This window comes from Diadema setosum, chromosome 4 (genome assembly GCF_964275005.1).
Source record: "Diadema setosum chromosome 4, eeDiaSeto1, whole genome shotgun sequence".
NCBI lineage: Eukaryota > Metazoa > Echinodermata > Echinoidea > Diadematoida > Diadematidae > Diadema > Diadema setosum.
This window is the reverse complement of record NC_092688.1, coordinates 48442685-48503041: the sequence shown is the minus strand read 5'-3', so window position 1 is coordinate 48503041 and position 60357 is coordinate 48442685. Positions and strand designations below refer to the sequence as shown.

Here is a 60357-nt window from a genome sequence, read left to right as displayed (position 1 = left end):
TGCATTATTAGCGCAAAAAAAAAAAATAAATAAATGGTTTAAATAAATTTTGAGAGAAAAAAAAAGAGAGGAAAGGAAAATGCAAAACGACGACGTTTTGACATGGACGGGGCGGAATTCCACCACTCAAAAGTACTCAGTACAAAAGCCCCAGCCATTCGACAGAGCCCAAACTTTTAGTTTATTCTTGTGTATCCGATCTAAACCTCAAACCCTTTTGACCGGCTTTGAGCCACCGCTTTGAGCCCTTTGAGCGGTCGGTCACGTGAAACAACCCCGATATAGCATTTGACCCGGATACAAAACCGAGCGCTTGTAGGAACAGTGATAAAGAAACCGAAGACGATGACCGAGACATGATCGATAAAACTTGAAATTGATTGTCAAGAGGTATATTTTCTCATATTTTTGTTAATTATGTATAAAGTATGTTATTGCACTGTGTGATTATGTTTGTTTGTGGATTATTCGTCATGATCTAGTGCATTATGCATAGTGTTGGATGTGAAAGGTTTTACTTTTTATGTGGTGTTCTTCGAGGGATTCTGTACTGAAAGGGAGCGCGCGCGCGGGGCGGGGATCGGGGAGGAGCTCGGAGTGGATGAATCGGGTTCGCTCCCGTCCCGGCTCCCCTGCCTGTCGGGATGACTGTCAACAAAATGTGTTTGCGGAGAATTTGGGCTCCTTTGGAGCGGAGGGTTTATAAGTTTCACCTTATAAGAGAAGAGCCATGAAACGCCAATGGTTTCTGGTGTGTTCAGTCGGGCATTCCTTAAATTGTCTGTCACTGCACAATCCCATGCTGCACTGTGAAACTAAACTTGCACCCTACAGTACAAATAACGTATGCCTATAAACGGTTAGGGCCTAGGCCCTAAATTTATTAAATTTACTAAAATAGGTAAATCTAAAAAGTGAAATAAACGTTGCAACAGCAATCGGTTCTAACCGGGGTTAGAGTCTAGATTAGTGAGAGAGTGTCTATGATGGCCACACAACAAGATATGGCTTTTAATTTCTCACAATCGGGTCTTTGTTTCAGTTTCAGTGTACCACAGGGCTGCCAACCTTGAGTGAGAGTTTGGCGTGAGACACTGCAAGGGAGCGGAGCGCGCGACCTCCTGGCTAGCGCCTGGCAGCATATCGGCCTGCTGTGCAGCCGTATGTACGTACTACGTACACAGTCAGTGTATGTAAAGCGATGTAAAGCACACGTCAGAGCCATATGTACTGTAATTTGCCAAAAGTACAAGCTACGCTCACGTGGTAAACCAATCGTAATCCAATAGCTCGTCTTTGTACGCGAACCGAAAACGATTATTATTGGTTAAGCTTTACACCTGCGTGGGAAAATCTCAAAATTTTGGGCTTGGGCATATCGATATTCGGAATATCAGAGAATTTAGAGATACCTATATTTATTTTTGTAGTCATGTACATTCCATTTTGGGGGTTTAGCGTGAGATTTCGTTCATCAGAGTGAGACAGTCAAAATTGGTTGAATTGCGTGAGTCTCACGCTCAATGGGTGAGAGTTGGCAGCCCTGGTGTACCAGTGGGTGAAGTCGGCCTAATTAATGTGTAAACTCTGCCCCTCGCAATGGGGTCATGACGGGCCAAGTTTACCCGCTAGTAGGCCAAGGTTACCCACATAGAAACAGTACAGTATATAATAACACTGTATATTGTACTGCTTGCATGCATGCTGGACGAAATGGGCCCCACCGCAGGGCGCATGCATTTTGAATAGCAAGAAAGTTAGGGTAGTGTACTGTAGGGTTGTATCTATGGTAAAATTTGTCAGACATTGAAGTCTTTCTGAGGATAAAAGGAAGAAAGAAAAGAAAGATCATATAAAGGAAAGGAAAGAAGGAAGGACGAAAGATGCTATCAGAGATGCCAAGTTCCAAAAATTTTTATGCGTGCAATTTTTATGACTCGGTGTCCTTGGCGCGGGCACATGTGCACGAGCGAGGGAGCGAAGCGACAGAGTGGGGGATCAGGAGCACGATACGGAGCTTTTTCAATATTTAGCTCTTAATGGTGCGCTTTGGTGCATACTTAAGTGACTATTTTTTACTTATTTTGAAAGACAAAAGGGATATATACCTCCAATTGCAACTATCATGTTAATCCTTTGACCTATTATGCTCCGGATGCATGAGAAAAATGAGTGCCATTCGTGAGACGGACCCTAAATGCGTGGGTCTCGCGCAGAATGCGTGAGACTTGGTAGCTCTGTGCTATGCTGAGGTAATTGGCCCCACCGCTGCATCATTCACGCATTAAAGCAAAAGACTCAACCTCTCATGCCCAAGGTTCAACCATATATGCGCAAAAGCACATGTTTCTACATGCAGCAGGTGGTCGAATTTTGGACGGCATTATGGTCGATCTAATCATGGGCAGCTTGCTTTATAACCAATTGGTCACTGTGTAACTAAATTAACTTGTTGAAGACTAGTCCCGAGTACGTGCACTCGCGCAGGTGTCTATGGGAAGTACGTGTTATAGCAAAATGCTGTGCACACTATTTTAACACTTTTTTAGAAAGATTTCTGGATGTCCCCCATTGATGTTTAACATACCTCTTTACCCTACCTGTGTTAATGTTGGCTTTTATAAATGCAGGGATGCATGGATGTGGATACACACACACACATACATGGCAAGCTGTGGAGTATGAGGGGTGGAGACAAAATTCTTGCCACCTCTTTAACATACTTGTTATGTGCATATGTAGTAGCCTACGTACCAGGTGCATGATACAAATTGTATTAGTTTTAGATTTTATTTGCCTGAAGTTCAACAAAAAAGAAAAAAAGTGCAAATCCCTTAGAATTATCCATAGTCCCTGGCTTACAGCACATTTACACTTGCAGTAAATTGGGATCAAGCACAGTTTTACCATGCAAGCTGTGAATGAACAAGTGGCATCAGCCCAGAGGAGGAATTTGAGATGACATGTTTCTGTATAAACTATTTCACCGGACTTTACTTGGGGCCTGTGGCTTGCACACAATTTCAGTCACTCAGTGTAGATCAGATGTGTTTCATGAATTGAGAGTGTTGATTCTCTATTATCCAATCAAACTCCACAGCAAGCAGCCAGTCACTATGGCGACCAAGAGGACTATTGGTGAAACCAATTCCCCTTCAGATGGCGCCTCCACCAGTAAGGAGGAACCTGCTGCGAAAAAGATCCATGTAGAGCCATACAGCATCGGAGCCATCTACTCACAGGTAAGACTGTCTTCATTTCACCTAGTCTTCTAAGGTACATTACAGGCCACCAGTGAGGTGTACCGACGTACTGCATGTGCAGAGTGCATCGTGGTGTGCCAGTATTCCATAACATCTGTTCAAATAGAACATCCACAAATGTCCATTGTGCCGTGCTGCTTATTGGACTAATCCTTTGTGTATGTTTGTGTGCCATATATTGCTGAGTTCTCAAATCCACTGATGTAGATATCTTTCCTACACGTGTAAATGTACTTGAAATATGCTGGCGTAGAGTGTATAAAGTGACAGAAATGATGCAAGTCCTGGCAGTTACCTCGGTGTCAAGACAACATCAGATGCGGAAAATATATCAGATGTGTTTTTATTTTACTCAGAGCCTGCATCTCATGTTCAAAGAAGAGTGCTGAATAATGACACAGCTCCCTAAACTTCCTCTTACCTATCACAATTCTGTGATGAGCAGATTCTAGGAAAAGAAATAATGACAAAAATCAGCTATGTATGTATGTGTATCTGTATAATGACAGAAAGATGTCTCTTAGCAATGTTAGAAACTTTGTCTCTCTATGCTCTACCATCAGAGGTTGCTGATACATTCACCTTGTATTTTCTTTCTACTTTATACAACCTTTCCTTCCACAGGAGGAGATGGACATCAAAGTGTTGAGATTCCAGAACAAAAAATTAGTTGAACGCTTGGAGTCACGGAATGGAGTAGAAAATGACCTTAGAGGGCGTATAGAGCGGCTCCAGCAAAGGCAGAACACAGATGAATACGTCCTTGGATTGATGAATCAATATTGGACACAGGTATGATTGTTCTTATGCAAACTATGGTCCTTTATATTTTATAGTCCTAATAGAAATTGTGAATAATGTGCTACAAATTTGCTGATGTGACTAAGTGTAAGGCATCTATTGATTAATACTCAGTACACTGTGACTGCCTAACTGAGAAAAAGAAAAAGACCAAAAAAAAAAGAAACATGTGGTAGCTATTAGACAACTCCTGCCTCTTGTCAACTTCCTTTTTTATGTTTTTGTCCAAGGACACAGTTTGCAGTCAGGCATGTGTTGTGTCATATTGTTTGCCATCATGTTTTTTTTTGTGTGTTTTTTTTTTTTTGCATGGAAATCTGTACACTCAAAGATGTTGGGCAAAGATGATTATTCCTTATACAGACTTTTGGCTTCTGCAATTTCTAAATGTACCATATTAGATATGCAGTCTCATTAGCATGACCAGAGTCACTATATCTGCATGTGTGGAAAAAGTCTTTAACATTCCCTCATTTTATGTCCTGAATACAGCTGGAAGAAGACTTGAAGATTCTCCTGACACGCTTTGTTGTTCCTGAGCCAGAGGTGAAACCAGCTATAGTGAGCTTTCCTCCCATAGTTAGCTTTCCTCCAATCAAACCTGACCCAGAACCCTCACCAGAGATCAAGACAGAACCATCCATCAAACAGGAACCTGATGTGAAAAGTGAAGGGACAGAGGTCAAAGTTGAAGCACCAGAGGTCAAGACTGAGAGTCAGACCGATGCTCGGATTGAAGGTTCCGATGACTCACAGGAGAAGATGGATGTTGATTCAGACAGCAAGGATGGAATAAAGGAAGAAAAGAAAGGTAATCCTGGAGATTTTAACTTTCTTGCTCAAATTTTATGGTTACCCAGCAGCATTTCCTTCCAATATGGCATTTAAACAAGGTCATCACTTACATTCTCAAATTTGAAGAGTGTTAATTGTTACTGTTTTTATCAATTTTTCATGGAGCAGTTTGTGAGAGAAATGCTTAAAAGGTGTCAGCATGGTTCAAAGTTCTACAGTTGCAGCTTTGCAAACCTATTCAAGCACTTCCGCCTTTTCTCTTTCTGTTGTGATCAAGAATTGAGGCTAGTCATTTTGTAAGAAAGCAAAAAGTGTCAAGTATACTCATTAAGGAGTAAATATGGCATGAGAACTCATTACATAGAAAACAATCTTTGAATAAAGCAGTGTATAAAAATGAAAAATAAAGCAATATTTGGTATCAAAATTTATGAGAACATTTCAGTAGTTTTATGCTTTGTGCACAAAAGAAAGTATACATGTATTCCTGAATCTTACCATTTTAAGTAACTGTCTATTCTTGTATGATGTCATTGACTACAGTGAGTAGAATCATGAGGAAAGTAGCTCTGTAAAAGGTTTTAGAAATATTTTAAAGCTTTCAGACGCTGGGAACATTATATCTTACAATGTAATGTCACATCAGATGACAAAGCTATATTTCACTTGACATAAAGGTACATTAAGGCAAGCAACAAGCATTCTAGTGGCAGGAACACTGGTTCCATTTTTGTCAAATATTTGTTGATAAGTGCTACATTGTATATAAAGTATGATTTCATTATTCATGTTTAGAATGATTTCCTTCAAGTACACTGTAGTACAGCTCTCAGTAGTATGCGGTTGTCAGGCTAGATTTCGATTTTTGTTTTTGTGTGGTTGTTCAAGTCCTACTTTACAGTCAACAGCTGTTACTTGATATTTCTGTACATGACACCAGCCAGTCTATTGTTCTTGTCATAGCTGATGAAGTAGCTGCTTGGGAGAAAGTGTCATCATTGAAATATTCAGTTTGTTAACTCATGACTTCTAATCAATGCTGTGTTTACATGTATTTGTCCTGACATTTTAAATCTTGGTCTAACGTATGATTTTTTTATCTGTGAATTCCTATGTAGTGTAGCATCTGTAAATCAGTATGAATTAGAAGGATGATATTCAGAATTTTTATGCCTCCGCCAGGAAGTGGTGCCAGAGGCATTATGTTTTTGGGTTGTCCGTCCTTCCGTCCGTCCTTCTGTCCGTCCGCAATGAATTTTGTGGACTGCGTAACTAAAAAACCTTTTGAGGTATCCTCATGAAACTTGGCATGTATGTGTATTAGGGGGTGAAGTTGTGCCTATCAACTTTCGGGTTACATGCTCACGGTCAAAGGTCAAAAAGGCCAAGGTCAAATGCTCAAAATTTCACTATTTCCCCCATATCTATGCAATGTCTGAAGATATATTTTCTTGATACTTAGTGTATACATATATATTACCCAATTAAGATTCTCTGGTGAAAGTTTAGGGTCAAAGGTCAAAAGGTCAAGTAAAAATGTTAAAATTTCACTTTTATCTCCATATCTTGGAAATGGTTCAAGGTATCTTCATGGAACATATGCATGTACTGACTGGCAGTGGTTATCTAGGGAATTTTGGGTTCATGGGGTCAAAGGTCAGGGTTAAAGGTCATGGGTAACACTTCAAAATTTTACTATATCCCTCATTAAAATGCAATGCCTGCAGGATTTTTTTCTTTTTAAACTTGGTGTATGCATGTTTAACCCAATAGAGATTCTCTGGGAAGTGTTTTGTTTTGTTTTGTTTTTTGTTGTTGTTTTGTTTTTTGCCAAAAATGTCAAAGGTCAAAGATCAAGTGAAAGTGCTGATCTTTACTTCTTCCTCCATATCTCAGAAATGGCTCAAGTTATCTTGAAACTTAGTACATATTTATGCATGTTCTGCCTGACAATGATTCTCTCATGAAGTTTAGGGTCAAAGGTCAAGGGTCAAAGGGCAGGTGAAAATGGTAACAATTTACTATTCAATACAGAAATTGCACTTTTTCTTCATACCTTGAAAATTACTCAATGTATAAACTTAAGAAGGGGTCAAAGTCAAGTAAACGTCCTAAAATCCCCAACATGCTTTCTCATTCATCCAATTAAACCTCCAGCGGTCAAGGAAGGTGAAGATTTAATACATTTGTGACAAACGTGTCATTTTCATATTTTGCCAATTTTGTGAAAATCTAATCACACATTGTCCACATGTACTACAGACCTATTAGGAGAATCATGCATTATGGCGGAGGCATGCCAGTCGCCATAGCGACATTTCTAGTGTCTAATGACTTCTTGTGATACACCTTTGATGACATATGAAGTCATTGTGCACAGCATTTAGTGACTAAAGAATTGTGTATGCCTTTTCTTTGTGTTTCTCAGCCAATGAAGAAATCACATCATTCCTGGCCATGATGTCAAGTTGTGATCAGAATGAGATTGACATCCGACTGGAGGAGAGATGCAAGTTTTCCAAGGAGGCTGTCTCCAGGCTCCTTAAGTCATTTGAAGATCTCAAGAGCAAACAGGAAACATTTGTTAAAAACATGGAAAACACAGGTCAGTCTTGTTCTATAATTTGTTGGAGATGACAGAATGTGTAGTTTTGATGATTTGAATGACAGCTGAAGTTGAATAATGTTATGAATAGCATATATGTGAAATGAAGCGCTGTCATAAAAATTGTACATTGGAGATATAACCAAAGAATGGCAAATAAGAAAAGTGGAATTTGCTCGGAAAAGAGAGAGTACAGTAAATGAGATCACATAACATCTTTGTGAATTTGGCCTTGTTCAGCAAAGACCACGATAGTATCTTTGGCCTTATTATCAGATCTTCTCAAAATGACTGAAAAAGGTAAAAGTGAAGAATGGTGTGAGGAGAGCTACATTGTAGCAAACACATTTTTCCTGGGCATAATTTACTTCCCCCAAGAGTGATATTTTAGTAGTTTTATTGAGAGTTTGTTTGTTTTTATGCCTCCGCCAACGAAGTGGCCGGAGGCATTATGTTTTCGGGTCGTCCGTCCGTCCGTACGTACGTACGTCCGTCCGTCCCGTTTTGTTTTTGGTGATATCTCAAGAACAGTGAGGTGGTTTTGCATCAAACTTGGTATGAGGGTATATCCTGGGGGGATGATACTTTGTTTGGATTTTAGGGTCACGGGGTCAAAGGTCAAAGGTCACAGGTTATTTTGTGAAAAAAAGGTTGAAATTTCATGTTTTTCTCCATATCTCGCAAATGGTTCAAGGTATCTTCATGGAACTTAGTATATATGCATGTACCGATGGGCAGTGATTATCTAGGGAAGTTGGGGGTCATGGGTCAAAGGTCAGGGGGGTCAAAGGTCAAGGTCAACTCCTCAAAATATCACTACTTTCCTTATATTTATGCAATGCCTGAAGGATTTTTTAACTTGATGTATCCACATGCATGTATAACCCAATATATATTCTGTGGGAAGTTTCTTGCCAAAAGGTCAAAGGTCAAAAGGTCAAAGGTCAAGTGAAAGTGCTAAATTGCACTTCTTCCTCCATATCTCAAAAGTAACTCATGGTATTATCATGAAACTTACATATTTATGCATGTTCTACCTGACAGTGATTATCTTTGGAACTGTAAGGTCAAAGGTCAAAGGCCAGGTTTAGATAATACTATTTTACCATTTGATACTGAAATTATACTTTTCTCAATACCTTGAAAATTACTCAATGCATAAACTTATAAAAGGGTCAAAAGTCAAGTAAAAATCATCAGTTCCCCCGAATACCTGCACTCTCATGTTTTAATCATTCATCCAATTGAACCTAGTTCTAGGAAAGTGAACATTCAGCACATTTGTGGCAAACCTGTCATTTTAATATTTTGCCAATTGTGTGAAACTGTCATCACACATTGTCAACACATTGTACTATAGACCTATTAGGAGAACCATGCATTATGGCGGAGGCATACACCAGTCGCCATAGCGACATTTCTAGTTTCTTAGTAAAACTTCATGCTAGTGGAATGTGGTTCATGATTATTAATTTAAAACCTGTTTTGCTGGTAATATCTTGATTTCCCTTGATGTTCAAAATAGGTCTGTTGTGACAGTCAAATTGTCTAACCTGGTTATTGAAAAGTAGACATGTAAAAGTGACACATTCATTTGATGAGCTCACAAAATCCTGTTTTATAGGAACAATCAGTCAATTTGATTGTTTCAATACAGGTATCCATTTTGTATTTAATGCTTGCTGTTCATCATGGTGGTGATAAAATGCTACATCCATGAAATATTAATGAACATCATGTTCTTAAAGGACAAGTTCACCTTCATAGACATGTGGATTGAGTTGTTGCAGCAATATTAGGAGAACACATCAGTGAGAGTTTGCAGAAAATTGGACAATCCGTTCAAAAGTTATAAATTTTTGAAGTTTCTACACGGACAATGTTGGATGAGAAGACTACTACAGCTTGTGATGTCACATGTGTAGAACTATGTAAAGAAAATATAAAGAAAATTCAAAATTTTTATTTTCCCGCATATAAAAATACACTTGATTTGCCTCTTTCAGAAGGCAGGGGGAATGATATTACAAGTATTGCCCTTAATCCTTTTAAGCCCAAGCTGTTTTAACCCTTCCCAGGTCCGGGGTGGGGGCACATTGTGCCCATTGTGCACACACACACATATTGTCTCCCATTTGAGCAGGGACCCCCCCCCCCCCCCCAATATTATTTATAGGGTTAACATACGTAAGTAACAAGTCAAGGAAATGTGCACTATTTTAAAAAAAAAAAAAAAAAAAAAAACAGAATTTTGTGAAATTCTCCTTTTATATTTTCTTTATTGTTCTATGCATATGACATCATACACTGTAGTAGTCTTTTCATCCAGCCGTGATCTATGACTGCACAGATATTTGGAAAAATTCACAACTTTTGAACTGATCGTCCTATTTTCCCCAATCTTTCACTAATAAGTTCTACTAATATATCTGCATTCACCCAATCCACATGTATAAGGTGGACTTATCTTTTAAGTCTGGCAAGCACCTTTATGAATATCACTCTTGTCTCATGTGTGGAATATGCACATAGAGCTGATAAAGCAATACAAGTACTATTAGAGCCATAATATGTAAAGATCATGAAATACTCTTGAAACGAGACTTATTATTTATGTACTTTGATTGGATTTGAAGCCAATTCTTGTTCATAAATGTTTTAGTTTCCCTCCCCTCTCATGCTTTTATTTCACAGAATGTTGTGTTTGATTTATAACATTCATGTTCTCAATCCTGGAAAGGAGTTGCTTAACTATAAACCTAACTTTGATGTCTTGTGGTATTACAGAGTTGCTGAAATTACTTTAAATGCTTGGTGTATTTTGTGCACTTCTTGATTAAAAGCAGATGCAGAGCAGGGGTTGAAGAGCATTAATGATGACCTCTATGCTGAGAACAAAAGGCTCAAGGATGTGATAGAGTCAGTCCAGACTCAGCATCAAGAATCCACCATGAAGGTTTGTTTCCAATTCTACAGTGCTGCACACCATGCCGCCTACTTTGTACTTGACATAGGATTAAATTGAAATGTATATGATTTAACTTGTCACACATTCCATACTTCAAGACTGTACTCATATATTTCAAAGGCAATTGTATGTTCTAGACATGAAATAATGACTGAGGGAAGCTGTAATAATAGGTCTTCACTATGTCAGCTGAATGCATGGCATTGATAAACACATGAATTTAAGAAGTTTTGAAATGCTTCTTTTTTTTTATCAGGGGGAATTCAATGATTTCCTCATTTAGAGGACAGCTTGTAGATCTTATGAATGTTGACTTACTTTTTGTTATTAAAGTTTAGAAAAGTATGAAAACATATCACATAATGTGGCACCATAAGTAGCACGGAAAAGAGCAGATCTGAAGTTCAAAGAATACTCCAGAATTCTGGAAGATGTTTGACTCACTGAAACAGAAAATAAAATCATTGTGTATTTTGTTGACTGCAGTACACAGGGTACAGTGATAAGTTGGTGTCAATGGAGACCAAGCTAGCCGAGGCTCACAACATGATCGATGATTTAGAGTATGACCTAAATCAGGCCAAGCAGCGTGGCTTCAAGCTAGAACTCCTTCTGGAAGAAAGCTACACCAAGCTAAAGACAGCCACATTCATTGGTGGCTCAGGGGATGGATCAGGTGGATTCGCATCTAAACAGGTCAGTCAGAATATTTACAGCTTCATTCATTCTGTAGTACTGTCTTAGTTAACTCTACTAACCTCTCATACACCTTTGCTTTGTAGTGGCTACAATGCTTTGCCACTCTTGTATGCTTTTTGTGTTGCCACAATGATGCAAAGTTGTGCAGACATACACAAGAGATGTCAATGTCTTGGGCTGTATACTATGATAACAAGTTTCAAGTTTTTCAAGTTTGATTCATGTCACATGCTAAAATTGTAGAAATGGTGGGCAGGTGTAGGACATAACATCGCATGTACACAAAAGTACAAAGAAGAGAATGATAAAGAAAAACGCATGTGTGTAAGAGAATCTACAAAAGCTGACGAGGCCTAAAAGAGGCCAATTCCCCAACAGGGTTAGGTTTGCATGTAAAGTGCAAAGACTGGGGGGGGGGGGGGGGGGGCACCCAAATATGTGGATTATGTAGTAGCAATATTAGTAGAACATATCAGTCATGTTTGAAAAAAAATCAAAAAGTCTATTCATACATTATGAATTTGTAAGGCGTCAATGCCGCCATCGCTGGATAAGAAGACTACAACAGTTTTTAATGTCACTGCAGGACAAGGATACAGAGAGAATTCTAGAAAATTTCATTTTTTATGGAAAATACACATTCCTTTGACTCGTTACGGACATATGTTATGGATAGTATTATTCCCCCGATTTCTAAAAGAGGTACAGTCAAGTGCTTTATCATTATGCTAGAAAAAATAGAATGAGTCAAATTCTCTTATATTCTCTTCGTATCATATATGATTGAATATACAGTCTAGCGTACCCTTTGAATTGTGTACTGCTAAGCTGAGTACCATTATCAGAGACAACAATTCCAGAGATTCTGCAGCATTCAAAATGTTGTTTGCACATCATGATCCCTCTTTCACTTGATTTTGAACTCAGCTGGTTTAGTCCAAAGATGCTGGAGTAGTGATCAACAGAATAGTTCATTTCAGGATTTAAATTTCATCATCTTTCTCTGTCTCTTCAGCCAGCTTCTCATGTATGTTTGGTATACAATGGACCATACAGTCTATATACACACGCACACATCTTGATATGTTATTGGTTTACTGACATTGTGAGCATCAGCCACATCAGCAGGTGTGTGCCCACACATATCACATTCAAACTGTACTTAAGTAATTGAAGCAATGATTTTTATCTTGGTCCGTACAGCTACAAAGCATAGTGAATGACCTACAGGAGAACAAAGAGTTAGCCACCAGTCGGCTGGATGACCTTGAAAAACTTCAGGAGAAGTACCAAGATGTGGTCAAAGACCTGGAACAGTCCAAAATGGATGTAAGCACATAAATGATATGCAGTCATTATCTGTAGGATGATATAAGGATGAAAGGTTGTGGGTGGAGTAGTCATAAATAGTTACAAGAAAAAAACATGGAGCCATACTGTGGTGAAATACTGTATACGCCATATATTTCGCAAGTCTAAATTTTTGCGAATCAGGACTTCCCGACAATATTTCGCGAGTGGTTAAATTTGTGATCGTGGAGTCTTGTACTGAACAGAGAAATTTATATGCGCACTTCACATTGGCATTAGAGTCAATATTTTCACATGTTTTTAATTTCGCGAATAGCAGCTGACTCACGAAATTCGCGAAAATAAAAATCTTGCGAAATATTTGGCGTATACAGTACACCAGACATGTTATTTTTCATATGTATATTGATACTGTAAAAGGCTTCCTTTTTCTGACAAATGTATAATGTGGATTGTAAGCATGTAACTATTCATAAAAAGTCAATACTGGATGATCTTCACAAAATATAGGAACACGCAGGATCCTTTGTGATCTCTCGCACTGTGTCATTGCCAGTAATTTCTGATACAAACATCAGCGATATTGCATGTGTAATATTGTTTGAGAAATTCATAGTTTGGGAGAAGCTCATTTTAGAACTCGTAGTTCATGGGTTTTTTTTTTTTGCTTCACATGAATAAGCTTGTGATTTTAACCATAATACTCTTACAGCTAAAGCTACTGCCAGAGCATGTGATCAAGGAGACGGCGACGTACAAGTGCCTGCAGTCACAGTTCTCTGTTCTCTACAAGGAGGCTCAAGAAATGAAGTCTCAGGCGGAGGATGGCAGGACTTTACTGCAGCAGACTAAGAACACTCACCTGAGACAGATTGAACAGATGGAGGTAGGGCCCTTTAATCTTTAGTACCTTCAACCATTACTTTTTCCCTTCAGTTGCACTCCCCTGAGAGCATTTTGTAGTATGTCTTTGACAGTATGTTTGTGAGATGACTCATTAATAAGGACATCTATCCTGCATATTATGTCATCTTTAAGCCTCCAAATGTGTTTGTAATGTCATTATGCTCATTCATTTGATATGAATTCTGAAATAATTGATAAAATCTGCAGATGAAACATGCATAGAAGACTAAGTAACTGTACTGTAAGTCTTATTATGGTATAATCTCATTGAATTATGTGGGAATAGAGCTTCAAACTTGTCTACAGGTACCTTCAGGATCTCTTGAAATTTTCTGTTCATATTGAGGCAAGGCGGAGTTGAATTTTGCATCAAATTTTATAGTCACCCAGCAGTCACATATTAAGTTCTAATATATGAAAAATGTACTGTTCAACTTTGTGCATCTAGAGTGATGAACTTGCCTGTCAGAAGAAGCTACGCACTGAGGTCATGCAGCTGGAAGACAATCTAGCACAGGTCCAAAAGGAATATGAGATGCTGAGGATAGAATTTGAACAGAACTTAGCTGCCAATGAACAAGCAGGTAAGAAATCCTGACTAGAACTACATCAAAAGCAAGCCAAGGTACTGCTTACAGTGCAGGCATATGTGGAGACTTAGAGAGGTGTGAAAATGCCGATGGCTAATTTAAAGAAATCATTATAGCAAAAGTAAGTTCATCAGTTATAGAAGTGGACATAAATACTGACTGAACAAAAAGTAGACAGACTGGAGTCTATGGCACTCTGTTGGTGATGTCACTAAAGTTGAAGGCTTCTGTAATCAGGATTGACCAAATCTTACAGAGGCACAACTTGATACCAAATGTAATTCCTTAGAATTCTATGTCATTCCTGCCATGCAGTTTGATGTACTTGTAACAAACACCTTTGTACTCTGCATCATCAGTGTGTATAATTGTTCTGCTTCTCTATTTTAAGGGCCCATCAATCGTGAACTGCGCCATCTTGTGTCCAGTTATCAAAGTCACAACTCACAGCTGAAGGGAGAAATAAGCCGTTACCGGAGGAAACTCAAAGAAGCTCAAGTGGAAATAGCCAAAGTAAGTCTCGTCTATTATTCAAGGAATTCAGTGATGATAAGCTGTTGAAAAGTTCAACAAAAACGAATCCACAAAGACAAGTATTTTGTGTGCCTTATTTTCTTAAACACCCTTTCTATCCCGTGTGTTTTGAGTGCAGCTGAAAACAGAAGTGGAGAAGCATGCCCAGGGCTGCAGTGGGCTTGGGAGCAATGGAGGGTCTTCTGCATCAGCTGCATCTTCCAGTGGGAGTGGCAGCAGTGGTGGTAATGGCAGAGAGAGTAGCTCAGAGCACCAGAAGGAGGGTGGGCATGAGAAGGATCAGCCAGCCAAACGTGAGGACCACACACACCATCATCATGCGCACCATGGGGATGAAAGGAAGGATAAAGAACGGGGGAAGGAGGATCGTGGGAAAGACATCAAGAATGAATCTGACCTTGTCAAGGAGCTGAGGGCACAGCTAAAGTGAGCTCACAATATCTCTTCTGAATTTCAGTCATATTTAGGAATCTACTTGTATAAAAGAGGTATACTTGGGTGACCCGCACCTCGTCATAGTTAATGTTTGCCCATAATTGAATCACATTTCGCCACTGAAATTCTTTGAAATCCAACTCACATACAGGAAAAATGCTGAAAATTCCAATGGAATCACAAGTTCACTGATCGATATTGAAAATTTGCAGCTATCGCCGTCGAACGCGAACGATGAGAAAAAGTTGCGCGCTAAGGAAGGGGCCCGCAACTCGTCACCCGCTCTCCCATAGACTTAGCACGTAAAAGACGTGTGCGGGTGACAGTGATGTTCGCATAGACATACACGTAAAAGATGCGTGCGGGTGACATATAACACGTATTCCTATAGCCCTATTAAAAATTTCAGATTTTCGCGAAAAACTGTTCGGTTTTCACCACAGTTTGCTTGGTTGTGGTAGTCCTGCTAAGTTTCAAGCGTACAGAACACAGTCCCGGGCATACATTTTTGTTCAGTGCGCTCAAAATGATTTTAAGCGGGGTGACGGTATTCGGGCCCCTGACGAGGTGCGGGCACCTGGCTATACTGAAAAACCAGAAATGTTACGTGCATTTTAATTTTGCGAATTCGCAAGAGCCGAGATTCGCAAAATTAAAATGCACACGAAAGTTCTTGCCCACACTGCATACATTGAATGCCAGTGGCAATTTGCGAAAATTTCATGCCACGCAAAAGGCCATCAGATCCAATTTGCGATAATTTCATCCCGCAAAAATATCTTGCTTTACAATAGTTTTTGTTGTTAGAGCATCTGCTCAGTCATTGTTTGTTGTTGTTGTTGTTTTTTTTTTTTCTCGTTATGTATTGTTCAATCAGGATGTGTTTTTAGTAAAGTGAACTACGTGATGTCGGTTTTGAAGATTTTTTTTTTTGGGGGGGTGGGGTGGGGGGAGGGGTTGGTTTAGGTGGGAGAGGACAAATTTAGCCATCGATATTGACTGAATACTTAAGACCTATGAGTATTGAGTGACTACAGATAATGAAGACATACAATGTAAATAGAGGGTAGTTTAGATCAAATATGATTTGATAACAGGATTCCAATAGCAACTTTCCCTTATCCGGGTAAACCATTTACAATAATCTAACAATGACTCGTTCAGACAGTAAAAGCCTTGACTGTGAGTTTCATTTCTTCTCTCTTTTTTATTTTGTGACAGGAAAGCTCAGGAAGGACAGAAAGAGCTAAAGCTGCTGCTCGATATGTACAAAGGTCTGCAGAAAGAGCAGAGAGACAAGGCACAGGTAAGCGTGTTCATGTAATACTGAGTAGCTTTTGATACGGTGTCTCCTTATTAAAGGGTAAGAAACAATTTGTCATGCATGAATGATTTGTGTTCTTTGTCATAATCAAGTCAGCAACATTCTTGCTAAGTTGGACTGCATACAGCAAAGACTCCTCCCCACTTTCTACACATATTCTCCTAGATATGTTGACTTTTACCAACAAATGCTTGTGGCAGTATCTAGCGAAATTTTGAAATACAGCTAAATATCTTGAATTCCTCTTGTTTAGCTAGCAGATTTCACAGGGATGTATCATGGCACAGCTGGATTTTTTTTTTTCTAATGGTTATCCAAACTAAGATTACCCAGTACCTGCCTTAGTAAGAATTATTCTGTGATGCACTCGTTTTCATACAAGTCTAAATGGTAAGAAGCGCTTTTAGTCTTACACACACTATATGATGAAAATATTAATTGGAAAAAAAAATTAAGTATGTTGTACACATGGAGAGATTGTTCTAGTATATACTGTGATTTGTAAAGATAGCAATTCGTGAGTACGAGATAGAAGATAAAGTACCCATTAGTGACTTGATAACAGAAAGTCTGCCCTCTCTGGCCAGATTATGTCCAATGAGCGCAAGGCCAGGATGGAGATTGATGACCTGCAGAAAAGGATACGACACCTGGAGGAGAGAGAGAGACTAGAGAGCAGAAAGATGACAGATGAGGATGCTTTGAGGAAGATTCGGGCCTTGGAAGAAGGCATTCACCAGTTACAGAAGAAACTTGCTGAAAAGAAACAGGTGAGAGATGCTCTAACAAATTACTGAATGTTTGTGAAGAGGGAGAGTTATGTAGATGGCAGTCAAAGCCAGAAATCAATGATTTATTCACACCACTTTAGATCAAAATCTTAAGAGGCTCTGAAGCCACTTATACTGTAGAACATGATATATTCGCGAATTGGAGCCGATGGCCACCTTTGTGGCATGAAATTTTCGCGAATTGCCACTGGCGTGCAATGCATACAGTGCAGACAAAAACTTTCGCGTGCATTTTTTTTTTCGCGAATCTTTGCGCTCGCGAAATGCGCAAAATTAAAATACACACGAACATTCCTCGTTTTTCAGTACACTCTTTTATAGGTTAACCTCAAGGGAAGATTTATGGAGGTTTTACACACAGTCCAAATTCAAGCTTAGAATTCTTTGAAAGCCTTGAAAATTCAGTGCTGTTGGTTTATAGCTGTAGTATAAAGCTCATTTGCAAAGTGAATTCTGTACCAAGCCATCAGAGTCAAAAGGGCAAGTGAAATGTCAGTAAATAAATTCCTTGTGTGTCAGTCATGAAACCATGGCAACTGATGTTGGTATTGGTGTGATCCTATCAGGAGGAGGAGGCTCTACTGTCCGAGATGGATGTCACAGGTCAAGCATTTGAGGACATGCAAGAGATGAACACTCGCCTCCTTCAGCAGCTCAGAGAGAAGGATGACGCCAACTTCAAACTCATGTCTGAAGTGAGTACATAGAGGACATGCCCTCACATGGACTTTTGCCACACTAGGGAAGAAATAGAGAATTCCATTATCGTCTACACTGTATTCTCTCTCATAAAGCAAGGATATATGTGACCCGCTACAACAAAAGGATCCGAAAGTCGGGGAAGACAATTTTCTGAAAATGGCATGACATTATTCCCTTACTCTTCTACTCTAATTTCGTATGTAGCACAACTCGTAAAAGTACTCGTTTGCGGAGATATCAATGACTTTGTTAGCGCATGTCAAGTGGTTGAGGAAATCAGAGTTTAGAGAAAATCGCCTTCAAAGTTTTCCTTCCGAAGCTATCATAATCAGGGGGAGGCGAAACAGTTTTCACCGCTTTGACCTCCGCGATATTCATTCAAACTTAGCCCCAGCGGTCTACGCACGACCAGTCAGTAACCAGGTGCCACGCACTGACCAATAAGATCACTCCCTCGTTGCTAGGGGTGGAGTCTAGCTGCGGCACTAAATCCAAATTTTCGAACACGTTTCTGTTACGTTGAAAGTCGGAAAATCATGGCACAGAAAAATGCTGATTTCTTGCCTTTCCTTTGATCATTTAGCTTCGAAATTTTGGCAGATGATAGACAAAACATAAGGCACAAAATTATGCCAAAAACAGAAATCTGATTGTTCTGACCAATTTTGATGATGTGACTTCAAACTCGATTTTCTCGGCTCAGCCATCAGCGACTTTAGGATACTTTTGTTGGAGCGGGTCACATATATCATTCCCATTGTTTCTCTCAATCATTTCCATTAGTTTCAGCAAGTTTTTATAGCAAAAAGGACATCAACTAATATCCTGTAGTCCAAACTTGACTTGACCTCCTTGTCCGAGAGAAATATGAAGTATTGCGAACAGGAAATACTAGGAGTATTGTACCAACCTCATTATTGTAGTGATAGACAAGAAAAATTGATTGTTCAATTCTTGGTCATATCTTGGGTAAACAAGGTTAACTTTTGATAAATCTTTCATTTCGCTATAAATGATACTCTGTTCCAGGATGATGTGATTAATGTTGCTTCGTAAGTGATCTTTACCACTCATTATGTGTATGGAATTTTACCTTCAAACTTGTATGTACAGAGGATTAAGTCCAACCAGATCCACAAGCTACTGAGAGAAGAGAAGGACGTGTTGGCTGACCAGGTGGGGACGCTTCAGACTCAGGTGGATGCCCAGAATCAGGTGGTACGGAAACTTGAGGAGAAGGAGAGAATCTTACAGAGCACACTGAGTACTGTGGAGAAAGAGTTGACTCTTCGTCAGCAGGCCATGGAGATGCACAAACGAAAGGTAGCTACCCTTTGGAAAGCCCTCTTCATGATGGCAGAATTTATCTGTGCTATGTATCCATTTATATCAGTATAATCACACTTCATGCCAAGCATGGTAGCAAAGCATTGTGGCATCCGAAATGTGAGGACTAACATGTCCTCAAACTGAAATGCTGTATAACCTGTAGGGTGAGTGAGAAAGAATGCTGTGTGCCAGGGACAGGGGTCGGTTTGAATAATATCTGGTATACACATGTAACAGATTCAGTCATTCAAGAGACCGTATTAAAGATACATTGTATCTACTATCCATCAATTCCAAACTCACAAGATTGTTATGCTTCACTACACAAATGGTAGATATTCTATTGAATGAATTCAAAAAATAATGATTTTATTGTATTAAATGAATTCAAGGAATAATTATTTTTCTTCAGTACTAAATTCTAGTTATTTTTATCACGATCCATTCCTTTCTTCTTTGGTTCACGTACTCAGGCCATTGATGTATCCCAGCAAGCTGCGGATCTGAAACTCAAACTTGACAAGATTGATGGGACAACAGAGGCACTTCAGAAGTTGGTCAAGGAGAAATCCACAGCTGTGGAGGCAGAAAACCACAAGTTCAGGAGAGCACAGGTATTTCATGCACTTTTACATGTGTTCTTGATTGTATGTTATGATGATGGCTGTGATTAAGGTGCAGTCCTATAGGCCTAAGATACAGCTGAGGAGTGTTATATTGTATATATTTAGCTTCCATCTCTCTTGAAATCATAATTGAATCACCATCAAGGCATTTGTCAAGCTGGTTACTCATATTCTTAGTTTGTCTGTTCATCAGTGCCTACCTGGACCTTGCCAACATTCATGATTATTGCCTTGCATAGCATTTCATGTGTGATGGCTGTGATAATCTTAGAAAAGGAACCCTGTGAGTAAACTTCCTTTCTCCAGAGGGTCTTTCTCACATAAGCAGTATTCGGACATGAAATATTAAAAAGTATGTGTATTAATGAATTTATTAATTATTCAAGTAAAGCAAAAACATATTATATATATAACACAAATGTTCAAATGATGGTGTGACTTCTCAAAGAAGCCATTTTGTTACTTGCATTGCTGAAATGAGATCAAATCTCTCAGTAAAGTAGTGATGATTGCATCAGGGCTTTACCACTGTTCCTCACTTGGAGACTCTGCATGTGGGGCAAATTTTTGTTCGGAGTTTTGGTCAACATTTTCACCTATTTTTCTCATGGTTGAAACCCTATTCGCTAAATTCATGAAAATGAAACCACAAAAAATTTTGCATATATAGATAGTATCAAAATGGAGTTTAAGCAAACACACCTCTCTCTTTCTTTCTTCTGCCTATGTAGGAAGAGTGTGTGAGTCTTAAGAGGAAAGTAGAAAGATACAAACGGATGGAGCTTGCCAGCAGTGCTGATGAAGTTCTGGCTGAAGAGGTCCGAACATTAAAGGTTAGCATTCATTCTTCACACTTTGGTATACTGGTACCCTGCATCAGGTTGTAAGTATGTTTGTAAATGTTCAGCAAACTTGGCCAAGAAACAATACTCAATCTAGCCAAAAGTCTGAATTTGGTACATAAATTTCCCTAACACTGACCTGCAGGCCATAACTCTTTATGTGCCATGGTGGAAACCCCCTGTGTGCCATTATTCTGAGACACCAACGCTGTTGTGCTTTGAGAAAACATTCTGTTTTTAACATTCTGTTTTTTAAATCGATGTAACGTTTATACATTTCTGTGAAAACCTGGGCATGTAGTGGGCAAAGTTGTAGAGAAAATGCCAAAATGACAAATCTATGATTGGTTTTCTTTCAAATGACCCATTACAGTAGCTACATTACTGTAAATGCATGACTTATGCACACAAAATAGTGACAGAAACTTAGAATTTACACGTAAATCCAGTAGGGAACACTGCTTGCTGGTGAATCATTACATAAGATGCAAGCTACATGTGAGAGGAACGGAATCGCGACAAACACTTTCATTCTGCCCCCCCCCCCAAGGAAAAACGCAGTATCTACATCCAGCTCCATTTCTAAACAACCGAGATATTCACCATTTTATCTTTTTGCCAAAGCCCCTGGAAAATATACTCTTTTGAAAAATTCCTTCATTGTGGAATTTTAGTCTATCTAGCTACCAATTTTCCTGGAAAATATCATTTTGTGTTTTTGTTTTGTTTTTCAGTTATTGATGAAAATGTAGATACTTTGGGGAAACCCCACGCAATTGACTGATTTCCCCAAGGAAAAACGCAGTATCTACAATGGAACGAATTTCCCCAAGGAAAAACGCAGTATCTACAGCGGAATGACTTGGATTAATCTTCTGCCATAATTATGTATGCATGTATACATCATTGTTCAAGTATTCTCTGGCCCTGGGGGATGCATCCTCCATCCCCCCCCCCCCCCCCATTTATGCCCTGATTACAGAGTAGGCTTCATAAGATTATTAAATAACAGATCGTTCTTGGAACGTTTTGCTTAAAAGTGTATCCCAGACCGATCTTGCTGTAGGCCTAACGTTACGTCGATACGTGTTTAATATGAAGCTTGCCAGGGCTGTAATGTGATGCTACATGGCCTAGCCGCTAACTAGCATCTATAATACTAGATCTAGATCTGTACAGTCTAGGTTACAGTCTGTCTAGACCAAAATAAATCTAAATCGGATGTCTGGACCTAGATCGATCTAGACTAGGTCTAGTTTTTATATCGTTTATTCTAGGCTGGCTACGTAGCAGGCTACACGAGTCTACCGCCTCAGGCTATAGTTACATGCACGATGCTCACAGAAAAAAAAAAAAAAATAGCCTAACGTTAGAACTGCAGAAGGTTTAAGCCCTACACGAGCCAGGACTCTTTGATTAGAAAAAAAAAATACATCTAGAACCGGTCTAGAATGAAGTGACATCCGCTCTCTAGGCCTATTCCTTCTGGATTGAACCTAAGTTTAACGTCATGTAAATTTGTAATGTAACTTTTTTTACTTGTATTCGTTGTAAGTTATGTAGCATGCAGCATGGGATCATGCATGCATTTTACGCAACCCAGTCTCACTAACCAGTTAGGGTCTAGACACTGTCTAGATCCGATAAGAATTAAAATACAACTTATTCTTAACTTTCTCTATTTCGTCCATTTACCGTGGGTACCTATTTTTCCCATGGACCCTAATCTATAGTATTGTCAACTCTGTAATTTTAAGACATAAGTATGGTATGGAGTAGATAATTGAACATTGACACTTCACTAGACTTAGGATTCTAAAAAGTGGTTAAGTTTTAGACTTCTTACTACAGGCCTGCCCTAGAGTAGGCCTATTCAAGTCCTACACTAGATCTTTCTTTAGACTTTCGGAATACGGACCCTGAAAGTTCTGATTAACGTTAAGTCTAACATTAGAAAAGAGACGCAAGACTCAAACGTTAGGCATAGCCTACTGTCTAGACAAGTCTAAAAGACTTAGACTTAGACCTAAGGGAGGGTGTAACATGTTACATAACCTGACGTTTATCCGATACAACACAAATAGATCTATTGCCTTTCGAAGAAACTTTCGGATTCGGAGCCTGAGGAATTTTGACAAGGGTCTGGGTCTAACAAAGTTACTTCACAACAAGTTGTAGTACGGATAATGTTCATCATTGAGGTAGAATATGAAAGAATAAAGCGGATCGTTTATCACACGAAGCGAAGTAAACACAAATGTATGCATTTGTGTTTACCTCGCTTTGTGTGACAAACATGCATTTGTGTTTACTTCGCTTCGTGTGACAAACAATCAGCTTTATTCTTTCAATATTGAAATAGCTTTGAATAACTTACTCATTATCTGCAGATAAATTTTTCTTGAGGGCTAGGCTCACCTTCCCCACAACAACATTTTGTTTTATTCCAAGTACACACTCCCACTGTATGCTGACTAGCCGGGCCCTGTGCTGACTGCTGCACAGCATCAGTGCAGCTAGCTGCAAGCTGTCAGTGTTGTGTTGTATTGTTTAATGTGCACTCGGTTAGTCTTAATCACACACTGTGTTTTATATTAGGATCACGATCTCATCAAAATATTTACTAATCAGTATTGTTTCGGTTAGATATTTTGAACATTATGTCTTATTATTGAGCAAGTATATCTAAAGAAAGTAATTTACGTTCAAATTACAGAACAACCGGCAAAGTATTCACATATATAAATAACAGTGTCTGGTAATTAAGACTAGCTTTGTAGATACTGCGTTTTTCCTTGGGGAAATATTCATCATGTAGATACTGCGTTTTTCCTTGGGGAAAGTGCAAGTTGAGTGTAGATACTGCGTTTGGCAGTTACGGAAAAGTGGCTTTCTAAACATTTTTTCAAAAATCTGAATATGTCATATGAAGAAGGATTGCCCACTGACTATATTTATGCAAAAAAGTGAAAATCGCCAAAAATGTTAGATACTGCGTTTTTCCTTGGGGGGGCAGCATTGTACTGTGGCATTTGGCGATTTATCGATCGGTTTGGGCGGGTTTGTGAGTTTGAGCAGAATATGCAAAGTTGGCATGCTGTCCACTGAGTCAGGCATGCAAACATGGCACATAAAGAGTTAAATTCCATTTGATTTAGGCCATGGCCAATTTGCCCTTGACTCACAGATATTCAGAGGGGGCATCAGGGCCAGTTAGGGGGCATAAAAGCCAAAATTCATTTACCTAAAAATATGTTTTGACTTTCACCGACATTGATGTGATGGACTTTTCTTTGCCTGGCAACAAAAGTTACCAATGTTGTTTGATTATGTGATATAAGATTAAATGTACATTAAATTCATTGATATACTTAATGAAAATTGTTGAGAAATGTAGATACAACATTTCAGATCACATTCCAGAAGAAAAACATATTTATGCCATTATGTAGATCTATGCAAAGACGGTTAAAGTTAGGTTTTTGTCATCTGACTTATCAGCATTAGATTTTCTACGGTAGTTAACACCCAAAGGATCATGACCAGTAGTGGCCTTGAACTCTTCAGTTCAGAGGGGTATCACGGCCATTAGCCTTATGGCCTCTGTTTAATTTGAGCGCTGCTGACCAGCCTTGTGAGTGAATGGTGTGAATACGTTCATTTTGAGCTGAATAGACGTAAGCATTGAATGATATACATGTACTCTAAATACCTTCTACTGTTCCAGGAGCAATTGACGTGTCCGTGCTGCAAGAAAGGTCGCAAGGACGTTGTGCTTACCAAGTGCTTCCACGTCTTCTGCTTCACCTGTATCAAGACTCGCTATGAAACACGGCAACGGAAGTGCCCCAAGTGTAATGCTGGCTTTGGTGCCAATGACTACCATAGGATATGGCTAGACTGAGGCTCCGAGGAGATATCTGTGAAGGCAAATTGTCGCGTGTTTGTCCTCAATTTATTAACGGGGAAGTTGGATTGTCAGCGTGTGACAAATATGAAGATGTAATCATGCAGGATTTGAGACATGGAGAAGAATGATGGACTTGTATTGATGTGGATATATTGGTTTATGGTTTGAAGGGGCAGAGCTACAGAGTTGGAATATTGGGATTGATGAATTGGCCACACAAAGGTGAAACTGTTAATATTGTGTTTGGAAAACCTGTAGAGACACAGGGGTTTTGTGCATCTTTTATTGATTAGATTGGTGGTAGAGAAGGAATATGTTGAGATTTTACATGGGTTTGCAAGAAAGATAATCATGAGTGTCAAGTGGAAGACCTGAGAGTTGAAGGTGACAGGAGGCATTAAGGTAGTACACATTGTTTTGTTACTCTTTCCGCGGCACAACTTGTCAGAGTTGAAAAAAGCAATTAAACATTGATGGAAGATTGTGATGCGCTTTTATTCCTCTTCATAGTAAACCAAATTCCTCTATGATTGTGTTGTGCACAAAAGCAATGTGTAGTGCTGCATTCTGTCTGGGGTTATCTCATATTGGCAATGGTTTAGAATATCCATACCTCCTGTTGTTTCACTGGAATCAATGTGAACGACAGCAACCAACAAACACATTGCTACTAAAGAGATGGTATGTTACATCCACATTGGTTCTAGCAGGATTCCTAGAGTCTACTGCGAAAGGCTCATGACTTCAGACATTCAGTCATGTGACTGAGCTGTCATGAACAGTGCAGTCACAACTGAATCTTCAGAATGTTTTCTTATCATGTACAACCCACACAGGAAGATTGTTGTAGAGGAGAAGGATGTACAGATGTAAGGAAAATTTTTCTTCCAAACTGCAACTGTCCTGGCACCAGCAGCATGTAGAGTAGTGTCCCAATGCTCCTGTCAGTGGTCTGTGTATGTAGGCTATGGGGTGTTATATGTATTCCTTCTTGAAACCCTACTGTGAATACTTGTAAGTCTAAACATTGATGTGTATATATATAATTATTCAAACTGTAAATAACTTCTGACAGGAGGCATACATTTCTTCCTGTTGAAATGGAATGTGTTACTCTCGTTGCCCTTGCTTGTCAAGAAATTCAACATTGTAGACCATCAGTGATGCATGTAAATTTCTGCAAAGGAAACTGTGGACATTGATAGATTTCATCAAGTAGAACTCTCCAAGAATGGTCAATTGTAGGAGATATCACCCTGCCACTTTATTCCAGGCCCACCTGTTGTACCAATACTCTCGGTTCTCCCAGTCCTCCAATGGACTCCTTACTGTTTTCACCAGATGTATGGACATGAATGTATTTCCTTCCTTTCACTCTGTCAGCACTGAAGTACTTTTACTGCATCTTTTCCTATATGTCAGTCTTTCTAGAAATACAATTATGTAGATTATACGTGGTTCATCATTATTGTATAGTCAAGGAAACTGTCAGTGCTGTATGCTGTACTGTCCATTCTTAGCAGCAGAATATACAAGTGGACTTTTCAGAACATATATCCTAGCCAAGTACACGGTATCATAGTGTATGCTAGGATGTCATTTGGACATGCTTGCCTTGCTCCATAGTACAGAGTTCTATTTCACTTGCAGAAATATTTGATTCACTTTTCAAGCTGTAAGAAAGCAGGTTTTCACCAAAATCACCAGTGAATAGATTCATGAGAGATACATATTTGATGTTAATGTGACATTGTGGATGTTGTTATAACCCAGTTTTAGTGTGACCAATATTGTTGTTTCAAGTCATAAGTATGTCCGCAGTTTTGTTGTGAAATAACAGCTGATGAACATTGTGGCCAAAATCCAACTCTGGTTATTTTATGTGAAATGGTGCCTTTCTTTATGAGTGTCGGGCGCAAAGCACAGGAGTTGCTTGTTATCATTCCTTTGGTGTGTGGTTAGTGAGTAATAGTTAAAGTGGCAGTGAAGTTTCCTCTTTTGAACATTAGTTCCACTTGTATATGATGATGATGATAAACCAGACACAAAACATTTCATTCAGGTTAGCATAAAGAAAGGGACAATGCTTTAAAACTACAATTTTCAATATCAAATACATCAAATTATTTCACACAGAGACCGGTTTATATATTCAGTATACCATGTCCAACATCAAACATTAAACATGCTTTGACAGTTTATCACAAATACTGTTCAGAATGGTTGAGGTAGTACAGCACTACATTTTTTCTAATCTACAAAGTGCACGTAGGCCTACACTCTGTGTATTTGCCACAAACATATGCTTACAAAACAACTCTTGTGATCATTTATACACTGTACTGTAGTTCTTCTCGTGTGTACAGCAACCTGTGGTAGTCTGTGTGTATGAGACTTCCTTGGAACGAGAAAATTCTTGAGTTCCAAGTACACATGTATCTCGTAACGGTTCACCTACATTTTATAGGGGGCTATAAAATGTAAGTTTTATAAAATACACCATACTTCCGATTATTCCTTCACTACATTGTATATTGGTCTCTGACTACAATGTATGACCTTGTGACTATTGCAATGCCACACAGAAGCCTGTCATGCACACACACATAAACACACAAAAATGAATACACATGCATGTACCAGAACATTATACTACACTCAAACCACTTTGTAACAAGCATGTCTATGATACTACAGAGCACTCCCGTTACAACGAACACGGTTAAAAAAGAAATTGTGGTTACAATGTACACGGTAAAAATTCAGGCCACAACATTATCTGTTCTACGTATTTTTGTTGTTTATTTGTTCAGTTTACATATACGAAATTCATTACAACAAAAGAAAACTGCCGGTCCCGAGGACTTCATGAAATCAGGAGTCCACTGTACCTTACATAGCCAACCTTGCATAAGTCAAATCTGTTTTGAAGATTCAATAGCTTCGACTTAGAGAATACTTGACTTATGGGAGATTTAAAATCAATGGAATATAAAGAGAAGAGGACTTGGAAAGACCTTCGACTTGCACCATTATTCAACTTATGCAAGGTCAACTTAGGCAAGCTTGACTGTACATGTAGTTGACTCAGTATAGTGAGCTAATTTTGGAACACAGGATTCCATTACTACATGTATGAAGGTGATTTTACTGGTAAGCTGTCATTTTGATTACATGTTTTTGTTTTGAGATAAAAGAATGAGGGTAAAATGTTTAATTTTACAGTACAAATATGAACATGCTTGGAGGATTCACAACCAGCTGCACATCTTGTACACTTTCACAAAAATATGGCACACATACCATCTCATTACTCACAAAGCACAGATAATAATAATGACATTCAGTGAACTACATTGTAATGTACATTGTATAAATTTATCAAGGTACGCGAGGAATTCATAGGTGTAGCATATTCTTTGGTTACTAGCTGTCAGAGGGAATCCATGAAGCTGGTCATTTAAAATGAGTAGGCCTACAACATTTTTTTCACTTTTCCAGCATAATGAAAGCACTTTACTTTCCACTTCTGAAAATGGGGAATAATGTCACCATAACATTAGTTACATCAGTAACAATTCAAAAGGAATGTATGCTTTTCATGCAAATGTCATTTTGGGGGAATTCTCTTTATTTTTTTTTTTTATTGTTTTCCATATATGACGATACAAACATGTAGAAGTCTTTCCATCCAGAGATGGCTCCACCAAAACTTTAAAAATTCATAACTTTTGAACAGATTGTCTGATTTTCACCAATATACTGATGTGTTTTGTTAACATTGCTGCATTCAACTCAAAGCAAATGTATAATTAGGTTTCATTTCCCTTTCACAAGATTTTACCATAGAAAATTCTTCAGGGTCCCGAGTATCTCAATGATGGGGTTAGATATCATGTTCATATCATGTTCACACAAAATGAATAATAGATAAGGACAGACAAATACACAGTCCCATGACATGAGACAATCTGAATTCAACTCTGTAATGGCACCACAAACTCTGGTGTTGCCCATTTCAAAAAGAACAAGGAAAAGTAGAGATTACGCTGTGCGTAATATATGTCCCCGCCGGAAGTAGCATTTTGTAGCCAATGTACAATACAGGTCAAAAATCAAGGTCAAAGGTCAAAGAAGTCAAAGGTCAAAATTCTGTGTAGAAGTTTTGAAGCCCTCTGATAGTGCCATCACATAAAGCAAATGGAATCGAAATCGGGTTAGAAATGGTGAAGGAGTAGCATTTTGTAGCAAAATGTATAATGCAGGTCAAAAATCAAGGTCAAAGGTCAAAGAAGTCAAAGGTCAAATTTCTGTGTAGAAGTTTTGAAGCCCTCACCTAGTGCCATCACATTAAGCAAACGGAATCGAAATCCGGTTAGAAATGGCGAAGGAGTAGCCTTTTGTAGCAAAATGTACAATACAGGTCAAAAATCAAGGTCAAAGGTCAAAGAAGTCAAAGGTCAAAATACTGTGTAGAAGTTTTGAAGCCCTCACCTAGTGCCATCACATAAAGCAAACGGAATCGAAATTGGGTTAGAAATGGCGAAGGAGTAGCATTTTGTAGCAAAATGTACAATATAGGTGAAAAATCAAGGTCAAAAATCAAGGTCAAAGGTCAAAGAAGTCAAAAGTCAAAATTCTGTGTAGAAGTTTTGAAGCCCTCACCTAGTGCCATCACATAAAGCAAACGGAATTGAAATCGGGTTAGAAATGGCGAAGGAGTAGTACATGTATTTTGTAGCCAATGTACAATATAGGTAAAAAATCAAGGTCAAAGGTCAAAGAAGTCAAAGGTCAAAATTCTGTGTAGAAATTCTGAAGCCCTCACCTAGTGCCATCACATAAAGCAAACGGAATTGAAATCGGGTTAGAAATGGCGAAGGAGTAGCATTTTGTAGCCAATGTACAATATAGGTCAAAAATCAAGGTCAAAGGTCAAAGAAGTCAAAGGTCAAAATTCTGTGTAGAAGTTTTGAAGCCCTTACCTAGTGCCATCACATAAAGCAAACGGAATCGAAATCGGGTTAGAAATGGCGAAGGAGTAGCATTTTATAGCCAATGTACAACGGTTGATCACAGTGGCTAGTTTTTTTCGTCAAATTTTCTATGTGCTTGTAAATATCTGTAAATAAATTGTATTAATTATAATGTAAATAGCACCAGTCTGCAAGAATCTTCAGTCTATTGAAGGAGGCAGACTTAATCAGAAGAAGAAGAAGAAGAATATAGGTCAAAAATCAAGGTCAAAGGTCAAAGAAGTCAAAGGTCAAAATTCTGTGTAGAAGTTTGGAAGCCCTCACCTAGTGCCATCACATAAAGCAAACGGAATTGAAATCGGGTTAGAAATGGCGAAGGAGTAGCATTTTGAAGCAAAATGTACAATATAGGTCAAAGGTCAAGGTCAAAGGTCACAACTGAAATTCTGTGTAGAAGTTTCAAAGCTCCCATGTAGTGCTATCATATAAAGCAAACAGAATCAAAATTGGCTCATAAATGACAGAGAAGTAGCAAATTGAACATTTTGATCACACACGGACGCACACACAGACGGACGGACGGAAGACCTCACGGTGATATACTTGTGTGTCTACCCCTTTGTTCTCCCTTTTGTTAAAATAGACACACAAGCAAAAATTTTAGCCACACAAGCCTGACGGAATAAAGGCCATCTATTGTGCACTATTGTTCTCCTAGCCACACAAGCATACTCTCGTTAGCACGGACACACGGACACACGGACGGACACATGTACGGAGCCTGTTTCATAGTCCCCTGCTTGAACTCGTTCGGCGGGGACAAAAATTGTTTTAAGTTGAAAAATAGATTTCATTTCATCTCAAGTACTAGCTTTGTGTGACATCATAGGACCTACAAGGTGGGTCACATGAAAGTATACCTGTCTATAGATGTACTGCACAAACAAAAGGAGCTATCGGCGTGTGTAGAATGTATAGGTTAACAGTTTTAGGCCTATACATTTAGAACCATGAGAGTAACCCTGGTCAGGGTGACTATGCACAGCTAAAATGCTAGAAATAATCCTTTTCTTTCTTTCTTTTTCTAAGGACCAACACTCCCATACATGTAAAAACAAACAAACAAACAAATAAATAAACAAAAACAAAGGTGTTTTAGTTAATGAGAGAATGGGAGGTAAAGTGAAATTTCCCACTACATTTCGTCACCGGTCACACGAACCGACGAATCACTCGATTTTGGGTCAAATTTTTGATTTTGAGATTTTCAATCATTTCGATAGTAGACATTCCATACTGCATATTCTGAAATTCTCAGTGTGTAATTCGTTGTAATTTTTACGTAGTTATCACTTTGGTAGAAGTATGTAATTCCATTTGTGAAAATTATTTGTTTTCCCCATAGACACGTGTGTTAAACAATCAGGGGATTCGACGGTTCGGTGACCGCGCGTACTAGTACACGTACTAGTACGTGCGGTCACCGCACCAACGAATCAGTGCACATTGACATGCGTGTAGTTTTTGTGATTCAACAGTTCATTGACCGCGCGCACAGTGCGCGTACTATGTAATACATGCGTTGACAATGACAACGCTCAATGTACATGTACATATGGACACACATGGAAAATGACAACGTTCTTTGCAGACCGAAAAATACACGAATGCAGCTCTTTGACGATTTCCCGCTTATTTGTTAACAATACTATTCGATAAAAACTTCACAAGTTAGAGCAAGAATTGAAGTCTGATGTACTACAAAAATAATTGGAAATCATAGACATGAAAGTGTAGCAACCATAAGTCAAAACTTCAAACGCGATTTTCTCGAATTGTCATTCTTATGCAAACCGGAGGGATTCGTCGGTTTGTGTGACCAGCGACGATTTGTTCAACTAAACCGTGGATCTTTTGAAAAAAAATGAAATTTACCTCACAATTTAAAAGAACAGAAGGATGCTGCCATCAGTGGGCTTGTGCATAAATAAATTCACTTGGCTTTTTAAAGCTTCATAAGACAACTGATGAATCTGTTTACTTGTTTGTGTTTGATTTAATTTTCATTGTTCCTTGTTCTGAGAGGTCCTCACAAGACATGTACACGTATACATATCAAGAGTTTTACAATTTTGATTAAACATGCAGGACGTAGGCCCTACACATGAATAAACCAGGACAGAATGTTCAAGCCAGGGTCACAGTTTAAACACATTCAAACAATGAATGTATCATGAATATCTCAATACAGTATCATTCCTTCGCATCAGTATACAAATAATGAATGTTTATGAGTGCAGTGGACAGAATATTTCATGAGGTGAAAGATGAAATGATCCATTCAACGAGGCGCAGATGAGTTAAATGGATCAAACATTTCATCTTTCACCGAATGAATATTCTGTCCCCATATGAAATATTCTGTCCATTGCACGAATGAAAAACATTTATTATTTGTTTTATACAACGCCTAATATAGATCATTGTCACTTGATTAATATTAATTTAGAAACGAGGAAATCTGAGATCGCGAGAGTGCTCACTGAGCGCTTGACGCTATAGCGCGCTGTTGCATACACACACACACTGGGTGACGACTGCAAACGCAAGCGTTTTACACGTAGTGTGCAGGGCTCTCAGCGAGCGTGCAATGGAGCAAATCGTATGGATCCAAAATTGCACAGTAAATGGAGCCACAATTGCACGGATGATGACGTCATAGTGAAATGAGCCGAATGATCAATGTCAAACAACCAATCAAATGACAAGGATCTCTGCAGGCGTTATATAATAAAGGATACAACCTGCTGACAGTTCTACAAGTGCAATGGTCTTTTAAAAAAAATAGTATGTAATGCTGGGCATAAGTCTCTTAATCAAACACTTGTGACAAAATTACATTACTATTCTGTTTAATTTCATCATCTGAGATACAGCTTTCTAAACTTGACAGAAATCTTATTTCAGATTAGGCTACATATGTGCCAAATTCAGTCTCCATTATCAAGCATTACATTGTTTACATTTGCCGGTTTATCTTCCTGTCATATGTCGAACAATTAGTCCGTCTCTTTTTTGTCATCACTTTTTGTCCGCTACATGTATGTCTCTGAAGGTCATGTTGATCCTAACATGGAGAGCTCGTTTCCTGACTGGTAGGGAGTGGTACCAGTACACATTAGTAGGGTAGTTCATCACCAATAGGCTTCCATGCTCTAACTCTAGTTTGACTGGAGCAATGTTCCTCTTGGCATGTGAGCCCCTGGCCTCACAATGCCTGAAGACAAAGTCACGATGCTGGCCAAGAGACAGAGAAGCAATAGGACTTGTGGCTACCAAGTCCTTCTCATCATCTCGGTGCTCCCCCATGTAGTCACTGCCATTGGCATATCTATAGTGTGGTGTCAACAGTAACAAGAACAATATCATGCCATGCATCTTTGCAAAGTATTCATTTACAAAATATATGACTCTCAGGTTTGTGTAGGTTGATAGGAATTGTTCACACACAGTAAATCTGAACTGATTGACTACACACAGTGTAGTCAAGTGAGCTTGGATAAATCAGGGGTACTGAGTGCATGTGATTTCTACCAACTCACAAAAACAAAACCTGAATCATCCGTTTATAGAAAATGGATAGAAAATTGCTAAAAATATGGTTGAAGTGTGTGCTGATGGTAGTTTACCAGATGCATGGAAAAATTGTGCATCTGTGCTTGTACACCTGATGCATGGATAAGGAAAATATGCATGCATTTGGTGAGATATACATAGCAATTGACCAATCACATTGCAAGAATTCCCCAGCCCTTTTTATAGCACATTAAGGCAATATTGACAAAGTCATTCATTCTACAAGTAATTGCATACTTCATAGAATATCATTGATTGATATAGCTAGTCAACCTTGCTTATGAAGTTGACCTAGCACAAGTCAAAAATTCACCGAAGTCAAAGGTCTTTTCAATTCCTCTTTATATTCTATTGATTTGAATTCCTCATTGTCAAATTGTCTCTAAATGGAGGATATTTCTTCAGTCCAAACGAATTTGACTTAGGCAAGCTCGACTGTACAATTCTTACCATCATCACATGACATTGAAACTTTTTATTTACCTGTTGATGAGAACAAAGTTGAACGTGTGGCCTGTCACCTCCTGAATTCTATCACGTATGGTGCTGAGAAGAGGCGTCCATGGTTTGGCAGGTACCGTCACGCCTGAATATTTGTATGTTACTCCAGAGTCACCATGAGCAACCTTTAAAAGAAGAAGAAGAAGAAGAAGAAAAAAAAAATATATATATATAGACAACACTCAACAACATGAGTCGGAAATGATCACCTTAACATGAATTTGCATCACCTGAATTAGACAGAAAGATCCATCTGTCCGGAGGAGTCTTTTATTTATTTTTTTTTTTTTTACGTTATTGCTCTCCTCTGTAGATTGTATAGGAGGGGATCCGTGAAGCCAGATGCACGAGTCTCCGCAGAACATATCCCCGTCAACCAGATACAGACTGATCTTTCGGTCAACACCTGAATATAGTTGTAGTGTGCTAGCCAAATAATTGATCTGTAGACAATACACAATAGATTTTATTACTGATTATCAGCTGCTAGAAACAGACATGCATGCAAACCACCAATGTTGACTGATTAACCTAATGGACATTACACTGTAAGTACAATGATTATCCCATATTCACTGATCTATTATTTGAAGATTTTGAGAATTATAGACTTCAGTTTAATAATTTTCATAAACACTGAAGCTTATTACAACAAACTTTCCACCTGTCAATGTATCAACAGAATTAAATTGCTTTATTACACATTATGATTTTAAAAGTTAACCTTTCTCATGATGTAAATGCAGATGGAAAGGTTTACTAAAATGCAGGACCTTAAAAATCTTCATGAGGAAATTCTGCTTTTATTATTTAAATTAAAAAAAACAATAACAGCAAGAATTTAGTCCGTTGTGGTCATGTACAAACTTATGTTTTATTTTAGGCAGCATAGAAAAACCTGTCCAGAATCAGCCACGAACACCCACAGCCACAGAGCATATATTACAATTAATTGTAGATCCGTCTAAACTGGTTATTGCGATTTAGGATCAACTCAATATACATCATATGGATTATTAAGTGAATGCAGTAAATATCAGCAGAACACATCAGTGAAAGTTTGAGCTAGGAAATAAGACAGTCATTCAAAAGTTATGAATTTGTAAAGATTCTGAACAGTCACTGCAGGTCCTAGTGTTAAGTATTAACTCGATGGGAAGACTACTGCTGAGTATGATGCACGGCTGCCAACTCTCACTCATTGAGAGTGAGACTCACTCATTTTGGTCCTTCCTCACTCTAAAACTTTATTTCATTTGCATGCATTTCTATAATTGATCTCACTCATTTTGACTCCGAAATTATAGCATTGGCCTAATGGGAGTCTCACTCTCAAGTAGATTCCAATGTTGGCACTTGGCAGCCCTGATGATGTCACAATGTGTATATAACCGCAGCAGCGACCCCATACGGACAAATACGTACCGTTACTATGTTACAGCGCCCCGCGACGGGGTTAATGTGTATAGAACAACACAAGGAAAATAAAAAGAGAATTCCACAATATTTCATTAAAAAAAAAACAACTACACATTCCCTCCTCGACTTGAATACTGACGTATGCCTAAATGGGTTTACAATATCACCATGCCTTCTTCTGAAAGAGGCAAGTGAAGTGTTCTTTCATCATGCGAGAAAAGTGAAAAATATGTTGAAGTCTCTTTATATTTTCTTAGAACGATCCTGAAGAAAAATCCAAACCTGTTTTCTTCGAATATCATGCCATTTTCCATACACCTGAATTCTCGCCAAGTCGCCAGTGAAATAGTCAAGACGATCCTCGCACTGTTTCAACAAATCATCAGCCTCATTCCTCACGACCTCAGATAGACCTTCATGTAATCACAATTTAAGTTTTCACCCAATATTTTCCGTTTTTTCAATGACTTCATCAGGAATCCATCAGTCCTCTTTCTTTTTAAAGTGTTGCTGTTATCTTCATCAGCAGCCTCTCTACAACAGGATTCTCTCTTCAAGCTGTAATGACTAGTATGAGTGGATGTTCGCTGGATGTCGTCCGAAGAGCCATGTGGGGAGTGGCTGCGGCCGTCTTGATCTTGCGTAAGCCCTGGGCCCTGGTCACGCTGGTTGCTCTTTGCGACAGCTTTTTCACCTCCATCTCTCTCGTGTTCCTCATTCTTGTGGGCGTCTGAAGACTTGATTTTGCCCTTCGGCTTCCTAACAACAAAACGATCCATTGTCTTGTTTTTTTAACATCTTTCGCGGCATACGACTAGCTAGCTGCTAGCTGCGCTGTTATATGTCGGGTGCAGATGATGGTCGTGCGTGTTGCTGATGCGGCGGTAAATCACACTGGTATGCTCCCACAAGTGTCGGGGCGGGGATCGAGGAACCACCGTAACTGGACTCGCAACAGCTAGCTAGCTGCGGTGGTGCGAGGTCGTAAAAGTCTGTACTGAGTAATCTACGCAACTTGCGCAACAAGACGGTTTGCTTATCAATACAACGACTTGTAAACGTCTAATATTTCATTGCCAGTTTCAATACAAATATTATATATGATGTAAAATTAATTTTATCTTAACTTATAAGTATTTGATATATATTTAATATAATTGATTAATGTTTTTAAATCAAATTTATTGTGTATATATTCAATAAATATTTTTAGACGATATATTGGTCCGTAATACGCATATTTTCTTCACGTGTTAAGTTCGATACAAAAGCCAGCGTAGCCGAGCCTCGCTCGGGAATTAACTTACTGCAAGCAACCTCCACGTAGATGTCGGACACAAACAATCCCGGATCCACACCCGAGTCGACTGCAATGAGGAACATGGCGCAAGGAAACCAGTGGGAAGGTAATATTTAGAGCCTTTTCATGGCTTTTCATTTTGTCCTTAAGTATCTCTTAATTTAGACTAGGTAATCAATGATTGTACAATTGCCAGATTCTAAATGTAATGACAATGTAGTCATTGTAGATCTCACGTCACGTCAACAATGATTGGTGCATGGTCATAGACTGACTGGGGTGGTGCACGCAGCTAGTGTAGTGAGGGTAGTTCCAGATCCAGCATTGATTAACACTGTTGAGTGAATGGACCGAGATCTATAACGTTAGTATTAAAGTCTATAGTAAATGACATTGTAACCCTTATTGTAGATCAGATTAATTTTGTGTTCAAGGTCCATACTATCAGTTTGTAATGAAACAATCATATCTATGATTGCATGATTAAAAGAAATTTTGGTGAAAGTAGTGATAATTTAGTTCAGTGCCTTATCCTAACCGTTAACAAGTTAGACCTCTAATTTTTTTTTTTCGGGGGAGGGGGGGGAGGGGGAGAAATAATTAGTATTTGCAAACACAACTCGGATCTATAACATAAAGATATGACCAAGAAGGAAGCAACTTTTGGGAAATACTGCATGCCCAGTGCCCCCTGCTGAAACAGATGCAAATTCACACATTGTATAGTAAGGGTACTAGGTCTCGCGCAGGGACGTAATGATCGCGCATAGCGTAACTGCGTATAGCAAGCGATATTACGCGTAGGACTAAGCGCAAAATTTGCCGATACGCCCATGGAATAAATATACCTGACTTACCGCTCAACATGAGAAGGAAGCAGGTACGAAATTTTGATTTCCAACAAATTTTCCACTAAATTTCCAATTTTTTACCTTGTACAAACCTACCTTCCCTTAAAATCTGTTTTAAGGATGTTGTAGCCTAGACGTGTCGTCTCGCTTGTCTCGTTCGTAGTCGATAGAATTCGTAATTTGTTCGATCGATCGTTTACCACGTGACGTCATCATACACAAGAACAATGTATGCTGCCAGCTACGCTGAAATACTGTTAATAAATATTGTTTTAAGTCAAATTTTAACACAACGATTATAATATTACAAAGGAATAAATATTTCAGTCTATCGAAGTTGAATTAAGTGTGATTTCAATTTGAATTTGCTTGTGATTTCCATTGCGCTAACTTGTGATATATTTGTGACAGGGGAGGGCCATAACCATAATGATACTGAAGAAAACAAATTAGATGAGAGTGTGACAAATGGGTGACGAAAATGAGAGGGTGACGAATGGGTATAAGCGCACACACAAACACACACACACAAAACATATGTTCATATTTTACTTTTTTCCATTTTATATTACTTGTATATTATTGGTTAAAGTGATTAGAAATATTGTAAGAAAACTTTATAAATGAAAATCATTAACGATTATGAAAATATCAATGATAAAAATAATGATAATAAGAATGATAAAATGATGATGGTGGTGGAAGTGATAATAATAATAATGAAAATGATAATGATGATGATGATTATGATGATCGATGATGGTGGTGGTGATAATTAATAGTAATAATGATAATAGTAATAATGATAATAATAATAATAATAATAATAATAATAATAATAATAAATAATAACACATATAATAATAATAACAATAATATACTGAGTACCAGAGTACACAAGTTAGGTAAAACTGCTGTTGCTTAACAGGGACAAATTTAATATCAAGTGAAAAAAATATTCTACGAAAGCCGGAGCACGTTACAGCCGCAGAGGGGCAGACACTTTCACGCATGAAACTACAGAGGGCAGCTGCGCGATCTTTACATACCCCGAGAAATTGAACGCATAAAAAAAAGTCCGACATACAAACGGCGACAGCGCACTACTCCGTCATCGTATCATCAGGAGATTCTGGGAGGTGATTTTTCTGCATTTTCGTGATATTCACTGAGAAATTCAGGTACGATTATGGAATAACTTCTATTATAAGAGCATTTCAAATTTTCGTGCGCGATATCTAGACCCCTCAACCATACATCACTTAACATATTCATGCTTGATAACACAACTTCAAGAAGTCAGAACTTGTTACCAGTAAATCATTTTTAAAAGTCATAAGGTCGGTATAGAGACTATAAATTGCATAAGGTGCCACTGTAAACACTGCAATTGTTCTTATATTTTGCTAACTTTCTTTATTTCAAAGGAAAATTGGGCAGTAAATTCTGATGTTTACAGTGAAGGTACAGTGCAGGTGATTCACAAAGATAATGGGGTGGGTCCATTTAAAAGAAGGGGTCCGTCCATTCAGCCCCATCTTCCAATGCCTTCATTTAAAAGAAAGGAATTCTTGCATAGACTTGCATTTTATCGCAGCTGATTGACAAATGGCTCTTTGATGTGAGTAGTAGCCATGATGAAAAAAAAAAAAAATCATGGACATTTTATAAAGTACTCAAGCTGGATTTCAACCAACAATCTCCTGATTACCAGACAGGTGTCGTATCCATTTGACTACCGAGCTTCCATCTGACAGCCAGTGCTGTTTCTATGTACACGTAATCCTGTGTAGCAGCAGATATTAATTGTGTAAATATGCATGTATTCCTGGTATTCAAATAAATGAATTCTTATTATTCCTGGTATTCAAATAAATGAACTCTTATGTCAAAGTTGTTTTTAACTAAAACTGATGGATAAATTGCCCTTCATCAATGAACAATAAGCACTGATTATTCAGTGTTTATAGTAGTAGCCCTAATTAAAAAAAAAAAAAAAAATCATGGGCATTCTAGCAGTCTAGTTAGGTGATGTTCACTATTCCAAAGATTTGTTATTCCGAAAGGTACAAATTCCCTATACCTATGTTTTGTTGTTTGTTTGTTTTTTATCTAAAAATGAAATACGAGTCATAAAGCCAAAAAAAAAAATGAAATAAGACTTGTTATTAAAAACATAAACAAAATATGAACAGTCTTTAGCAAAGAATGGCTCATCTTGGTGATGACATAGAAGAGGTGGAAGGGTGGCATACTACGAAGGAGGAGAAAATGTTTCTTTTTTCAGAACACAATTGTATTCAGTTTGTCAATGAGTATGAATGTTTATCCTATGAGTTCATATGTTCACAAACTAAGACAAATAAGAAATGTAAGTGTGATTTTTACCTGACATGACAAAGTTTCTTTGGGGAATCCTGGTAGGTGACGTATGGGAGCATTAGTGTAGCTTTTGCCTGTATTATAGATTTCCAATGCATGTAATGAAAAACAGGGCCATGACCACATACAATTTGTAATCTGCATTTCATCTAAATAGGATCATAGATAGGATTGGTCCTTATACTAGGTTTTCACTTCTACATAGGTTCATCACAGGCAGAAACTATAGGTGGGACAATAACCTTAAAGTAAGATTAAGACTCACAGTACTAGCCTACCTTTTCCTTTTAATTCTCTGGGAAAACACTTACAGTAAGTTTTTGCATATTTGGGATTCTGATCACAACAAAAATATCACATCCACCACATTGGATATCATTTACTGTGAAAAAAACTTGAATGCATAGTTGCTCTATCAAAAACACTATGATTTGACTGGTTAATGAATATGGATTCCACAATTGCACATCAACTGGCAGAAGGTAAAAAATGTCTGTTCATATCTAATTTGTCACATCCACAAGGAGTTTCAGGCATTCATACAATGTAACTTGAAAATGTGTGGACCCTTGTGTGCAGTGGTTTGTGTTCTAAAAATATGACTGTTCTATGTGGTTCTTGCAAACAGAGTAGGCCCTACTGCTTGACAATTTCCAGTTGATGATAAAGATGAAAATTTGGAATTCTGTTCTGAATTTCAGCATCACGTCCACCATGTTGGATCCAATTTACTCTGAAAAACATTCAGAGTCCAATGAACATAGTATCAGGATGTTGTAAGCAAAAAAAAAAAAAAAAAAAAAAAAAAACCCTCATACTTTGATCGTACAGTGTATGTGAGCTGATAAAAATTTCAATAGTGGTTTGAACTACATTTGTATTACTATCAAGTATGAATTTGAGAAGATTAAGAATGTCCGTTCACATCTCCAGTCCGTCACATCCGCCACATGGAATTTCAGGCATTCATAACTTTAACAGCAAATGAGGCCTTATCAGCAGTGAGTTGTAATTTATAGAATAAGTATTCTCGGTGGTTTTGCATGCATAATCATTTGTTATATGCACGGTGTGTTAAAAAAATACCAAGGAAATTGGTGTTCCGTTCACATGTCACATCCGCCACATTGACTACTACTGATGTCATTTATGCTGGAAACAAAACTTTCTTGTGAAACACAATTTGTTTCTCAGTGTGAACCGACTTGTGCTGACTATTCATTGGGTAATCATTTGCCTTATTTCCGTTGTTTATTGGTCAAGGTGTAAAATGTCCGTTCACATCTGTTTTTGTTACATCCACCATAGGGCAAGTCCAAGATAAGGTCCCCTCAGAAGGCAAAATTTCATCTTTGCTCAATATTGACATGTTTGGTATCATTTTGAAGCTTATGAGTTGAAGTTTTGATTTCCATGGAGGAAAAAATGATATTATGTAAATTTATGCAAATTTCAAGGGCTTCATTTGCATTTATGTGAAATACAGCGTTACGTATGGGACATTTATAAATATTCATATTTATTCAAAGGAAAGCAAATGATATTTGATTAATATATGGACATAAGAAGTTCATCAAATAGTTTAACTTGGTATGTTAATTTAGGGATTATGCAAATGATTATGCAAATTAGCTCGTGTCCTATCATGAGATGTCCCATACGTAACAAATTGAGGTCATTTTTTTAGGTTTTCTCTGAAATTTCTAAGGTTATTTGAATGCCCTTTTGGAAAGTTCTAATTTATTGTTTAGAGAAGTTAAATACCATAGAAAAAAGAAAAAACAGTAAAAGAAATATTTTTTATTGGGCTATTAAATAATGTTACGTATGGGACAAATGCGTTACGTATGGGACATCCTCATACATATTGCATGTGAATGCATGTAGCTAGCTGGGAAGGTCCCTCAGTACACAAATGGTTAATCATCCTGAAGAAAGCATCCCAACTTTGCAGCTACTTTTGAGTTATAGACACTTGAAACAATACATGTACTTGACTGAACAGTTTTCAAAAAGGGGGAGGGGGAGATGGCAAAATACAAAATGAAAATCAGCATTAAAGGGATGGTATAGTTTTTGTAGAAATGGGGATTCAGTTTTCAACATTTTACGAAATGATTGGAAACCAATTATATGAATTATCAAAGAGCATGCAATTCTAAGACTAGAGGAATTCAAAGTTTATTTGATGGAGATCCAATTTGAAATGGCTGAGATATCAACAAAAAAACAAACAAACAAACAAATAAAAAGTAAAATGAAGTGGTCCTAATAAAAAATGTGACCAACGTTATGTTCGGACACCACGTTTCTGGATATCTCAGCCATTTCAAAACAGATTTTTGTCATGTTAAGTTTGAATTCCTCTTAGAATTGTATGCTATTTAGATATTTCATAAAAGAAGTGCTAATTATCTTGTAAAAGTTGAAATCAGAATTCCCATCTGAACCAGAACTTTAATTCTGATTTAAAGGGTACTGAAACCAAATTTATACACAAGTAGACTGAAGAATTGCAGTTCAACTACAAGTATATTGGGTACTGTTCACCACACAATGTAGAGCTCTAGCCACGTTGTAGCTGCATTGTATAACACATGTATGTGATGATAATGAAGATGTTACTTCAAATTAGTTTTTTGTATCATTTTTTTTTATTGCAAGTGATAAACAAATTGTCCTTACTAAGTTTTCAGTAGTAGCCATGACAAAAATCATGGGCATACATACCGAGGTGTGACTCGAATCAATGATCTGATTGCTAGACAGACATCCCGTACCCACTCGATTACTGGAGTTCCACGCAGCAGGTATTGCATATTTATTAAAATTAATATTTCTTGTGTCAAGTTGTTTTTCATTGAAACTGAATGGCAAACTGTCCTTCATCAATGGAAGTAAACACTTTACTATTCGATTTTTTAGTAGTAACTATGATAAAAATACAGGGCATACATACTCTGGTTGGTCATAAAAATATAGAATAGGATTAAACATTATGATGGTAAATATTTGGGGAATATTGTTCCCTTGACAATCTGGATCAGTATTTGAGTAATTTCAACTGATTCTACCTCAATAATTATGCAAAAATTTGTTTATGGGTATTTTGCAAAATTATTTTGCAAAATACCCAAATTTGGTCTCAAAAGTTGTGTGATACTTGAAAGAAAAAAGTCATAAAATGTTGTGGCGAGAGCATCACGCATTGCGGAATAATCACGCGAAACGTCGAGGGGGGTCAAAATGCCCCCCCCCCCCGGTGGGAATAAGGGTTGAATCGAGCTCCATCACCAAGTCAAGTTAACACAACGATATTGATCACAATCATCTATCCCAAGCACTAGCTGTTGGAATCACAGCATCGCAAAGTCCACAGGATTTGCGCAGCGAAAAAAGTGATTGCCTTGATTACAGTCAAATATTAACAGATGTAGCCATGACTGCTTAATAGTTTTAGACACATAATTAGGAAAACAGATTAAAGTGCCACAAATTTCATCCCTTTTGTAAAACACAATGATTCTAATTTTCCTTGCAGGCTCAGGTTTATGTAGCCATATCTAGAGTGTTTGTGTATGATACATGGACGACAATTGCATTAGCATGTAAAATGTGCATCTATTATGGAAGTGTTATCCCTAGGGGCTGGTGTTGGTCAATGGGGAAAAGCCTGTTTGCTAACACAAACAGCAGAGCTTGATTCAGCAGACAACAGTCAATACCGAGCCCCAGACCAGCAACCAGAAATACGTCATAATTTTTATTTCAAGTTTAGTTTTATGGCCGGTACGTGCTAGTGCTGAGATAGCACTAGCACCAAACTTGAAATCACCCATTGTATCTTGTAGAAATAAATTGATGAACGTGTAACAACTTTGTGGTGTTGATGACTTTTTCTTTTTTTTTTTTTTGCCATGCCTTAAAACAAAGCAAACAAGGAAAAGTAGAAATTACGCGGTGCGTAATATATGTCCCCGCCGGAAGTAGCATTTTGTAGCAAAATGTACAATATAGGTCAAAAATCAAGGTCAAAGGTCAAAGAAGTCAAAGGTCAAAATTCTGTGTAGAAGTTTTAAAGCCCTCACCTAGTGCCATCACATAAAGCAAACGGAATCGAAATCGGGTTAGAAATGGCGCAGGAGTAGCATTTTGTAGCCAATGTACAATATAAGTAAAAAATCAGGGTCAAAGGTCAAAATTCTGTGCAGAAGTTTTGAAGCCCTCACCTAGTGCCATCACATAAAGCAAACGGAATCGCGATCGGGTTAGAAATGGCGAAGGAGTAGCATTTTGTAGCCAATGTACAATAAAGGTCAAAAATCAAGGTCAACAGTCAAAGAAGTCAAAGGTCAAAATTCTGTGTAGAAGTTTTGAAGCCCTCATCTAGTGTCATCACATAAAGCAAACAGAATCGAAATCGGGTTAGAAATGGCGAAGGAGTAGCATTTTGTAGCAAAATGTACAATACAGGTCAAAAATGAAGGTCAAAGAAGTTAAAGGTAAAAATTCTGTGTAGAAGTTTGGAAGCCCTCACCTAGTGCCATCACATAAAGCAAACGGAATTGAAATCAGGTTAGAAATGGCGAAGGAGTAGCATTTTGTAGCAAAATGTACAATATAGGTCAAAAATCAAGGTCAAAGGTCAAAGAAGTCAAAGGTCAAAATTCTGTGTAGAAGTTTTGAAGCCCTCACCTAGTGCCATCACATAAGGCAAACGGAATCGAAATCGGGTTAGAAATGGCGAAGGAGTAGCATTTTGTAGCAAAATGTACAATACAGGTCAAAAATGAAGGTCAAAGAAGTTAAAGGTAAAAATTCTGTGTAGAAGTTTGGAAGCCCTCACCTAGTGCCATCACATAAAGCAAACGGAATTGAAATCAGGTTAGAAATGGCGAAGGAGTAGCATTTTGTAGCAAAATGTACAATATAGGTCAAAAATCAAGGTCAAAGGTCAAAGAAGTCAAAGGTCAAAATTCTGTGTAGAAGTTTTGAAGCCCTCACCTAGTGCCATCACATAAGGCAAACGGAATCGAAATCGGGTTAGAAATGGCGAAGGAGTAGCATTTTGTAGCAAAATGTACAATATAGGTCAAAGGTCAAGGTCAAAGGTCACAACTGAAATTCTGTGTAGAAGTTTCAAAGCTCCCATGTAGTGCTATCATATAAAGCAAACAGAATCAAAATTGGCTCATAAATGACAGAGAAGTAGCAAATTGAACATTTTGATCACACACGGACGCACACATAGACGGACGCACGGACACACACACGTACGGAGCCCGTTTCATAGTCCCCTGCTCGAACTCGTTCGGCGGGGACAAAAAGCAAAGTTTACCCAATTTGCCCAATGGGCATGTTGGTACACATCCCATGTGTTTTCAGGCAACATTTAACACAGGCATGTTTGCTTCTTTCACCCACCCTTATGATTTTTATGCACTGTAATGGTTTCAAAACAGGTTTGACAGTGTACTTTTAACATTTAGACGGCATCACAAATACAAAAAAAGTTATGTCTAGGAAAATGTTTGCATCCCTCGTGTCCACTACCCAGACAAAGAGGACTGTTTGCATTAGGCAGAGTATACACCATGCTGCTGTAATGCTACATGTATCAAGAGACTGGTAATAGTCGGGTCGCTTAATGTCAAATATTGAGATTACTGTTACACGGCGGATAAAAGCACCAAATTTGGAGAGATGACCCCTCAGGACCTACTCATTGATATTTGAGTAGGAGCCCTCTGTAAAATTTTCATTTTCATGGTATAAATGCTGAATTTCAATTTGCAGAAAATTTTGCGGGCATGAAACTTTCGCAAATTCGCGAGGAGCTAATATTCGCAAAAGCAAAATGCGTGGTATTCTAAACAATGCATTAGATGCCAGTGGCAATTCGCTGAATTTTCATGCTGCGAAAAGACCGTCAGATCCAATGTGCAAAAATTTCATGTCGTGAATATAACACTGTATTTATGTATCTGAGGAAGTAAACTAACAAAAAAGAGGTTTAAATTTGTTGTATTTTTTTCATTTTTCATGGAACTAGAAAAACATGAACCCAATCTTGAATTCCATGATCAACAAAGCATTTGAAACATGGAGGTTATTGAATATATTACGATTTATGAATAGAAAATGCTGTTGAGGTGTCACAGTGTGATGTACTGTTGCGGTTCAGACATATGTACTATACATGTACATAAATATAGACCCGATATTAAAGGGGCTGCAGAACGTTTTCTAATGATGGGGGGGGGGTGGATGGAAGGGGATGCGAACCGTTGAGGGGGGGGGGGTGTTCAAGGGTCAGTGATGTCCCACCCCCTTGACATTAGAAAACGTTCCAAGCCCCTTTGATATTGTATACGTAATCAAACTGGGAATATTAGGGACTGTGACACCTTAACAGCATTAAGCGTTTTTCTCTTCATAAATCGGTCATTAATTCAACCACCTCCGTGTTTCAAATGCTTTGTTGATCTAGGAATTCAAGATTGGGTTCCTGTTTTCCAGTTCCATGAAACTTGAAACATGTACAACAAATGTGAACCTCGTTTTATTGTTACTTTACTCCCTCAGATACATAAATACGGTGTTATTTTCGCGACACGAATGATTCGTGACTTAGAGCCGACGGTCTTTTTCGCAGCATGAAAATTCCTCGAATTGCCACTGGCATCAAATGCATTGTTTAGAATCGCGCGCATTTTGCTTTTGCAAATATTAGCTCCTCGCGAATTTGCGAAAGTTTCATGCCCGCGATATTTTCTGCAAAATGAAATTCAGCATTTATACCATGAAAATAAAAAAATTACAGAGGGCTCCTACACAAATATCAATGAGTAGGTCATGAAGGGTCATCTCTCCAAATTTGGTGCTTTTATCCGCCGTGTAACGGTAATTTCACTAAGCGACCTGACTATAAGGCCTATACATGTGTATGTGCAATATTTTTCAAGTTCTTATTGCCTTTAATATGTTGTGTTATATAATTTGCGGGCTCTTTTATGTGTGTTTGTCCCATTTATGTGCTTCAGATTTGAGGAAAAAGGCCAGACAACTAGAAAATGAGATTGACTTGAAGCTGGTTTCCTTCAGCAAACTTGGAACAAGTTTTAGCACCATTACAGCAAATGGCTTCGACAGGTGAGTGAGTGAATGAATTCATCGTGAGCATTTAGGTTTTGTTATACAGTATGTCCCCCCAAAAAAATTACAATCAGATTTTCGCATTGAGAACACTCAATATGATTAAACTGTCTAAATGCTACTTCAGGGTCTTTAATAAGATATAACATCTTAGCTCTATTTTACAGAGAACCCCATTCAGCGGTCACAGAGAAATGTGGATTGTTGTAAAGCATGCCATGAGTCTGATTCTTCCAAGTTTAGCACTTTGATGCTCTTGTGTGTGAATACAATAGACAGAACTTGGAGGGAAGAGACTCCTGACATCCTCTACAAAATTCCTTATTTCTCTTTGACCACTGAAGCAAATCGAATGGGGTTTTCTGTAAGATGTGGGCAATGAGTTATAGTTTCATACCCTGAATTTTTATTCAGATTGATTCACTATTTTTAAAGATATCATTGCGGAGGGTACCGTTATTTTTTTTTTTTTTTTTTTTTTTTACATACGGTATAACAAAATGTTAGGCATAGACAGTGAATCTATTTCATCACAGATCATGCAGAGAGTTTTAGTACATTTCTTGTGCTGTACTTTCAATAGTCCGAACCTGATATGCACAGATGTATTTTGATCAATCAAATAATGCATTTAAATAAAGCTTATGGGTCCACAGTGTGACATTTCAATCAAATCCCAAATTTCTTGTAATCTTGTACCTCTCCTGTCTCCTTCCCCATCTCAGATCTCTCTCCGCGATCCAAGAACCTGAAATCACATACAGGCCTTTCCCTAGCTGTACATTGTGTAAAAATGAGGAATGTTTGCATGCATTTTGATTTCACGAGAGCCAAGATTCGCGAAATTAAAATGCACGTGAAAGTTCTTGTCTACGCTATACGCGTTGAATGTTAGAGGCAACACATGAAAATTCCATGCCTCGAAAAAGGCCGTAGGCTCCAATTCGCAAAAATTTCATGAGTACTGTGAAAATATGGTGTTTTACAGTATGTTGCCATACACATTGTTGTAGTTATCAGGTGATAGACTGACTTCTATCGTCATCGATTCTCAGGTTGAAATTGGTATTGTTGTTATCTTTCTATGAATGTTTGTTTTTCCCACAACAGTTCAGATACATCTCCTCTTCTCAGTGCTTCTAACAGTGAACACATGTTTCACACAATGGCTATGGAGATAGAGCAGTTATTAAATAAGGTAAGTATCATCAGAACCATCATGTAATTCTATGTATTTTTTGTTGTTGAATTTGTGCCAATACATCCCACATTTCACATTTCAAAGAGTTTAGTCCTGCACCATTATACTAACTGGTGAAGGTATTGACTTGATGTTTATTTTTCAGAGTTAGTTAGGAAATATGAATCTACGTGTATGCAGTTAAAATTTGTATTTAAGGTATCCGTAGGCATGATTTTGCACAATGTCTGTATTGATAAGTGAACATACAAGTACATTAAATGTGATATCATCTCTGCTGTGGAAAAACTAGGGATTTTTTTCCTATTTTTTATTATCTGTCTCTTGTCATGCAGTAATGTCAAGGAAGTCTGGGAATTCAGGGCTGCTCACTAACACATTTTTTCTACTGGTCCTACCCGTCATTCCTGAAAAAGGTATTGGTCCAATAATGATTTGTCCTGGACTGTCGGACCAGTGTGCAGCTTTGGGGAAGAGTTGCTTGTTTGTTTGTTAGACAATCGGTTGTATGCGCACTCCTTCCTGTATCATTAAGTCATGGGAAACTGTTGTCTGCTGGCTTATGTCCCCCTCCCCACCCCACCCCCCACTGGTAGTCAAGCTTGTTGATGTAGTATCACACCCATTTCTCATTTGGGTTTTGTACAAGATTCTGAAATCATGCATTTTATCTAGAAGTACAATCTACAGTAAGTAGCCAAAATATGTACTGTATTACCAGTGTGGTTGTTGTTGTTGTTTTTTCTTTCTTTTACGCTTGCAGTTGTCTGATGTCAATGACCGAATGGCTGATTATGCTGGAAGTGTGTCAGTAGCATCGCCAAGTGCTGCCTTGTTACACACTCTGCAGCGGCATCGAGACATCCTACAGGACTATACCCATGAGTTCCACAAGACCAAGGCCAATATTGAGGCTTGTAGAGAACGTGAAGAATTGCTTGGTTCCGTGCAGCGTGAGATTGACAGCTACAAGAGCTCCTCAGGGCTCAACCGTAGAACAGACTTGTACCTGAAGGAGAATGAACACATACGAAAGTAAGGATAACTTCTCACTAGCTAACTACTTCCATCAGTGACAACTAGTTTGAAGTTATGTGCTAATTATTTATGTGTATTACATACACAAACATTGATTGCATGATTTTGCCAGCTGATAACACTTATAGTTTATTTAAAGTAAATTGCAAATGGCTTGTGTCTGTCATGGAGACGAAAGAATTTGTATATAAAAAGATAGTATTGTGCATATGTCTGTGATCTGTCATATCTTTTGTATCAAGCTCAAAAATATGTTTACGCCTCCACCTCAAAGAGGGCTAGAGGCAGTTTCATTTTTCTGGTCAAAGGTGTACTAGTGAATGCCCTCGAGAGGTTCTATTGAAAACAGTGATTTTTTTTGATTTTTTTGATTTTTTTTTTAAATAACTGAATAGTTTGGAAGAGAGAGTAAAAGTTAATTGATGTCAGTCAAATAGTTTTGATAATCATAAATGAAGAGAAGAGGATACGTATCATGTGGAATAATTTGCTGGCTTTCAAACACTCGGGTACCTTCGATATAATTAACTCAATCACTTTGTAATAACCTTGTAACTGATGTTTCACTGCTTTGAATCATGTACATGTACTCTTTAGAGTAACTTCATTTTCATCATGATCACAAAGGAGACAACATCGTAAGATTTCTGTGTGTGATACCTTCAATTTTCTCCCAGCAGACAAGCCGTATTATTCCTTACTTTCAGCCCTGATGCTGTCTAATCTCTATAGTCTAATGGGCAATTCCGCGGTTAGTAACGTTACATTTGAACAAATTTAAATATTTGTTTTTATCACTAAATTACCATTTATTCATTTCAAGTCAAAATTATGTCAAAAACATGTTCATCCTTCCCAGGTTTATGATATAGAAAAGAATGAACACAATCCAAGAAATATTAGAATTGCTATAGCAACTTAAAGGGCTGGTTAGTAACGTTACGAAAAAAGGACATGACAAAAAAATCAGTGTCTTGTAACAAAAAGTGTGCAAAAGTTCAAGTTACTTCAAACAAAGTGTTGCATTAATTTCAATTATTGCATCATGACAAATGTTCATGCAAATTTTTTTAGCAGTTTGACCGATAATTTTTTAGCTAGACCTCCAAAAGCATGGTTAGTAACGTTACGGTTAGTAACGTTACATTTGTCCGGAGTAATTCCGCAGGTCATTTCACCCTTTTGTAATTGACAAAATGTCACATGACTTCCGGAGTATTTAAATGTATTCATCTTTTACCCTTTAGCAAAACTTTGAGGAAAAAATTTCAAAGGAACCCACTGTAATTTGCATTTAAGTGAATTTCAGCGTCCCCAGTCCCACACGTACATTTTAAATGATGGTTTTAGATCTCGCAAAATCAATAAATACGAAAAATAAAATCTACTGAATTTGAAAGACCCTAATGATTGGTGAACATCCATGGCATTAGTTGATACCTAGATCAAAGGGTAAGATAAAGAGGCACATTTCTTTTATCCATGTCATGTCCACCTAACTGCGGAATTGCCCTAATGTTTATTCTCATTTGTAGCAAAAGATGCATTTAAGATACATGGGTATGACAATTTTCATTCAGGACTTGACAGATTTAATTTTTTTTTTGACTGAATATAGCTCTAACTCCTCTGTTTCTTTTATTCTGTGATCTACAGTTCAGAGAGAATAGCTGATGAGACAATAAGGTATGTATTTTTTGGTGATATTTGTGCATTTTCACAGGATAGTATTCAACCTGATATGAAACCATCCAAATTTCTTGCTATTTCAAAGATTCTGACTTTCCATGTCTAGTCAAAAGACACGCACACACACACACACACACACACACGGGAAAGAATCAGATGTCTTTGTGTTTCTCGGGAAGTCATATTCACCCATTATTATAGCAACTAAATATTCATTTTAACATTCATTTTTGCAAATACCCCTTAAAGTGTAAAGTGTTCTGTGATAGAATTTATGTGTAGATGAATATACAGTCAAACTCGGATACCTCGAATTCGTCGGGACTGAAGAAAATGGTTCGACGTACGCGAATTTCGAGGTACGCGTACGTCGAATTTTCTTCGACTTATCCGATGTTTATCGATGTTCAACGTTTATCGATGTTCAACATGGTGTCTGTTATATTGAATACTGATTGTTTGCATGCTTGTCAATTTGAATTGAACCAACTTTTATATGAATGAATTGAGTGAAAATCGGAAATGAAATCAACATTTCAGAAATAAAGATTTTGGTGGCCCCGATCGCGCCACCAAAAAAAAAAAAAAAGTCGGATGTTTGCCTTTACTTTTCAAAATGAACAGCGGTAACAATCGGCTACGTAAGATGCTAAAATAAATGTCAGAGTTTTGCGTTTAATTGTGGAAATGAATGGCGGTAATATTCGACTCGGTGTGATACTAAAATAAATGTCGGATGTTTGCTCATACTTTTGGAAATGAATAACGATAAGACTCAGCTCCGTATGGTGCTAAAACTAATGTTAGATATTTGATTTTGCGTTCGGAAATGAATAAGGATAACATTCGGCTCTGGAAGACGCTGAAATAAATGTCGAATTTTTGCTATGACGTTCGGAAATGAAAAACAACATTCAACTCCGTACGATGGTTAAATAAATGTCGGATGTTTCCTTATACTTTTGAAAGTAAATAGCAATAGCATTCGGCTCCGGAAGATGCTAAAATAGATGTCAGATGATCGTTTTTATGTTCGGAAGAAAATAGCAGTAATATTCTGCTCCATCATGTCCATATGATGCTAAAATAACTGTCTGATGTTTGCTTTTAAATTTCGAAATGAATAACAGTAACATTCAGCTGCGTTTAATGGTAAAATCAATGTTTGATGTTTGCTTTGACGTTCGGAAAAGAGTAACAATAATATTCAACTCCTGACAATGATGAAATAAATGCTGGATGTTTGCTTTTATGTTCGAAAGTAAATTGCAATAACATTTAGCTCCAGAAGATGCTAAAATAAATGTAGAATGTTTGCTTTGATGTTCTGAAGTGAATAACAATAATATTCAACTCCGTACGCTGATAAAATAAATGCCGGATGTGTGCTTTTACGTTCGAAAGTAAATGTCAATAGCATTCAGCTCCGTAAGATGCTAAAATACATGTCGAATGATTGCTTTTACGTTTGGCATGTTTGGAAGTGAACAGCAGTAACATTCTGCCCCATACGATGATAAAAAAAAAAAAAAAAATATTGGATATTTGCTACGGTACCCCATTTCAAAATAAATATCAGTAACATTCAGCTATACGTTTCATAGTCCAAAATGTCTGATGTCTGCCTTGACGTTCAAAAATGAAAAACAGTAACATTCGGCTCCGTGCGATGATAAACTAATTGTCAGATGATTCATTTCACTTTCGGAAGTGGACAGCAGTAACATTCGGCCCCATACGATGATAAAAAAAAAAAAAAAAAAATTGGATATTTGCTACGGTACCCCATTTCAAAATAAATATCAGTAACATTCAGCTATACGTTTCATAGTCCAAAATGTCTGATGTCTGCCTTGACGTTCAAAAATGAAAAACAGTAACATTCGGCTCCGTGCGATGATAAACTAATTGTCAGATGATTCATTTCACTTTCGGAAGTGGACAGCAGTAACATTCGGCCCCGTTCGGTAATGAAATAAATGTCGGATGTTTGAAATGAATAACGGTAATATTCTGCTCCGTATGATGCAAAAATAAATAACAGATTGTTGCTTTAAATTTTGGAAATGATTAATGGTATTAATCCGCTCAGTTAGATGCTAAAACAAATAGGGGATGTTTGCTTTCACGTTTGGAAATGGATTAGGATAGTATTCAGCTCCGTAAGATTCTAAAATGAATGTCGGTTGTTTGCTTTTACATTTAAAAATGAATAACGGTAACTTTCGGCTTTTTACAATGCTAAAACAAATGTCGGATGCTAACAAATGTCAGCAAATGCTCCCATTTTCTCATTTCAAACGTAAGTTTTGACCTCCTCAATATATGGGCATCAACTTTTATAATATCTACGCCTATTTGTCAAATCTTTAAACACAGAGTAAGATGATTGAATTTTCTATTCATTTGTTTTAGACATGGACATCTGTATCACTTCAATAATGCTTAATATTAATTTGTCTATGTTTAGTAGGACCGATTTAGTTTTTCTAATATTTTTCCTGATTTTTTTTTTTAGTCACCAGATTTTACTTTCGACCACCAGAAAATAAAAATCAATGATATTGGTGGCCCGATAAAACTTAGTGCGGAGCCCTGTGTATTCTATTCTTCATTGTGATCGGCCTATACTTCCAGATTTTCATAATCGCATTGCTAGAAGAAAAAGTTTCAGTGCTTGCGTTCTCGGGGAAGTAAACTTCGTGAAAGGCAAAAAAAAAAAAATGGTTAAAAAAAAGGCACTACGATGTAGATTGATGTTTTGACAGTGTACAGAGCGTGATTAATGGCAGAGATATAACTGTCAACGTAAGCAGGTGCGCCCCGACGGTTGAGAAATCTACGCGCACGGTATGACTGTCTCGATCAAAAATCAAAACACAGTGGTTAAAGAAAAGCAAATGATGGGGCAGCGCGTAGTGCTATCGTAAAGCACTCCATTGGCACGGGTGCTATGTGCATACCATGTACGTGTGTTGGTAGGTGTTGGGGATTTTCCTTGTCAGCTGTGTATCGGGTATTTCTTCTTGGGCGCGCCATTGTTCTGGTCTCAGAATATTAACAATCGAGTGTGAAAACATGTGACATGTCTTCGCTGTCCACGCGCTGAGTGATGTTTACAATTTCGATTCGAGCAACATGCTGGGAAAAACAATAAGTTAATTAAGATCGGGACATTAGATTTCCCTCGAGGTAACCGAATTTCGAGTTATCTTTTTCGAGCTACGCGAATTTTAATACACGGAAACTCCATAGGAACAATTGGGACTTTCATTTTGCCCCCGAGGTAAGTGATATTCGGCTTATCCGACGTCGAGGTATCCAAGTTTGACTGTATGTTGGATATCATTCTATGCCGGTAATTTGCATTAAACAATGCTATACCCAAGAAGGTGCCCAAGACATGATGTTTTAGAAATGATCATTTTCCATCCGTATGACTCTGATCTCATCGTTGCACATAGAGAGAGAAAAAAGCCTTACAGTGGAGTTTTGTCATACTTGACTCATGTATGCTGCTTAAAGGACAAGTTGACCTTCATAAACATAAGGATTGAGAGAATGTAGCAATATTAGTAGAACACATCAGTGAAAGTTTGAGAAAAATTGGACAATCAATGCAAAAGTTTTGAATTTTTAAAATTTTTGTGTTGGAACCGCTGGATGAGGAGACTACTACAGCTTGTGATGTCATATGTGTCAACAGTGCAAAGAAAATGTAAAGAAAATTCGACATATTTTCACTTTTTTTCACATAATAAAAGAGCACTTGACTTGCCTCTTTCTAAAGGCAGGGGAAATAATATTACCCATAACATATGTTGGTAACGAGTCAAGGGAATGTGTACTTTTTTCAAAAGATGAAATTTTGTGAAATTTTCTTTATATTTTCCCTTTGTGCATGTGACATCATACACTGCAGTAGTCTTCTCATCCAGCGGTTGCTGCACAAAAACTTCACAAATTAATAACTTTTGAACAGATTGTCCAATTTTCCTCAAACTTTAAATGATGTTTTCTACTAATATTGCTACATTCTCTCAATCCTTATGTTTATGAAGGTGAACTTGTCCTTTAAGTGTAGATACTGTGATTACATATTGGACAAAATCCCTTGGATGTCAGAAGTTACTGAACTTTGATCACAGATGTTCAACTTGATATGTCAAATGGGAATCATCATATGGTAGGAAGAATCTAATTGAATAGACACATTATTTCACTGAATAATGATAAGGGTAAAAGGCCAAAGGTCAGGGTCAATACACTTTACACAGGCACTCTTCCTATAGAATGTAGTGCCTGCACATCACAGTTGACTGAATACACAATTGTATGTCAGTGCATTATACAGACATGTGTTACAGACATACATACACATATGATTAAGATTGTGCAATTGTGAGTACTCACTAGATTAGGTATCATTTTAGGGGACTTCCTGACCAATCAAATTGATTCACTTCACTGATTTAGATAGCACCATGTAGATGGATGTCTAGTGATTAGAGATACAATGTATGATCGAAACACATGTACATTTGCATGTATGTACCATGAGGTTGGGCTGTCAGTTTTAAAAGATACTATTATGCAGTGATTACATTTTGCTGTGCTTCCTGAGGATTGTTTTTGCAAATTTTCATTTAGTTTGTTGCAATGAATTCACTTTAGAATTGCAGTGTTCCCTTCATGTCATGCTTTGTTTACCAGTGTGCTACTTACAATGTACCTGAACAAATAAAACCAGTGACTAATTCAAGTGATTATAAATGAATAAAAATACATATTATGTATTACTCTACTACTCTTTCTTGTTTTATATCTACAGTGTTGCCATGGCTACAAAGGAAAACTTGAGTTCTCAGAAATCAACATTAAAGAAGATATCCACCAGCATGAATACTATGGCCAGTATCCTTTCCTATAATGCATCAGTAAAAAAAAAAAAAGTTACATTGTGTTGTAACCGGGATGTCACATCTTTCTCATTCTTCTCTTTTTGTCTTTTTGAATATGATCAATGCTATGTCTATTTTAACTATCACTTTCCATTATGCATATTCCATATATTATGTTTATATGTTCATGTGTAAATACATTAGGTACGTATGAAATGTATTTGCCTTAAAATGAGGTAGGTATAGTCTGTTTTATACTACGGTACTTAAGTGATACCAGGTATTTAGTAACTTCCTATATTTTGTTCATGTACCTATTTCTGATGTATTTGTTAGTTGTTATCAGTATTGGTGATAAGTGAAATGTTTCTCCTTGACTGCCTGTTTCCCTTTCAGATCGATTCCCTGTCCTAAACAGCCTGATTCAAAGAATAAATCTGAGAAAGAGAAGAGACTCACTAATCTTAGGAGGTGTCATTGCCGTCTGCCTTGTATTGTTACTGTGGTATGCATTCAGATAGAGTCCTGCATCATTATCTCAAGAGGTCTGTCTTTGATTCCCACACTGTGGCTAAAGAGTGGTCAGACTTTTCCCTCATCCGCTGTATGGAAGACTTATTCTCTGTGGACACTAAGAATGCCAATTCCTTGAGACCATCAGCTTTAATCAGCTGCAGCATTCAGAGAACTTTGTTGTACAGAAGAAGGAACTGGCAAACAGAAGCCTTGAAGACAGGGATGCTGAGGATGCCACTGAAGATATGTACATAATTGTAGTCCAAGATTAAGATGAAGATTTACAGCAATGAACTGCATTGGTTTAACATCATTGAGAGCGATGATAGCAAACTTCTACAGCACCAGGAACCAACCAGCTATACCTGTTTGCTTAACCCCTTAAAGGACGAGCTGATTTTGCTATTATAACACACATTTCTCATGCCTGAGTATTCTCGGGACTAGTCTTCAGCGGGTTAAGAGCCATTGTCTGTTGTGTGTGTGTGTGTGTGTGTGTGTGTGTGTGTATGTGGATGACCCTTCATTCAACACATGCTCTTAGTTGTTCTTGCTGATTTTCATGTTTACTCACTGAGTCATGATTTGTTTTTATTTATGTATACTTGTTCTATCTACATACACATGATTATGGGAGTAAAGTCAAGGGAGTTACAGTGGATACATTGGCTCATCTTTTATTTTAGAATATGAATTTAGGCATTGATGTTTAATTGCTTGTTAATGAAATGTAGAGTCTCTATGGCTCTTTTGCAGTTTAAGTTCATGTAAAAAGAAGAAATATTATTGAAACTTTTATTTTGACATAAGTATCAAGAGGTGTTCATTGCATTTTTCATGTGTGTAAAAGGATACACTGCACATGTACCTGTACCATTGTGCTAGGGATGCTGGCTGCTGCTGCTTTGAAACAAACAAGACTCGTGGTACAGCATGCAGACACATGAACTACCATGTACTGTAGTTTTTATATCCAAAAGTGATAGCCAAAGTATGATTGCTGCTCCCTCCATCAGAGAACTAATGCCAGCATAGGCTGCAAAATGGATTGATTGAAAGAGAGAACTGGCATCTTTCATTTTATCCATAATTAATGCCAGATAAATGGATTTGAGACTAACAAGACATATGTACTCTTACCAAGTCAAGTGTATAACAGACCAAGGAGTCATGTATTGTAGACTAGTGCGTTTAAGCTTATTTGCTGTTGTACAGGAGTATAAGTGTTACTAGCAAATAAGAAGTGTACAAAAACATGACTAAGATGTCATTCTGCTGTGGTCTTGTGCAAAGAATTTAAATGTAGATCGTAGCTCTCATGTGGCAATGAAGGGAGAGTGGCATGCGCAATATAAATCGGAGTCTGCATGATACATACAATGTAGTTCTGGCCATGAATTCATCCTTGTCATAGATCTTTTTCACAGAGTCTAAATTCCCTTGATAAGTATTTTAAGTCCAATAGCATTTGACAGTCTCACTAGATATTTGTGAGGTGCAAGAGAAGTGTAGAATACACATCTGTAGATATCCCCACAACTGTTCCATTGTATCAGTGTCTGTCACATCGGAGAGCTGTATGTATTGCTATGAACTCAGAAGCCAACGATATGATATGACAATGATGGTCCAGACAAACTGTTCCCAGTTTTTGTCTCTCTTATCAGTAGAGAATGGAATAAAAAATGTCCATTGTGTCTTGAATGATAACAAGAATGACATGGTGTCTGTATAGCAGATTTATGATTCTTTTCCTGTCAAGCATCATGCTCTAATTTGTGGATCTTGAACTTTGGTGTTCTTCATTAGCTTTTGAAACACAAAGTACATGTAATTTTTGTCAGTGCATCATGAGTATTATTCATGATTATTCATTTTCAAGTGATAACATCATTTTACAGACAATTGCTTGCAGCTCTGTTCTCAAGGTTACCAGAGAGATAGTGTTGTCCTGTTGAAAAGAGTGGGTTTCGTCTATAGTGACAGGCACTTGATAGTTCAGTAGGAAAAGGAGCTAGTGTACAAAATATGTTCCAGCTTAGTAGAGTGATACACAGTTAATCACCGTGATTATACTTGTGATTATCATACCAATATGCAAGACTTCTGACTTGAGAAGATGGCTATAAGCTGTATAGTCACTGACACCAGTGGTACTATAATGACTTTGTCACAAACATTTGCTTCTTAATTTCTTGAAAGATTATAGAAAGCATGTTTTATATAGAGTAAACAAGGCAAAAGAAACAACAATCATTGTATTTGTCAAGTGTAGTGTAAATTCACTGAAATGCCCATTTATCAGTTTCCATTCCCTTTCACATCAAATCTTTTTCATAATGAAATTGTCTTGTAGGAGCTATTAAAAAGGAAAAATATAGTTATTCTAGTAACGTCATGATACATGATGTACTTACTTTTAATTTCAAGTACTTGTGTTCAATAAAAGATATATTTTGTCTGTATGTCGCTGTATAATTAAGACTGATACATGACTGACATTAAAACAAAATGCATGAAATACAACACAATTTATCTCAAAGAGTTTGCTTAAGACAAGTACAGTGCAATGAAAGCCACAGCCAAGCAACAGTTGTTGTCATTCTTGAACAATAAAAAGTCTGTTCCCAACTTTTTATGGAAATCTGTCGATCTCGATGCATGTATTGCATTCTTTTGAAACCTGAAATGACTGATAGGCAGTGATCATGTCAGTGTTTGCATGAAATGTCACTATGACTGTATATACATAGAAACCAATAAAAAAAAATGATAATAAAAAAAAATGTGTTATTGAGAGAGATATATGTATGAAAAGCTGTAAATATGTCATGTTCACACACATGATAAATAATAACGCAAGGAATGCTACAAACAGATGTCTATTTTAAAAAAAAAAAAAAAGTACACTGTGTTCAAGCTGTCTTGGCGTTTGTCCGGTTTGACTGATCTGTTGCTGTTGATTCATTATGTTTTGTGAAAGTGATCCTAAGGGTACACTTTCTTGCCATTCATAAATCAAGATACCTACAGTATTGAACATAACTCCATACAGTTTTGGTTCTACTGCCATTCAAAAAAAAAAAATGCAGCATGACCGCTTAAAGGAATGGTACAGTATTGGTGGAGATGAGAATTGGGCTTTTAACTTGTTGCAAGATACCAAGAAAACATATATGATATAGTACAGAGCATACCATTTCAAGAGGACAGAGTTTACTTGATGGAAATCAGGTTTGGAATGACTGAAACATCCAAAACAAGGTAAAACAAAGTGATTGTGATAAAGTGTGGGTCCCACACTTTATTAGAATTGCTCTTTTTTTGGATATCTCGGCCATTTCAAAACCAATTTTCATCAAATAAATGTTGAATTCCTCATAGAATTACATGCTCTTTAATATTTCATAAGAGGTTTCTCATCATCTCACCAAAAAAATGTTAGAAACCTGAAATTAGGTCTCAACCAAAACTATACACTCCCTTCAAGTTTGTTTGTTGTTTGAAGGATTGCATGGGAAAGTAAGTGAGAAAGAGAGGTTTGTGGTAGTATACACATGGTGTACAAGTTTAAAGGTGCATGGTCCCGGTGTTTTAGTCAAATGTGTACGCAGGCGCACGGCGCAAATTTCCTATAGAGACCTACGCTGTCGACTTCTCTTTGGCGCTTACGCTTTGGCCCACTTTCCCGAGTCCGAAGAAGTCCAATTCACTGTAGTCAGTGGTCCGATCACAGTTCAGCTCATGATTCGGCTGAGGAGGATGACAGCTTAAGCAAACTTCTTTTGTGATGTCATAATAACAAGTACATATGCACGCACCCTGGCATTACTACAGACTGCGCGATGCGCAAAGAAGACAACAAAGGCAACGTTACTGAGCAACACCTACGCACTTTACTCTTGATGACAGCTCAACTTCGGTAATCTTCGTATCAATGCTAACGGTGATCGGCAGTATCATCAACAGCGCCATCTATACTACCGGGACTATGCCCCTTTAATCCATATAAAAGCATCCTGTTCAATGTACATGCACACATGTGCATATGTTGTTTTTTTTTTTCTATTGTGGGCATTTACAAACCTACAATTAACTACGTACATGTAAATCTCACATTACCCAGGGTTATAAAGAAAGCAACATTTTCTTTCTCCTTTCTCCTTTCTCCCTTCCAGCTGACTTCTAGTTCTTTTTGACACTTTCATAGAAATTAAAGAAGGTGACATGACACTTGCTGACCTGCAATAATTGCTCCAGTCTTATTTTTACCAAAGACTTGGGGTGAAGGTTGGGTTTTTTGATAGGGTTTTGGTTTTAGTTTGATATTATAGGATTAGTGTTATGTTTGTGGGTAGAAT

The 60357-nt window shown here is 37.7% G+C and overlaps 3 protein-coding genes across 3 annotated transcripts; 2 read left to right on the top strand and 1 right to left on the bottom strand.

Annotated features, from left to right (window-relative positions):
• Positions 1 to 286: 286 nt before the first annotated feature.
• Positions 287 to 26303, top strand: LOC140228062 (E3 ubiquitin-protein ligase BRE1B-like). The gene is made up of 19 exons (XM_072308468.1): positions 287 to 390; positions 3101 to 3242; positions 3888 to 4055; positions 4557 to 4875; positions 7288 to 7464; positions 10311 to 10420; positions 10919 to 11128; positions 12335 to 12460; positions 13155 to 13328; positions 13797 to 13932; positions 14330 to 14451; positions 14591 to 14898; positions 16129 to 16213; positions 16819 to 17001; positions 17589 to 17717; positions 18838 to 19047; positions 19527 to 19667; positions 20411 to 20512; positions 24249 to 26303. The coding sequence occupies exons 2-19, from the start codon at positions 3117 to 3119 to the stop codon at positions 24423 to 24425; spliced, it is 3003 nt and encodes a 1000-aa protein (XP_072164569.1). The 5' UTR covers positions 287 to 390; positions 3101 to 3116; the 3' UTR covers positions 24426 to 26303.
• A 6105-nt stretch (positions 26304 to 32408) lies between these two features.
• On the bottom strand, positions 32409 to 35742 carry LOC140227956 (DNA oxidative demethylase ALKBH2-like). The gene is given in 4 exon segments (XM_072308339.1): positions 32409 to 32798; positions 33527 to 33669; positions 35246 to 35368; positions 35371 to 35742. Coding segments are annotated over 4 exon segments (948 nt in total). The 3' UTR covers positions 32409 to 32488.
• A 485-nt stretch (positions 35743 to 36227) lies between these two features.
• Positions 36228 to 56472, top strand: LOC140228061 (Golgi SNAP receptor complex member 1-like). The gene is made up of 7 exons (XM_072308467.1): positions 36228 to 36369; positions 46540 to 46648; positions 47762 to 47849; positions 48616 to 48887; positions 50547 to 50576; positions 55411 to 55493; positions 55877 to 56472. Exons 1-7 carry the CDS (start codon positions 36291 to 36293, stop codon positions 55999 to 56001), a joined length of 786 nt encoding a protein of 261 aa, XP_072164568.1. The 5' UTR covers positions 36228 to 36290; the 3' UTR covers positions 56002 to 56472.
• The last annotated feature ends 3885 nt before the right edge of the window (positions 56473 to 60357 follow it).

Excerpts from the sequence above, each read along its gene's own strand:
- LOC140228062 (XM_072308468.1), top strand. The coding sequence starts at position 3,117 with ATGGCGACCAAGAGGACTATTGGTGAAACCAATTCCCCTTCAGATGGC. Across the intron at positions 7,465-10,310 it reads TAAAAACATGGAAAACACAG|ATGCAGAGCAGGGGTTGAAG; the intron begins GTCAGTCTTGTT and ends GATTAAAAGCAG. Across the intron at positions 10,421-10,918 it reads ATCAAGAATCCACCATGAAG|TACACAGGGTACAGTGATAA; the intron begins GTTTGTTTCCAA and ends TGTTGACTGCAG.
- LOC140228061 (XM_072308467.1), top strand. The coding sequence starts at position 36,291 with ATGTCGGACACAAACAATCCCGGATCCACACCCGAGTCGACTGCAATG. Across the intron at positions 46,649-47,761 it reads ACAGCAAATGGCTTCGACAG|TTCAGATACATCTCCTCTTC; the intron begins GTGAGTGAGTGA and ends TTCCCACAACAG. Across the intron at positions 55,494-55,876 it reads CAGCATGAATACTATGGCCA|ATCGATTCCCTGTCCTAAAC; the intron begins GTATCCTTTCCT and ends TTTCCCTTTCAG.